At 40.7% G+C, this 72,089-nt stretch overlaps 1 protein-coding gene and 1 pseudogene across 1 annotated transcript; one reads left to right on the top strand and one right to left on the bottom strand.

Annotated features, from left to right (window-relative positions):
* Positions 1-17,600: 17,600 nt before the first annotated feature.
* LOC145351346 (putative G-protein coupled receptor 139) lies at positions 17,601-47,263 on the bottom strand. The gene is made up of 4 exons (XM_080200964.1): positions 47,192-47,263; positions 46,699-46,821; positions 44,596-44,899; positions 17,601-18,496 (listed from the first exon to the last, which is right to left on the bottom strand). Exons 1-4 carry the CDS (start codon positions 47,261-47,263, stop codon positions 17,601-17,603), a joined length of 1,395 nt encoding a protein of 464 aa, XP_080057090.1.
* Positions 47,264-47,474: 211 nt separating this feature from the next.
* LOC145351347 (putative G-protein coupled receptor 139) lies at positions 47,475-48,913 on the top strand (annotated as a pseudogene).
* Positions 48,914-72,089: the final 23,176 nt, after the last annotated feature.

A 72,089-nucleotide genomic window follows, 5' to 3' on the forward strand; every position in this document is an offset into this window, starting at 1 on the left:
ATGGACAAATTGACTTGCCTGTCATACTGTCATACAGTCATTCTGTCGCGTGGCAAGTGTGGCCTCTCCACCTGCACCACTCAATACCTGGTGGCAATGGCAATTGCGGATCTCTTGGTCATTATTACCGAAGTCATTCTCAGGCGCAGCAATGAGTACTACTTCAAAATTAATTTCCTGTGGATTACCCCTGTGTGCAGTGTTCGCTATGCACTTATGCGTGCAGCCCTAGACTGCTCTGTTTGGTTTACTGTGGCTTTCAGTTTTGATCGATATGTTGCTATTTGTTGTCCTTGGCTGAAAACTAAATATTGCACCAGGAAAACTGCGGTGCTGATACTATCTACAATTGGCATTTTGCTTTGTTTAAAAAATAATCCCATCTACTTCAGATTTGAACCGAGAGAAATCATCGATAATGTACCTTGGCACTGTTTTAATAAGCGAAGCTACTTCACTGATTCCAGACGGATTAAATTTAGAGAATTTGAAAAGATTTTTACCCCATTGATACCATTCGGTGTAATTCTGTTTCTCAACGCCCTGACCGTCCGACACATTTTCCTATGTAGTCGAGCATGTGAAGGACTGAGAGGTCAGAGCAAGGCAGAGAATGACCGTGATCCAGAGATAGAGAACAGAACGAAGTCATTCATTTTGCTGTTCACCATTCCTGGCAGCTTCCTTCTTCTGTGGCTGTTGTATGTTTTATACTTTTTTGACGTCGCTGATGGTTTAGATGCTGAATCTTTTTATAACTTTGAAGAAATTGCGTATATGCTAAGGATTTAAACTGTTGCACAAACACATTTATTTATGTGGCGACTCAATCCAAATTCAGAGAGCAGTTGAAGAATGTTGTGAAATATCCTGTTATATCAATTATTAAAGTAATGAACAAGTGCATTTCAATCTTCTCGTAGATTCAGTGCTTTGATGTAAGGGTTGACCACCGGCGGCACAAAGGAAAAATCCTTGAGGATTAGAAACATCAAAAAGATGTTAATGCCAGGAAAGTCAATTGATACATTTATACAAACACTCATCCCACTATCCCTCCCTCCATCATTCCTTTTTTTCCATCTTTGCTTCCTTCCATTCCTACATTCATCTATCCACTGTGTCATCAATCTGTTTTGCCGCCCATCTGTCCAGCCGCCCGTCTATCCATTCACCCATCTATCCGCTGATCCTGCCTCCATATAGAAAGAGTTTACTTTTGCAGTCGTGCAGGACTTGATTATTGTTGAAAGGAACATATTGTTAAAACTTTCTGCCTTACAGTCATGTGCACTTTTTGCAATAATATCGGGATACGGGTGAAACGACGTTTCATACTTTATGAGAGTAGAATACTGATTGGTTGGCTGGTGGAATTTGAATTTTACAATTCGTTTATTAGCAATATTCCAGAAAAATATGGAATCGGTGGTTCCTATATTTCACCATCGATCTCTCTTTACCACCACTCCTCCCTAGGATAGACTGTGACATAGTATCTGCGTGATCACATGTGGAGCCTGTGTCTGGGATAGAAGATAGGAGCTTGCGGATTGGAGATGGCGATGGGTGAGAGGTTGCGAACCATTTCATCCTGGTTCGTGGTTGTGAGTCTCCTTCGTGCCTCCCTCTGGAACCTGTTCCCAATCAAGTCCACAGAAGTCAAACCAGACTCCCAGATCTGACCACCTGTCTACTCCTTCACATTTATTCTAATCCAAAACTTCACCAGACTTATTTCTGTTGTCAGGATCTGCGCAATGTGTCGAACTTTTAATTGTTTCTTCCAGGCATCATTAATCCAAAGCAGTTCTGTCAAATGTTCACTTTACACACTCCATAACACACCCTCTGCAGAATCTATGGCTCAATCACAGCAAGTCCCATACGCAAATCATCCTTTTTTTTGCAACCTGACCTATCTATTTCTCTGTCCAACAAAACCTCGAGTTAAAAATCCTGCATTTTTCAAAGTTACTGATTCTTCCTGAACTTATTCATTATCTCGACCCTGTAGAACTCACGATCACTTTAAGATCTTCCTGTCTATAGATCCTGCACAAACTGTGTACGCTTCTTCGGTAAGAAGTCTGACAACACCAAGTTTAAGCCCAACCGATTTATTTGATAGTAAACTCGCAAGCTTTCGAAGTTTGCCCCTTCGTCAGGTGAATGGAGAGTTCTGGCCTCAGACAGAGCATATAGCAGCGCAGACAGTTTACAGATTACCGATTAGAATGCGAGTCTTTACACCTAACCTGCTATTCAAGCCTTAAAGAGGCCAACAATATGATTATTAATATGCTGCAGGACAGGACGTCCCGAAGCATGGTACATTGGGGAGACCATGCAGACGCTACGACAACGGATGAATGAACTTCGCTCGACAATCACCAGGCAAGATTGTTCCCTTCCTGTTGGCGAACACTTCAGCGGTCGCGGGAATTCGGCCTTTGATCTTCGGGTAAGCATTCTCCAAGGCGGGCTTCACGACACACGACAGCGCAGAGTCGCTGAGCAGAAACTGATAGCCAAGTTCCGCACACATGAGGACGGTCTCAACAGGGATCTTGGGTTCATGTCGCACGATCTGTAACCCCCGTGACTTGCCTGGGTTTGCTAAACCTCACTTACTGTACTGTCTGGAGACAATACACATCTCTTTAACCTGGGCGTAATGCTCCTTCCACTCACATAGTTGGCCACTTTAAGACTTGAATAGCAGGTTAGGTGTGAAGACTCGCATTCTTACCAGTAATCTGTAAACTGTCTATGCTATTATATGCTCTGTCTGAGGCCAGAACTCTCCATTCACCTGACGAAGGGGCAAACCCCAGAAGCTTGCGAGTTTACTATCAAATAAGTCGGTTGGACCTAAACCTGGTGTTGTCAGACTTCTCACTGTGTTTACCCCAGTCCAACGCCGGCATCTCCACATCATTACGCTTCTTTAACTCAGATAACGTTCCCAAAATCTGGCACATTTCCCAGCAGCAAAATTCCATCAATGCTTGAATTATTTTCCAGTCCCAATAAGACATCCTAATACTGTGGCATGTTGTATTTCCCTAGTTACTTTTTAAAAACTACTGCTTCCGTTGACTTTCTAAATACACTTTTATCAGTTCCATTAGAAAATGCAACCTTCTAGAACTTTGTATGCTAACCTAATACTACAAACGTCTCCATCTCTCTATCTTCCTCCATCCCTATGTCCATCAATTTTTCTATTCTTCACCAGTTTCTAGAGTTTTTGTCTTACCTCTGTAATCTCATTTTAACCAACAAAACTCTCTGTATACCTGTGCTCTTTTCCAATTCCTATCATAACCCATTTTGTCATTTTTAATGGCTTCAACACTACTGATCTTCAACTGTCAAAGCAAAATCCTCTGGAATTCCGTCAGTAAAAAAATCGTAGTCCTTTATTTCTCTTTCATGTAGGATGAGGCGTCATTCCTTCTCTCATTCCGAATATCTGCTTGCATTTGAGTAAAGGTTTTACCATTTGACATGTCTGTGAAGATCATTGGAACCTTTTCCTGCAAGAAAAGAGTTAAGTAAATACAAGGTGTTTTCAAATGTCTCCGCCTGAACTCTCTCTCTTTCTCTCTCTCTCTCTCTCTCCAGCTTTCCCTTGTGCCTTTTCCCAAAATGTGCATGTTGCATCTCATGATCTCTGTCTGCCTGTGTGCCTCTGTTTCCCTTGCATTCTTTCGCTGTCTATGTGCTACTCCATTAGTCTCCCAGTCTTCCACTTGCTGTGTAAGATTATTTCCTCTTGTATTTCCGTTCCCAGGCTCTCTGCTACACATTTTTTTTTCAATCTAACTTTAAAATAATTTCTTTCTGTTTATTTCTTCAAAATTTCTTTCTCCACGGTTCTTCATCATTGTTCGTATAATTCTGCCTTTGTAATTCATGTACACGTCAATGATCTAGAGGAAGGAATTGAGCGGATTGCCGCTATTGTCGCAGATGATACAAATAATGGTGAAACGAGAAGCAATACTGAACAGTTGAGGAGGCTGCAAAATGATTTGGATAGATTATGACAGTTGGAAAATTAGAGGCAGATTGAAGACAATGTGAGAAAGTGTGAGATTATGGACTTTTGCAGGAAAATAATATGAGGTGTAGACAATTTTCGAAAATAGGAGAGAATTCAGAAATTGGACGAGCGAGTCCATTCAGATTTATCGTACGGCTAACGTGCAGGCTGACTTGCTAGTTAGGAAAGAACGCAAGGTTCATTTTCATTTAGAGAGGACTCGAATACAAAAGCAAACAAAGATGCATTGCTGAGTCTTTTTAAGGCATTGGAGAGACATTTGGAAAGTTCCGAGAAATCTTGGGTTCCTTCTCTAAAGAAGACCTTGGAGAGGATCTAGACTTGTGAGCCCGGAATTATCCCAGGAATGAAAAGGATGACGTTTGATGTGTTTGGGGAATCAGGGTCTTGTATTGAGTGGAGTTTAGAAGAGTGACGGGGATCCCACTGAAATACATGGAATACTGAACTGTCTGGAAAGCGTGAATGTTGGGAATAATTTTCCCTTGGTAGGAGAGATTAGGATCCAAGGGCAGTCTCTCAGAGTAGAGGGATATCCTTTATAACTGCGATGAGGAGGAATTTCTTCAGCCAGATATTGGCGATTCCACGAATGTCAATGCCACAGCAGGCTGTGGGGGCCAGGTCACTGGAGGTGCTTAAGGCAGAGATAGATGTGTTATTTATTGGAAATGGGAATAATCCTTATATGAAAAAGGCGGGAGAATGTGGTGGAGAAACTTGTCAGCCAAGATGGAATGGCAAAGCAGACCCCAAGAGCCAAATGTTCTAATTCCGCTCTGATACCTCATCATGTAATGTTCTGATCGTTATGTAATCGCTCTCTCTCTCCCTCCTCTTCTCTCACTTTCTCTCTTTGTTCCTCAGTCTCTCTATCTGTCTTGATCACTCTTTCCCTTTCTTATTGTTTCACTGCGCCTTTAGTTTAATCTCTGCATATACTTTTTTTCTCAATTCCACTGCTCTCCCAAGTTCTTGTCATCCTCCTCTCCTGCTCCGCTCCCTCTTCACATAAATCAGCACTCTACCCCGCTCTCACAAGAGCCCTTTTGCACTCTTGCTCTTACTGGGTACTGTCACTTCCTTCCATTGCATCCCTGTTGTACACACTTTTCTTTTCTTCCCCCCCATTTGTCCTCGCACTCCTTTATCTTACCTGTTTTCTCCACATCCCTCTTTCTTCTGATCACGGTGACTCACCACTCCAAAACTCATCGTCATTTAGCTTTGTCCACTTAGTATTTGTTTTTAATCCTTCCATTCCCGTTGTTCCCTCTGCCAACTATAAATTCTGTTCGAAACCTCAAAATAACATTATTTTCGAACTCACACCAGCTTGCATCATATCGATGGTATCGCACCATGACAGATAAGACTTTGAAGTATCTGTATTCACTTCAAGAGACTTAACGGTATCAAAATGGATGTGACTGAAACATACCGTACAATGGAAGCAAAGTACAAACCAGGAGCAAATTTGTTCACTTCCAAAGTGCGCTTTCCTACCATGCCAGTAATTCCGCTTGCTGTGTTACTGATTATCCATTTCAAAGATACATAGGATCCTTCAGTGTAGAAGGAGGTCATTCTGCACCAACCATCGATTCTGCGCCAACCACAATCCCACTCAGCCCCTCTCCCCATAACCCCAGACATTTCATCTAGCTTGTCGTCCTGGCAAATTAGCATGGACAATCCACCTAACCCGCACATCTTCGACTGTACGAGGAAGCAGGAACACGAGGAGACACAGGCAAAACATGCAGAATCCACACAGATGGTGACCCAAGTCCCTGGCGCTGTGAGGTAGCAGTGATAATCAAGTGCCTCCGAACTCTTCAGGAGTTTGGGAAAAAAAACACTTCACACTCCTGCTGATCCGACTGCAGAAGTACAACCACCGTATCTACGGAATTAAATTCCCAATTAAACGTTGCTAACACTGACAAAATAAATCCAATTGCTTTTGCCACTGTGGACGACTCTACTCTTTTTCTACTTCCCAAACGTTCTTCAAGACTCCGGATGTTAACCGAGACTTGGCTCGAAACCTGACAGTCGATAAGATGTTTTCTGTGCAGGTTCTATGCGAGGCCATTGAAATATGTTTCTGTCAGGGGCCACATTTCAATTTTTTTTAATCAATAGGCTAAAACCCAAATATCTGATGAATAAATGTTGCCACAGCTCTCTCGAATAATTAAAAAAAATGCTTGGAAATAGACAACTTGCATAGCAACAGGGAAACAAAATACACTTAGAACATAAGTATCGGTATTGGATTGTGGTAAGGTGAGCGTGTAAGCATTCAGTTCACTCAAAGTCTAAATGTACTCCTACCCTCATCTTCGCCTTCTCTAAATGTGGATGGGAGTATATGGCACTTCGGGTGAGGTTGAGGGAAAAAACTGATACGCGAGTGAGCTATGCAAAATATATTTTCCAACTCTGCACTCTCGCTCCTGCCCACATTCACACTCCGACAGACACTTCCAACGACCCCCATTCCCCCGCAACCCGTTACGCACACTCAAGCAGCTCCCAAATCTCTCACTACTCCAAACTATTTCACCCTCCCACACTTACTTAGCTCCCATGCACTCACTGCACAGGCTCTTGCAAAGTCACAATATTTCACGCCACAGTCTTTTAACCTCCCATTCTCCCGCCTTCCACACACTCTCCTACTCCATCAATCTCACTAGATAAGTAAGAAAATATTTCCAAAATATTCAAAGTGATAGAGAATTTAAAATAGAGATGTACGTTGAAATTCTCTCTCTTTATTAGTTGAAAATGACAACGAGAAAGTTTCTCAGTGAAAGAGAAATCAGCTTAGAAAATTGTTCCGAAAGTTATGAGAAGCACCGTTCAGTAACATAGACAAATCTTATTATAAGAACACCAAAATTGGAAATGTGGAATATGAGGACTCAGCAAATTCGAGATTATTGTCAAGCATAGATGTGCGGAGTGACAATGATCTCCTTATACACTGCATTCATCATTTAATTCCAAAATGACTTTGTGTGTTTGGTTTGATAAATCGAAAATATTATAAGTAAGAAGAGAGATCATGCTACGTCTCCAACATCTGTGTAGTGATCTTAGCATGTAGATTTGAGGTTAACGGTGGTCAACAATTTTCTACAAAGGACATTAGAACGGGAAAGGAGTACGCTCACTGGAAGGTTTTCACGAATAAAATATTTGGGGAGTTTGGTTTGTTCGATTTAGAAGAGAGATTAGCTGACCTAATATAGCTTTCGAGATGTTGCTAGTTTTAGGGAGACGAAACGGTGAAGAAAAATCTCCATTTTATGGGTTGAGAACTAAGGGCCGTGGATTCAGTGTCATGGACAAAGATCAGTAGAGATCAGTATCCCAAGTGGGAAGAATTCACTAATGAATAAACAATTCAGCAACGTTTTTGCACCTCAAACAGTGGGATTAATGCGGGTACTGTGTCGTTAACAGGAGGATTCCAACCCTCAGTATATCATGTAATAATATAACATTGCAGCACGGAAGGAGGCTAATCTGCCCACCTTGTCAGTACCGGTTCTCTGAAGGAACTACACAATTATTGGTTCTCTTCCATAATTTCTCCATAACATTGCACCCCAAACTTAACGTTTTTTTAAAATTTCATTTTGAAGCTTATTATTGAATCTGCTTCCTCCATCCTCTCACGCAATGAATTCCAGATCAACAAAATCCACTGCATGAAAAAAAAACTTCATATTTCAATTATGTTCTTTATTTTCTGACAATGGAGACACACTGTTCTCATTTTCTTTATCACGCCTCCAGCATTTTGAGCAGTTACATTAAACATCCTTCTAGCTTTCGCTGCTTGAAGGAAAACAGTCCAGCTTCCTGCTTGCTTCAAATAACTGTAATCTCACATCTCTGGTAATATTCTAGTGAATCTCTTTCGCAACATATCTAACACTATGACATCTTTCCTAAAATGTCGTGTCTGGAATGGGTGATAATCCTCCACTGGGTTCCTTTCAGCCGTTGAAAAAGCTCCAGCTTACTTGCTTTATTAATAAAGTGCCATTTCCGTTTTTTTCTTTAATTCCGTGTTGACTCTGAACATTGAAGCCAGCAGACTGACCTGTTGATTTGAATTGATTTGTTTTATTGTCATCACATGTATTAATGACTAGTAGGGTATCTCGAGATCAGTGTTGGGACCGCAATTTGTTGCGATTTACATAGATGATTTTGGGGTTGGGGACGAAGTGTCATGTGTCAAAATACGCCGATGATACTAAGAAGGGTTGAAAAGTAAAGTGTGTAGAGGACGCTGAAAGTCTGCAAAGGGATATAGATAGTCTAAGTGAGTGGGCGCGGGTCTGGCAGAAGGTGTACAATGCTGGCAAATCTGAGGTCATTCATTTTGGTAGGATGAACGGCAAAATGGATTGTTATTTAAATGACAAAACATTGCAGCATGCTGCTGTGCAAAAAAGACGTGTGTTTTCTGGTAGAAGAATCACAAGGAGTTGGTTTGCAGGTGCAACGTGTAATTAAGAAAGCAAATAGAACTTTGTCCTTCATTGCTAGAGGGATGGAGTTTAAAAAACAGAGAGATTATTTTGCAAATGTATAGGGTGCTGGTGGGGACACATGTCTAGTACTTTGCACAGTTTTGGTCCCCTTTCTTGAGAAAGGATATATTAGCAGTGGAGGGAGTGCAGAGGAGATTTACTAGGCTGATTCTGGAGCTGAGAGGGCTGGCTTATGAGGAGTCACTGAGTAGACTGGGGCTATACTCATTGGAATTCAGAAGAATGAGAGGAGATATTATAGAAACATATAAGATTATGACGGGAAAATATATGATAAAAGCAGGGAAATTGTCCCTACTTTTATTATAGGTATGAATTAAAAATAACAGGGCTGTTTTCATCAGTTGAAAAGCATTGAAACTTTCTTTTCATTATCTTCATGATTTCTGGCTTGCATTGTGTCAGATGTGCGTGGATGTTGCCTGGAGGTCAATACTGTCATTAAGGGTGGGTTGTGACATTATGTTGTGTGGTGTTTGACGGGGCGTAACACCATGTCGGGTGCTGTCCGTGATTGATTGTGGGGAGCGAGTTTGCTTAATGGAATGGTGATCCCGTGTTCTGCCTCCATGTGGGGATGTAAACAAAATTCGGGACGCCCAACAACTCTGTCACCCGTCTATGTTCATTGATCCTCCATCCCTCTCAGTGAAACCTGTGACAGGAATTATTTATGTTAAGATCTAAATGTGAAGAAAAAAATATCATGGGGGAAATGATTCCAAGGTGAAAGTGAAGGTCGAAAAGAGTTTTCAGTTTCTGAGGGATTGGGACTGTTCTTGGGGGAAAAGTTTTACCAGCATAAACAGTGCAGGTGGCACCTGGGCAGGATTACGACTGACATCTTGGGGACATATTTGCTACACCGATTCGAGAAGTTTGAAACTAAAATGGCAAGAAGATAGGAGCTTAGACAAGGAGTCGGAGGATGGGACATCATGGGCAATGACCGACGTCAGAAAGGGAAATAAGCAAAGCAGAGAAACCAGGGTCAAACAGGGTCTCAGCCAAATAAAATTGGAATGCGGTCAGTAACAAAAAAAAAACTAAAGGTGATCGGAGTGATTTATCCTGCAAATAGATGTCAATGAGGATGATACAGTCGGGATTATGGAGAAATATCTGCATGGTGACCAGAAGGAGGAAACGTGCATCCAGAAGTGTTCAGTTTTGTAATGTAACTTTTGTTCAGTTACCTTTCAAAAAAGAAAACGACAGTGAGGTTGCATTGCTGGTTAAAGAGAAACTTAATTCCGTAATGAGGCAGAATACTAGCTCCCACGACGTGGTATCTATATGGCCATAGCGAAGAAACACCAAGGGACATGGAATATTGGTAGGGATTGTATATAGACTACAGTCGTGATACTGGGAATTACATTAGACATAAAATTCGAGGTGCATGCACTAAATGATCATCTATTATAGGTGATTTTAATCAGCATATATATTGGAAAAAGTAATTTACTCCAAATTCTTAGAAGAGGAATTCCTGGAGTGCCCGTGGGACTGTTTTCTCAGCCAGTACGTTGAGGAACCAACGGAGCAGGTCATTCTAGTTTGAGTATTGCACAAGGATAAGTGGATAATTCACAACTTAGTTGTGCAAGACCTCTTGGAAATGCACCATCATAATATGATCAATTCGTTTTATTACGGTGGAGAGTGACGTTGACATTATGAATGGGGTCTTGAAATTTAATAAAGTGAATGCGATGATATGAGACACAAATTGCGGTGATAGATTGGGGAATATCACTTTAAAGGATGATGGAGTATAGGCATGCACACATTCTAGGAGCACATGGGTGAACGGCAGCAATTGTTTCTTCCTGACTGACACAAAAGTGAAAATAAATGGTGACCAAACCTTGGCTTACGAGGGAAGTTAGAGACACTATTATATACAAGGGACAGGCCTATACATTGGCCAAGAAGAAGAACAGAACGGTGGACAATGGAAACAGTTTACAATTCAATAGCGGTCCAAGGGACTCATTAAGAAGGAAAATAGAATAGAAGAGTAAACTTGCAGAGAATACAATGACTGATCGCATAACATTTTTATCGGTTTGCGAGAGAAACAAAAACAAAGGTTTGATGGAGAAAAATGGAGGTCCCTTCCAGTTAGAAAAAGAAACATTAATAATTTGGAAAAAAAATGCTGACCAACTGAATACAAACATTTTTTTCTGACCGCAAAGAAGCATAGCAATAAGATACCAGAAATACTGGGGAACATAAAGTTTGGTGTGAGGGAGGGACTTGAGTAGGTCAATATTAATAGCGAAATTATGTAGGGGCAACTGAGGGGATTGAAGGCTACTAAGTACCCAATGTCTGACAATCTACATCACAGAATGGTCAGATAAAAAGTGGAAGTATTGTTGGTCATCTTCCAGGATTCTACATTTTGTAAAGAATGGAGGGTAGCTAAGGTATTTGTAATGTTTAAACATGAAGGTAGAGAGAAAATAGGGAATGATAGACAAGACAGTATCATGTCGGAATTAAGAAACAATAGACAATTATTTCCAAAAGATTTTACAGCAAAGCACTCGGAAAGCAGTGGCAGGATCAGACAGTCAGCATGGATTATGAAAGGGAGTTCATGTCTGGAAAATCTACTGGAATTCTTCCACCATATAGCAGAGTTGATGCCGGAGAGCCTGTGCATCTGGGTTACATAGACTTTCATAAATGAATGTTGATGTGGTTTAGACAAAAAAAAATGACACAGATACACTCCTTTTCCACGTAAAACGTCGGCAAGATATGTTCCTGATTGTTAATAATTATTATTTTCCTTGGTCTGTAGCGTGGCCTGGGAATGGAATCGCCAAGAACAGAAAATGTTGCAAAAATTCGGCTGGTCACGCGCCTTCTCTGACGAGAAAGACAGAGTGAAATCTTCGACTCCGTAGTAATGTTTTACGAGACTCAGAACGAGGTTCAAGACCGATGTTTTGTTTTAGAAAGAAATGAATTGGGGAGTCACATGTAGAACAGAGTGGAATAACAGAACCACAGTTTTTGTGAGTGTATGTGTGTTGGTTTTGCATGCAGAATAAGGCCGTTCATCCCAGTGCATCTATGCTGATTCAATGATTGACCGTTGCGACTTCGTAATATTCTTCAGGTTTTTCCCCGTATCCTTGCCCAATATTCCCGCTCAAGTAGCCATGTAATCTCTTCTTGAATGGCGTGATAGAGCAAGCCACTGCACTTCCGGGCAGTGCATTCTCGTCCCGAACAACGTGTCGTGTGAGGTTGTCCCCTTTCCATCACTTTCTGATCTGATAAAAGTGTCTGGGAAGGTGTTGACTGTTCTACTGTAATATTTAGACGTTAATTAACAGAAAGACATGCCACTCGCTTTCATTGAATAATTAGCAAGTTGTTTTATTTAACTAACTGCAACTTTAAGCAAGTAGCAATTTAATTAAAGGAAATGTCGACTGAAAAGCTTTTGAAATTAACACAAGGACAATTTAATATCAAAACAGTCATAGCAGAATGTTCGTCAATTTCAAAAATGCCTACAGTTGCGTTTAATAACGTTCGGAAGCTTTAGGATTTTGTCTGGTGATTTCTTTGTCTGTAAGATCTTTTTGACTTGATGTCCTGTTGTTAGATAGATGGAAAATTCTCCTCAGAGATAACTCGTTTAGCAGGATGGAGGTCTGCTCTAGCGATGGTCTTTTTTGTGCTGGTTCTCCGTTGAACTCAGAAACTGAACTAAATTCACTGAAGGCAGTTGAGTTCCTGGTTATACACCTGGTGATCTACCCATTCCCTATAATCAGGTTAATCAGAGTGTGCCAAAAACTGTAAAATTCAAATTTGATATTGTCCTGTTAGCTGAGTGTTTTCTTTAACCTCATAGGCTAAAACAAATACAAACACCAGCATACTTATTACCAAGGCAACTCTGACGTGTTGATCTCTCTAACAAATGTTTGCCATCTGAATATCTCAGCACTGAACCTCATACCAGCATTTTGAAATGGACCAGGCACATCTGATAGTCTCTGCCCTAATTTGTAACACTTTGGCGACATGTGAACTCGACTTTATCCTCGCTCTTTCGCCTTACTACTATTTCCCCACCCCCACACCCACACTCCCCCTCCCTCTCCATCCCACCACCCCACCCCCACACCCACACTTTGCAGCAAGTTTTCCCCTCAACACCAGTTGAAACCCAACTGTAGTCTGTAACCACTTTAAGGAGATCCACAATGTTGATTTGTTGGAGTACGCAGTAATGGCGTGCCCAATCAGGGAGCGCTGCATGTGCGCATAATGTGAAGTGTAAGGGTGCAGGAGTTAATATTCCGCAGGGGGATGTATGAGTTCTGCTTACCAGCTAATTAAATCAAGTTTGGTGAAATGACACCTACTTCGGACGAGTTATTCCACCGTCACCACATTGAAGAAAGCACATTTACCGCATCCTTTCATGAAAAAAAATCATATTATCCCAATTTCCAGTTGCCAAGGACAACACAGGAACAGAACGGCGTAGATAGAAACAGAATTAGCGTTTCCAAACAATAGTCTATTCCACTCGTTGCGCTGATTAGATCATAAGAACATAAGAAATAGGAACAGGAGTAGGCCGTCTCGCCCTTCGAGCCTGCCCCGCCATTAAATAAGATCATGGCTAATCTGAAGTGGATCAGTTCCACTTTCCCGCTCTCTCCCCATAACCCTTAATTCCCCTGTTTATCAGAAACCTAACTACCCGTGACTTAAATATATTTAGCGAAGTAGCCTCCACCACTTCAACGGGCAGAGAAGTCCAAAGATTCACCACCCTTTGAGTGAAGAGGTTCCTCCTTAACTCTGATCTAAACTGCGCCCGCCCCCCCCACCCCCCAACCCCGCATCTTGAGGCTGTGCCCTCTAGTTCTGCTATCCTTTCTAAGCGGGAAGTATCTCACTACGTCAACCCTATCTATCCCCTTCATTATCTTATACGTCTCTATAAGATCCCCCGTCAGCCTTCTAAACTCCAACGGGTACAGACCCAGATTGCCACGTGGATAGACTGTGCCGTTAATAACGCTAAAGTCGCTGGTTCGTTCCCTGCACTTGTCAATAAAGCTTGCACGTTCTTAGCCAACCAAGATAACGCTGTTACCATTGGTTCTTGCACTTTTTACAAAAAAAACTCGCACTCTAGTTGTAGTTGCTTTTCGCAGGCAGTTATGTCGGAGCTGTATAAAGCGCTGGTTGGACCAAACATTCTGTCTCCTCACAGATATTTCAGGTTTTTGTTGCCCTCTGAGACGCGCTTTGTCTCTTTGGCAAAGTATTTCCTCATAATTGAATGATTAATTTGAAACAGAGGAACATAGGATTGGACAAGCAATTTGAAGCCGTGTCTGAGAGAAACACGCCGAGGTAGCAGATTCTAATTCAGGGTCACTTTTTTTTATTAGAAAGACGCATTCATTCACTAACACGGCGTCATTTAACAAAAAAAATTATAAGCGTATTATTTGAAATCGTATCCCTCTTTTTTTTTCTGCAGCGTTACTGGGAACTCTTCGTCTGTGTGACAGCGAGAATTGACAATTATTGAGGCGAAACCTTCAGCCCGGAAATTCTTGAATGCTTGAAAACTCTATGATCTGACTGCTCTGATTTCTCATGATACTACAGACATTACTCAGTGGAAATACGAAGATAAGATAGGAATGTTTCTCCAGTGAGACTCCGGAGATTTTTAAAATGAGTTTCAGATCTCACATTCCATTATCCTAGAATTGTGCAATTATATAATGTGTGCAGAACAAAAGCAGTCCAAGAATGCGAATAACTTATCGGAACCAACGTATCTACTAGTACATTTTTAAAATATCCCGTGGTATGATGAATTGCGCTACTGTGTCGGGCAGATTTATTTTCATTTAAGGGAGGGCAGGTTCGAAAGGTCCATTGGTTTTGTGAAAAAGGCTGATAAGGGATATTCACACGAGGACAAAGAAGATCTAATTGTTGTTTTGCGGTAGAAAGATTCTATTAGAACCTCTATAGTCATTCTTTCACCCTATAAACAGACCACAAGTCATTGGGAATTCTTTTATGTGAGTCCAAATGCATTCTTCCCATTGCCAGCCAATCAGGACGATGTTGTGCACAGAACAGGGGAAAACAACGAGACTGTGAATGTGTTGAGTCATCTCCCTTTCTTGGATTTGCCATTCAAGGCATTGTGTGTTCCCATGGTACTTGTTTTTTTTTACTGGAAGCGTTTATTGCAATCTCCGAAACAGATTAAGCAGTTGACGGAAAGAGACTCTGTTCTGTCACAAGGTAATCAATTTGTGTTGCAAAGATAGACAACTATCGTAGAGGATGCTGAGTTGGGATGAGTTATGTATGCAGGGTGTATGCGTACTGTGGGGGTCGCGGACGGTCGTTTCGATCCTGTTTGGGAGCAGAATTCACGATTAATATTACAACTACTGTTAACGTGAGAAGCTACATCAAATATTTGCAACTCAAGATCTACATGATGCGTCTGTTTCGGATAATGGAACGACGTACACAATGTTTTTTTTTAATAATTTATGCAAAACAATGGCATATGCCATTTGCGCACTTCACTATTTCATATGATTTCACAGATTTGGCAGAGCTCTGAAGTAGGGATTGAGACAAAAAAGTGGTAGATGATTCCTTGGGTACAAAGATCGGAAGATTTTTATTCCAGTATTGTTTCACACTACAGTCGAAAACTGGGTTATCTCCAGCGGAACTACTGCTAGGTGGAAGGCCGAAGAGTCCCCTCGATTTGCTACGTGGAAATCTCATAGCAAAAGAGTACAAGAACAAGAGAAGCAGAAACAATTAGGGAGGACAAATTACTACTGATTCTCCATTTGAGTTCAGTATGTTCCTAAATGGTTTTAGTCCATGGCAATTGTTTTACTGGTGTTGATGGTTTTAAGCATGTGTGAGCTTTGATGTGTTTTCTTTTTTATCTACAAAGTGTGGTCTAGAAACAAAGAGAGAGAGAGAAAAAAAGAGGCATAATTACAGGAAGACAGACAAATAGGCAGACAGATCGTTTCCGGGAAGTTGTGTTTGACAAATTTATTGGATTTCTATGAGTGCGGTAGACAGACGGGAACCGGTGGATGTGGTGTTTGTAGATTTCCAAAAGGCGTTTGATAAGGGGCATCATAAAACGTTGCTACAGAAGGTTACCGTGCACGGAGTTGGGGGTAAGGTGTTAGCGTGGATAGAGGATTGGCTGTCTAATAGGAAGTAGAGAGTTGGTATCAATGGGTGCTATTCTGATTGGCGGTTGGTGACTAGTGGAGTGCCGCAGGGATCGGTGCTGGGGTCTCAGCTATTTACCATTTATATAGATGATCTGGACGAGAGGGCTGAGTGTAGGGTGACGAAATTTGCTGATGACACGAAGATGAGTGGTAAAGCAAATTGTGTGGAGGGTGTGGAAAGTCTGCAGAGGGATCTGGATAGGCTGAGCAAGTGTTCGAGGACCTGGCAGATGGAGTATAATGTTAGCAAGTGTGAGGTTATCCACTTTGGCAGAAATAATAGTAGGAGGGATTACTATTTGAAGGGCGAAAAGCTGCAGCGTGTTATGGTGCAGAGCGACCTGGGGGTCCTTGTGCATGAGTCACAAAAACCCAGTCTGCAGGTGCAGCAGGTGATCAAGAAGGCAAATGGAATGCTAGCCTTCATAGCGAGGGGGATAGAATATAAAAGCAGGGAGGTCTTGCTGCAACTGTACAGGGTACTGGTGAGGCCGCAGCTGGAGTAACTGTGTGCAGTTTTGGTCGCCGCACTTGCGCAAGGATATTTTGGCCTTGGAGGGATTGCAGAGGAGGTTTACTAGGCTGATACCGGAGATGAGGGGGTTGGACTATGAAGAGAGACTGGGTCTGTGCTCGTTCAAGTTTAGAAGGATGAGGGGGGATCTTATAGAGACGTATAAGATAATGAAAGGGATGGGTAGGGTAGAGGTAGAGAGATTTTTCCTGCTTAGAAAGGATAGCAGGACTAGAGGGCACAGCCTCAAGATAAGGGGTGGGGGGGGGGGGGGTGGTGGTGCAGTTTAGATCGGAGTTGAAGAGGAACTTCTTCACTCAAAGGGTGGTGAATCTCTGGAATTCTCTGCCCCTTGATGTGGTGGAGGCTTCCTCACTAAACATATTTAAGTCACGGGTAGATAGGTTTTTGACAGACAAGGGAATTAATGGTTATGGGGAGAAAGCGGGAAAGTGGAACTGATCCACTTCAGATCAGCCATGATCTTATTGAATGGCGGAGCAGGCTCGAAGTGCTAGATGGCCTACTCCTGCTCCTATTTCTTATGTTCTTATAGGCAGAGGAATGGATGGAGAGACAGATAAACAAAAAGGCAGACAGACAGATAGACAAACTGGCATACAGGCAGGCAGACTGCCAGACAGTCAGGTTGACAGATACACAGACATATAAATAGATAGATAACCGGACCGACGGACGGAGGGACAGGCGAGTGATGGATGGATAGATGGATGACAGACAGAGAGACAGACAGAAAACCTCCCGTTATTTCCTTCTCATCATCTGCATATCACCAATAGCCATTCTGCTGCGTCACTTTGGTATGCCTGATTCCATCTGCACAGTTCCTACAAATCACCCAAACTTCTCCCGTGTGTTTATCGATCCGTTTGTTGTTTTGGCTTTTTTTTCACTCATCTTTTTTTTTCTTCAGTCCGTGAATTGGTTGTTGTTTCTCCTGGGTCATGGACTTATTCTGTATAATTTACCTGCTGCCATTTTGTTTCCCATCCTGCCTCTATTGCCTCCTGGCCCATCATTAATAGTGCTTTCAGGTTTCTGCCCTTCCAAATACTTTACTTCCTGTTCTCTGAAGGCCAACTATTGCAGCATAACGCTATGTCAGTGAACTGCTTTCATTGTTTCGTTTTGCTAATTAATTTAATAATTGATGTAGCAGGATATTTCACTGCTTCCTTTAACTGCTCTCTGAATTTTGACTGAGTTGCTACATAAATAAATGTGTTTGTGCAGCAACTTAAATTACGCAGCATATATGCAATGTTTTCAAATATATAAAATGAACGATCATCTAAGCTATTTGGAACATTAAAGAAATATAACATGTACACCAACCACAGAAATATAAAGCTGCCGGATATGGTAAATAGTAAAACTATAGATTTCCTTCTATTCTCCATCTCTGGATCGTTGCAATGATCTGTCTTTTTCTGACCCCTCAATCCCTTGCGGACTCGACTGGCCACTAAAATATGTCTGACTGTCAGAGCGTTGAGCAACAGAATTAACCCGAATGGTATCAAAGGGGTTAAAATCTTTTCAAACTTTCTAAATCCAATCCATCTAGGGTCAGTGAAATAGCTTCGCTTATTGGAACAGCGCCATGGTATATTGTCGACAATCCTTCTAGGTTGAAATCTAAAATAGATGGGGACATTTTTTAAGCAGAAGAAAATACTGGTTGTTCCTAGAACTATGGACGCAGTTTTCTTGGTGCAATATTTTGATATTAGCCTGTGGCAACAAATGGCAACAAATCTATCAAAAGTGAAAGCGACGGTAAACCAGACAGAACAGTCTGTGGCTGCACGGAGCAGGACATAGCGAACACTACATACAGGTGTAATTTCGAGGAAATTCAGTGGGAAATAATAATCGTTGATTCGGTTGAGAACGACCTCAGTAATAATGACCAGTAGATCCGCTATGGCCATTGCCATCAGGTAGTACGTGGTTGAACTGGAAAGGCCGCATTTTCCGTTGGACAGAATGACGATTGCCACTGAGTTAACTGCAAAAAAATAGGAGGAACATATATCATAAGCCACCAAGAAGCACCTTCCCTCTCTGCACATAGCGTGCATTTTTTTTTGCAGCAGTAACGCATGCATGGGGATTCGGACGTTTCCAGATTCCCTTGCAAACTCAAAACACTTCCGCAAACGGAGAACATGATTCGTCTCGGGCCATTCCCTGGATGATGGAGCAGAGCTTTGGTGTTTCAGTGACTTGCATTCCGAAAAATAATAATGTGAATATTCAAGCATAATCAAAGCACAAGATTAATTTCTACATAGAAGGTTACTAAATTAAGAGACGTTGTGTTATTTTTGGTGAGACACCCTTTGACTCTTATTTGTGTTCCTATCTTCAGCTGAAATATAAGTTTTTTTTTAGCAGATGTATTATTACGGAAACCACACCAAAACTGTGGAGGTGTGGGTGAACTAAAAATAACATGTCTCTGCTATGTGGACACGAGAAGGATAAACATTTACGCAATAGAAGAATTTGAATTTTTCGAGGGGGGTTGAGATTTTGAATGTGGATACCATATTTGTAACACCGATGAGGCAGTGCAAACCTCAGCTTCATCAAAACTAGGTGAAACGATTTATGAGTGGTGTAAAGGTGCAATTGCTACTACATAGAATCAAAGAGTACTTACAGTAGAGGGGACCTTTCAGCACAGTATATAGGAACTGGCTCTCTGAAAGAACATTCAACCTATTAACACAAGCATGACCTATCCACGCAACATTACACATTATTGATTTTAGTTTGCATGCCGATTTCATTTCAATGCCTTGAAAGGATATTCCTCCATTTTTTTTGTGGAAATTCAATCCAGGTTCCATCAACAGTCTAGGTGAAAATAAACTCACATTCTCTTTCAAATGGTGTGTCTATTATGTTGTATCTCTTCTCTAGTTCTTGATTCTCTCTTGATTGGGAGCAGTTTCTCATTATTTAGTCTATTTGTGGTCCTCAAGATCTTGAATAACCACATCAAGTGGCGCCTCAGCCATATTTTCTCCACAGAAGATAGACTCATACTCTCCAATCCATCCACATAGCTACAGTTCGTTTTTGCCTGAAATCGGTCTTCTGAATTTCCTCTATACACTTTCCAAAGTCTTCACATCCTTCTCAAGTATAGTTACATACATACACGGAGTTTATTTAAAATGTCTATGAAATGTTAGAAATGTTCACAGCGTGAGTTTTCACTGTGGCGAGGAAAGAATGGAGATTTGACCAGCTGTAATAGAGATAGTCTGAGGCCAAAATAAAGATTGAAGCAAACCAGTTGGGGACAGTTTCCACGTTTTAAGATCTGAAACGTGAGTATTACATGGTCATTGATATCATGATTTATTTCATAACATTCGTACAGATAACCACGTAAAACACTGCGCCCAGGGCCTAATGATTATCAGGACCACACTTGGGGAACAAGATCAATCGTTGCAAGACAATGCGGTCATTGGCTTTCCTTAGTATGAGTGAAGCTTCTTCCCAGACTGAATTGTGTTGTGCATTTTCAATTGTTTGTCTATAATCCAGTTACTAACACAAACACAAGGTTATTTTAGTTTGATAAAACAAAACTATTTCTTTTCAGTGCTGAAGTCAGATGCTATATTCCAATTGGTCACCATATTCAGTTTTACTTATGTCAACTCATCGCCTTGGAAATTCGTGTCCCTGATTCCACCCCTCCCCCCAACACCGCCCCCCCCCCCCCCCCCCCCCCCCCCCGATGTTTGATTAAACAGAAACAATATTGCACTGAATCCAACAAATTATTGTCATGGGTGAGCAAGAAATAGTTCGTGCTAAGCAATGTGACTGCAAGAAGAATTCAGGAAATTTATTTCCTCCAAATTCGTTGCTTCATTAGAATGCAAATAATTATGTGAATTCAATATAATGCAACATTATAAGAAAAAAAATATAGCAGAACAAGCTTATGTGCAAGCGGACAACAAATTTCTGAAGTTAGGTATATAATATGAAACAGACTAACTGCACTCTGAACCCCTCCATTAAAGATCACAAGGGAACAAATCCAGACAAGCAGGCAAAAGACATGCCTGCTAGGTCTAACAAGGTCCAACACACAAAGGAAACCGGACAGGATGGCACCAACAGAAACTAAATTAAAAGTACACCCTCATATAATCAAATCACCACCACTGACCTAATCAAGTGATATCAGGAAGGCTCTATAGAAGCTCCTAAGGAGAAGATTAGTATAACTAAGGAAGTCTTCTTGGCCTCAAAAGACTTTCTGAGATCAGCCAAACACCCATTGTTCAGGAAACTCCGGATATTCTAGACCATTGATAAACCCACCAGACAGAAACGATTGCCAATCTTAAAACATCGATACTGTACTTGAAAATATCGAAAAAGAATGGTCAGAGTCAAACACTGTAAACAAAACATTAACGTTCGAGTATAACTGTAGTCCATTGCGGCGGGCTTTCAGAGTGCTCTCGGGACAGTGCTGTTTGTATGTCCTGATTGCACCTCCGTCGATGTTAAATAAAGCTGTACCGCTGTTGAACATGACTCTGAGTCCGTAGTGGTCGTGTTCGCCCACTCGCGCTAACAAGTTGCACTACACAATTTATTTTAGCTACTTACCAGGAACACCAACGAAGGCAAGAATCAGATAGAATATTTTCCTGACCCATTGAATTGGTCGATGCATTTTCTGCGTGGATTGACTCTCTTCCTTTGTTTCGCAAGTTATTCCTCTGAATTAAAATCTGATGTCATGTGTCCCTGTTCACTAACCTTTATGCGTCCCCGATATCTCCACGGAGACACTGATGTTGCAAAAATGCTCAAAAATATGTTGTTCTTATAATAGAACAAATACCTTATGACAACGGGATAAATTCCCTGTGGATTGAACACACTAGATGCTGAGACTAAATTGAATCAACAACACTTGTTTCATTTACTTAGCAAGCGTCATTATATGCAATGCTTACTCATAATTGCAGGCAATATTAAATAGCTAACAAAACTGATATAATTATTCTGCAACAATCATGATTCCTATGCCTTAATCTCATGTCAATTCAATAGTAATGGGAGGACAAGGACTGGGAGTTCAATGTCCAAAGCTGCTCAATATTCTAAAAGGATATAAATGGTAGAACAGGAGGCGCAGTTACTTTACTGGTTAGATCATATAAAGCTGTATTATGTATGTGTTTGTGTAGATATAATATAGATATATATAGGCATTAAGGACAAAAATATTGCTTCAATCAGGTGGAAATTAAAAAAAAGCACATCCTGGTAGGAGTAATTTGAGGGCTTTGAGCTTTAATTCCAACGTAGGGTATAACATAAAACAAGGGGAAAAAAAATGAATGCTCCTGAGAAAAGTGCAGCAGTAATCACAGGTGATTTAAATATGTATATTGACAGGATTAATCAAATTCGCAAAGGGAATGTCTCTCTTAACAACACCAGTTATTCAGACAATATCTCCCACCTAACTTTCACTGTTGTTGTTCTGGGCCAAATGTACTCTCATTCTATCGCTAGAGTTAATTAATCATGATTGAAATAATCCCTTGCCCTTCTGAATTGTCAACATAAACCTAATGCACAACATTGTTATCTTTCAAATTTCTCTTTAGATGATAAGCTTATTGCCGTAAAATTACCCTGGACGCACTCTGGAAACTCTTGCCCGCTTCTGCCCTTTACAATGGTATTAGCACTCATGTGTAATCAAATAACTGAAATCTCAAAATATAACTATCACAGAAGCCACTCACATATGAGTAAACTCCTCATAAATGTGTTTATCTTTGTATTTCATACCAGCTGATGGCTTGGAAGCCGCACTGAGTGAAATGAATGGTGGAAATTGAAAAGGAGAGAAAAGGGCCTGAAGTATATTAGGGCCAAATAATCCAAGATTCATGCATCTGAGGCCTGCGGTTGAGAGGGTGCAGAGATACAGTACATATTACTTCTGAGATTCTGAGCTAATCCAGATTCTGAAAATTTCAGTGCTTTGGAAAATGGCACCGTCACATGTCTGTTCATGAAATGAGGAAGACAAGCATCAGAAAATTCTACTACGATTGGCCTCATAACTGTCATTGGGCAAATACCTGAATTCATTAAAGGAACGAGCAGCAGGAAATTTAGAAAATCAGAATACCATCGAGATTAGGAAATATGGTTTCACGAAAGAACATTATGTTTTAAGGATTTACTAGAATGTTCTGAGGATTTAGCAGTCAGCTTAGGTAATAGACATCAAGTGATGTAATGTATTTATTCTACGAAACAAAAGAGAATTTGTTAACGTGCCACCTAAAAGGTTGCAGCTCTCAGTGTTAATAGATTAGCATGGATATCGGATTAGTTCACAAATTGGAATCATCGTATTGGGATAAACAGTTTATTTTGAGGTTTCTATAACGTAAGTATTGAATTCACAGGAATGAATCCTTCTGGCTCACTGACTTGCAATCAATATGAATTAATTAAAGGCAGTCAATTATTCTGAAAATTCCAAGATAGGTAGAAAAGTACATAGTTATGAGGTGGGCGGGGGGGGGGGGGGGGGGGTGAGTTCCTGCATCGATTAAACGAGGAGGCAAAGCTTGGACATATTGCATACGATGTGGGAAATTTGAGGTCGCCCACTTGGTTAGTAGAATACAAAAGAAGACCATTGTTCATATTGAAAACACTGCAGAATGCTGTGAAACAGAGGGACAAGGATGTTCTTGCGCACGAATGACAGTGTTATAGAGCCAAAGGGTCCACACAGTGCAGAACAAGGTAATTCGGCCCATTGAGTCCGCATTGATTTTCTCACAGAGAAATGTACCCAGGTACACTACCCCACGCTTTCCTATGCCTAATCAATCCAAACTATTCGCTGAAGTTGAGATAGGGAATTCTGGAAATGAAACGAAAGTGTTAGACACGAAAATACAAGTGAACATCAATTGGATGGGAAAAAAATGATCAAAGTGTGCAGCTCTGCGTGAAAGAAGGAAATGACAAAAATTGAATCTTGAATGTATCGAATAAAGGTATGAAAAGACAACGTAAGTGTACCAGAAACTAGCAATGATAGAGGAAAATTTAAAACCAAACTATTTGAGTCCAAATCACCCAATACAGTTGTTAACGTGTATGGAATATTAGAGAAGGAGTAAAACACTAAGAAAAATAATGCATTGGTTAGAGACTTTGGTGACGTAGATTAGAGGGGGTAAAGCTGAGCTCCTAGAAAATAAAGATTAGATAAAATGCGGTAGACGATTTCAAAATCACAACCACGCGGATTGAAAAAAAAAGAACTCTTTTCATTGGCAAACACATCAGAATCCAAATGATACAGATTTAAACTGCTGCCAAGCGAATCGACTCTTACTTTAGCCAGAAAATTATTATGATGTGAAATGAACTGGCAGAGAACGTGAAGTGTTAGTCAAATAGAAGCAATTCTGTTTGTAAAGGAAAATTGCAGAACACAGATGGGGAGAGAGGCCTGAGGATTGAGAACAGTTTGAAATTCAGCAAAGAAGGACCAAGGGATTGATTAAGAAGGGGGCCTTACAATACAAAAGTGAGTGCTTGCAGGGAACATGAAGATCGACACTAAGGGTTTCTATAGATACGTGAAAAGAAAGAGGTTGGTGAAAGTAAATGTAGACCCCTACAGACAGATACAGGGGAATGTGTAACAGGGGACAAAGAAATGGCCGAGCAACTAAATACATGCTTTTGTTCTGCCTTCACAAAAGAGGACACAAATCAAATGCCAGAAATGTTGCAGAATGCCAGATTTACTGAGAAAGAAAGACTGATAGATCAATATTCGCAGTGAAATTGTACAGGAAATTGTTGGGGTGGAAGGCAGATAAAACCCCAGGCTTGATAATCTGTATCCCAGAGTAGTTAAGGAAGTGAATCTACACATACTGGATACCGGTGGTCATCTTCCAGGATTTTACCGACTCTGGATCAGTTCCTGAAAATTGGCAGGGAACTAATGTAATTCCAGTATTCAGATAGGGGAGTAGAGAGAAAACAGGGAATTACAGGCCAGTAAGCTTAACATTGCTGGTAGGGGAAATTCTCTAATCAATTATCAAGGACTTTATAGCAGAGCATTTAAACAGAGTAGCAAGATCAGACAGAATCAGCATGCATTTATTAAAGGAAAATCATGGTTGACAAATATCTTGGAAATCTTTGAAGATGCAACTACTGGAGTTGACAAGGGGGACCGGTTGATGTGGTATACCAGGACTTTCAGAAACATGTGACAAAGCCCCGCACAAGATATTATCATCCAAGATTAAAGCGCATGGGATTGGGGGTAGTTCATTGAGAACAACGGAAAATTGGTGGAAGAGAGTAGCACTTAATGTTTGAATATTTACGATTAACACTGGGCTGCCTGCATTTTTTTTTGGCGGAAATTAAAGAGCAGAAACCTCGACGACTGGCGAGGAGAAAGACGAGGAAGTGCATTCCAATGCCTGGCCTAACCAGCGTCTAGCTGTCAGCTCCATTACGACCTCGCATCTAAAATAAGCTGCAAGTGCAGCATGAGTCATTGGCAGAAAGTGCAATAGCCATTGGCAACTAAACTGAACAAAACTTACACAGAAAGTGCAATTGTATTAACAAGTGTAGGTAACGAACTTATTTTACGTCTTGCTGCCGTCGTTATAGAGATGAATCACGTAAACTGCATGGAAACAACTGTCGTTTATTCTGATTTCTCCCAAATGTTAATAGGATATTCTGTTAAGTTACAGTTGTTTTCTGCCTTTGATGCATTTTGGCATTTTGTTCAGTTTCTAACCAGTATTATCTAATCGATCTGGATAAATTATTGGATTTTTACAAATAATCTCTAGATATATCATAACTTGGCATGATTCATGCTCTGGCCAAGACCGCTACAAAGGATTGTGAACGGAACCAGACCCTCACGCAAACTGTCCTTCTACCCATTGACTCTGATTACACCTCACGCTGTTTGGAAAAAATCGGACCCCAGACACAGTGGCGGATTAACTATCAACCGGATGTCTAGGCTAAGATTTAGTAAGGCTCCCTGACCTTCCCCACTGCCCTCCCGCTGCACCCTTCATTGAATAGAATAAAGTGACGTTAAGTGACGTTGGATAACATATCGTTGTGCTGTGTATAATGTACTGCATGTATAATGTCATAAAGTTCTATGAATCAATTACAGCTCTTTTGTTCATTTATTTATCATTTTCTTTGTATTTGTGCTTTAAAAAACATCGCGTATTTTGGTTTACAGAAGTATCGATAACAGCGTGTAAATCAACAGATCGACCCACGTCTGATTCAATGAGCATGAGTTGCATATGACTAAGTTTCTCATCGCTCAGTGTTGAGCGCAAATAGATTTTGATCCTCTTCAGTGCCAAAAATGAACGCTCACCTGAACAGTTAGTGATAATTATGGACAGATAAATTCTAAAGCAGACGTTTGCATTTAGATATCCCTCGGCAGTCGATCTCTTGCCAGAGCTCGATAAATCCCAGTGATAGTGTCATTTTCGGATTTTTCTTGAATGTAATTCTGAAAGTGGACAAGCTTCATTTCCAACGAGAAAAAAAAGTATATGCGAAAGTACTGAAATATCATCCAAATAACTCACGTGCACAGCCTCAAGATAAGTGGGGGGCGGGGGGGGGGGACAGTTTAGGACAGAGTTGAGGAGGAACTTCTTCACTCAAAGGATGGTGAATCTCTGGAATTCTCTGCCCGTTGGAGTGGTGGAGGCTACCTCGCTAAATATATTTAAGACACGGGTAGATAGGTTTTTGGTAGGCAAGGGGATAAAGGGTTAAGGGGAGAAAGCGGGAAAGTGGAACTGAGCCACTCCGGATCAGCCATGATCTTATTGAATGGCGGGGCAGGGTCGAAGGGCTAGATGGCCTACTCCTGCTCGTATTTCTTATGTTCTTATGTACAATTATTGTTTTTTTGGACGCTCACAACCCCTCAAAGGGTAGAGAGACATAAATGTCGTCCATTGTGTTAAGGGTAAAGTGACATAAATATCGTTGTTCGGTCGGCTGACTTTGTGGTATCTGCATTGATTGATCAAACAAGATGCACCAACCGCTGTTCTACCAACGAGATGTCTTCTTTCTTCAGCTTCGTTATGTTGTCATACACGTGTTATTAATGCATTTTCATAATAAATTAGAACTTTTGGCTGGTGAGTGGTGACAACAATCCTTTTGTCGCGTTGTAAACAACAATGGTGGCGCGCAAACCAAAGTCTGTTCTGACGTTTTGACAGTGGTAAATGTGCTCAACAACAGTTTTGACGATGGATAATGTAGTGATGATGGTGGGAGTGCTTCAGATGCCGAGGATTTTGATCTTGATGTCGGTGAATTATCAGATGATGTTCGTGAATTTGATGATACGTTGATAGCACTGGAGGCAGTGGTGACAGTCATCGTGTGGGGCTGACACTATGTAAGGATGAATGTTGAAAAAAGTACTATATGTAAATAAGTATGCATCAAAATAAATATGTCTACGTGTTATAGCATGGCAATAAACTTGTGCATTCATTTTATATTTATTTGCATACACAAATCCGGGAGGGTGAAATTCCTCTATTTGTTCAACTAATTCACCCACGGGCTATTGTTATTAAAATGTATTCATCCTTAGAAGGGTAAAATCAGTTATTTTTTGCTCTTGCCACCACCGCCCCCCCCCCCCCCTTCACTTCCGGACTCCTAGGCTTAAGCCTACTCAGCCTAATGGTTAATCCGTCACTTCAACTATAATGATGGACAAAGTTAAAACAGCATACTATATGTAAAACAAAGTGACATCCCCTTTATGGCTATTCTGGCTAGATAAGAAACTAAGTGTGTGTGACTGCCTGTATCGAGGTGGGGCCGGGGGGGATACTGTAGGCGACATGGGGCGTGGGGGCTGGTGGTGTTAGTGGTGTTCGGGATCTCCTCTACAGTGATTTTGAGATTTTGGGCAAGATTCAAGTAATCAAGCGCATCGTTCACGTTATTATTTAAAATCATGGAATTAGCTGTCTGCAAGGCACACACATGCCAACACCAATTCCCCAAATTCCATTAACTAGTTTATTGATATCAGGTTGGCATTTGAGACATTGTGCCGACATAGTCCGTTCTTAGGAAAACTTGGAAGAGAGAAGCAGTGAATTCCATTAGTTGAGCAATGAAAAACCACAGGCCAGCAACACAATTATCTATGGAAAACAAGATTTAGAATTAATGATTTATAAACTCGTCACAGGCTGGGTGTCACATGCTAATATTTTGCACAGATGAATTATTTGAAAATTTTGCTGGAAAATAAACATGTGCGCAACAAAACAACACTCTGTGATATTGATCCAACGCACCGACTTTAGTGGAACGATCTCAAAGAACAAAGAGCAACCTCCGCACAGGAAACAGACCCTTCGGCCCAACGAGCGCACGCCGCCATTTTAACATTATGAGTGCCCTCCTCTAACCATGACCTTTGTCTATACCTATTGGGGTAGATTGAGGGAAGGCTAATTTAGGGACAATTTGTTACACCAATCAGCCTAAGAGCACGTCCATTTCTGGAAGTTAAATAGGACAACGTCTGGCTCGTCGGAATGGAATGTTTCACGGTTGTATGTTATATTTTCCAAGGCTTACTGATAATGAAGTTAATATCTGGAAAATAAAATCGGAACTTACATTGACGAGTCAAGTTCCTGTTCTCTCCATTGTTAGACACTAATTGGGAAAGGGGGAGTTCTTCAGTTGTGTCTGGGAATGATAGTGAGCAAAATCTGATGGGAGCATCAATAATATCGCATTTATATCAAGATTTAAGCATGGGCTCTAAAGACACAACACTTTAACATGCGCTTCCATTTTTTTTATTCTAAAAGTTTTGTGAATTAATTAATCATGGTGCATTATTCCTGTATTTGAAGTGTCGGCTGCAAACACTCTCATACCATCTATCCCATATATGTACGTCAAGGATGGCTATTCCTTTGAACCTGTGGATGCTGATGTTGACTTTAATTTGATCTGTTCAATCTTGGAGAGCAGCAAAAATCATGCACGTGATATTTACTTCAAGAAATGGTTTGAAAACAAAATATTTTCGTCCCTACGTGAATATCGCCATTTGATAAAAAAAATCACGGATGTACTAGTGTTCTAACTACGGAGAGAAAGTTTGGTTTTAATTTTTCATATTTCTCCAAAATGACAAAACATATATCCAAGGAAATTTGAGGATGTTAAATAATTCTTTCCTGAACTTCGCTTGTGTCGCTACATAAATACATGTGTTTGCACATGACTTCAACTGTGTGAGCATGTATCCGGTTTCAGTGGCAATATATGCAGCAGATGTATAACCAGGTCTGATATGAACAACCAGGCTGTTAGTCCAATGAGTCACCATCGATGTCAGACTCAACAATATAAAGTTGGCCGACACAGCAAACAACAAAACAATGGATTTCCTTCGGCTCTCCATTTCTTGATCACGCTGATTCTCAATGCTGGGAGTCCGGAGTCTCCTGCGAGCAATATTCGTCACTACAATTCGCCTCACTGTTACGCAATTGAACAGCAATATCAAAGCAAATGGAATCAATGAGAATAAAACACTTTGCAACTTGAAGTATGTTCTACCTGCAGGCGATGTGAAAAAGGCCACACTTGGGCGGAAACCCCATTGCATACCGTTCACGATTTGTGTATGTTCATGTGAAAACCAAAACGGGATGTTCTCTAAACACATTGACACAGAAATAATGATTATGACATTGGATGCGGTTCTCACGGTGCAATATTTGGTTTTCAGTTTCTGAGAACATATGGCTACACACCGGTCAAATGTGAAGCCAACTGTAAACCACACCGACAACCCCACATTGGTGCAAGTCAAGTACGTCATTAGCTTGCAAACCACAGTGTAGGACAGAAATGAATATGGGAAGCGTTTTCTGAGAATTTGAAATGCGATTCTTTGGACGACTGTGACCAGTAGATCTGCGGCTCCCATGGCAACCATATAGATGGACATACATTTGGAAATGCCACAGTTTCCTCGGCAGAGTGTTACTATTATCAATAAGTTCACTGTAAGAGGCAGAAAAGATCATTAAGAGTCATGCTCAGCAACATCTCTATATGTATTGCGGCACAGTGTACAAGATGTGTTCTTACTTAAATTTGGGATCATGATTTCCTTTTACAATATTAGAAAAGCATTGGTGACATTATTTCCCAATCATTCAGTTTGAGCACTGCACATCCTTCATGCTTATTTCTTTCGAAAGCAACAAATGCAGTTCGAATTCAGGATGATGAATCGAAAAAAAAAACACGGCACACCAACACATGGAAACACATACGCTCAACTCTCAAAGAAAGGCGGGCGGATAGGGCATTGACGTGGATGATCACGTGGAGTCACTCGTCAGTATTTAGTCATTTTCTCCCCAAACTTGATTCCGAAAGTGGACACCATTAAATTGTCGCGCCAGATGTCAAAGGAGCATTAATGGTCCTAAAATTTCGGTCGTGCCCACGATGATTCACGCAGGGTCCCGAGCTCAAAATTTAACTTGTTTGCAACTGAAGAAAGGGGAGCTTAGGAAACTGCAGCTTAGATTTATCTCTCGACTTAATCGAATGTACCATACTAAGGTTCTTCAGGGAAGGGTTATTTTCTTTTCAAAATTAGACATAAAATCACCTAAGGAGATTTTGGAAAGGTAGTTCAAGTTTCGGTGAAAGACGAGACGTCTTCAGCTTTGAAGGAGTTTCTTTGAGAAGAAAATTTGGAGAAGCAGTGCAGTTTGCAAAGAACGATGACAATTTTGTAGTGGAGGCACTGTTTTGGCGGAAGATGGCGGAGGACAGCGGGCAGTAACGTACAATGTGAACAGATTGTTTTGAAAAATGTCATGGATTATAGATATTTGGATGTCTTCAAGTATATACGAGTGAAGGTGGGTGGCCGGACAGGTTTGACTTAGCATAGTCCAGAGATAGCACATATTTGAATGAGTGTTTCAGCAGCAGAACCAAGCAATGTCGGCGACAATGGCGGACTTAGTGCAGGTGTAAGTATGTAGTTAGAAGATCATCTTGTGGTCAAATATTAGACTGAATTTCAACACATTTCGGTTGCATTTCTTAACATTACTTGGCAGAGGTAAGAGGCAATAGTTCGATAACCAAGAATGAAGCAGGTGCCAGATAGAATGGCTTCCTCCTTCCCGATATTGAAAGGGATTAAATATCAGATCATCCAAGAGAATATATCAAATAAACGGACTGATGATTTATTGACAGTGGGGGAATCGAGTGAGGGGGCTGTGTGGCAGAACTCGCTTTCATCGGTGGACAGGTGAAATGAGTTATGTTTTTGTTTGATGTTATGTTAATGTAAATAGGATAGAGTTAATGAAAAAAAACATTGGCTTGGTTTTTATCATTGGCGTAGAAATGGGACGATAAGCGATTGCAATTTGATTTTCTGATTTGATTAAATAAATAACAATCATATAATTGACCTGGCGCAGAAGGAAGCAATTTGGCCTTTCGTGTCTGTATAGTTCTCCCAATCAGTAAAACCTAGTCCGACTCCGGATTGTTTTAACTAAAAATCTGCCCAATCTTTCTGATCAGACACTGGTCTGAAGCCCATTAAAATTAATAAAATTGTTCCCCCTGCGCCATATTCTCAGACAGCGTAATGAACATTTGCTGCATGAAAACAACGTTTCTCTTCGTATTTGTTTTCCCCAGATACTCTTTTAAATCTGTGAAATCTTGTTCTCGATATTTTAACGATTGAGAAAGTTTCTCCCTTTCTACTCTGTCACAACCTCTTATAGTTTTGAATGTCTCTGTCAATTTTTCAATGAGTTGCCTTTTCTTTCAGGTTAGCAGTCGAAACGTCTCCAAATTATCTTCAGAGCTGAAGCTAATCAGCCCAGGAAGCTTTTCTGAATCTTTTCGACACTGTCTCTACTGTCTTTATATCCTCCCTAATGTGTTGCCATACTAATGGGATGTGAAATTGTTACTTAAACACGTCGTACATATCTCCTTTACTCTGCATTGTCCTATTATTAAAGCTAAATATGTTGATTATTATTATTATTATTATTATTATTATTATTATTATTATCCGTTCTCTCAACCAGTCCTGCCACTTGCACGGGCGTGAAGGTCTACATTATGAATATCGGTCAGAAAAAAAAAATCACAACGTTAACCCTGTTAACCTCTCGACAAATCGTCCCCACGCATGAAAGAATACATTAAAAATCATTATCATTCCTGTCACTCAATCGATCTCTGATCGCAGTCCAACTCTCATTTTAATTCCTTGAGCTCGAATCCTGCTCAGAATTCCAAGTGTGCAGCATTGTATCAATTGGCGTTTGGAGGTTTATATGCACCATATTAAGAACAATACCGTCACCAATCCCTTTGTGCTCTGTTCCCAACATGAGAACGAAACGCACCAATGCCAGGAACCATGTGACTGTCGTCAGCTACAACGCAATGCAGCGCGTAAGAAACGCAACACCTGTTAACTCTGCCAACGGCTACAGCGAGGCAGAGTGGTGTGAGCACACGTTGTTACGATCATGCAGAATATTAATTGTTACTTTGAATAAAGCCATGTTGGTACTCTATCCGATGTTGAAACTCTTTGGATCGATTTGAGGATGTACTTCTGACTAATGTGGACACACGTTGGAGAGGAAACAATTGTTCAAGAACATTCTTTATAAGAAATGAAGTTCGGAGATGGAAAATATTTTAAATGGATCATGGGTTCAAGTGTTGAGTTCGGTGGAGTTAAGAGGCAAAACGCATCTTCAAATGAGTGATCTAGGTCACCTGAAATAAAGCACAACCATTGATAGCATGAACTGATACGGGGAGGAGACGAACAAGGAGTTTCGTGGTCAGTAATTTAGTTCGATTGGGATCTAGGAAGCCAGGAGGTGGGTCTCATGGGCAAGGTGACTTTTGAGCATGGAATGATGAGGACATTGGAGGAACTAGACAAATCTTTGAGTTACGGAAATGGCAATAGCATTTACTTTAGGTGTCTTTGAATTGCGAATTTCATTTAATCCGGCATGGCTGATGGCGTCCAACTAAAATTGATGCAACTAAAGAATGAGGCAAGGAATTGATCAGAGATGGATTCCATTGCGATTTGGACGAGTGGCATCATATGATGCGAGAACCGAAGCAGAAAAATGCATTAATAAATGGACAGTTCAATGATTGTTAATCTTCAGCAACAACACATCTATATTTTATTACATGTAACAGTTTGTTATGCTGAGCGTTAAAAGAAGTCATCTCAACACAAAGCTTGTGCGCACAATCTACCCACGTTTCTGAGTTACCGGTGCAGGTTCATTGTGTAATTAATGTGATTGTACATTTCGTCCCTGCCATTTACTTGAAACCAGAATCAGGGGAACAAATATCATTCCGTATAATTCCTAAACCATAATTCTAAATAAACCAAATCAAATAAAACAGTCAATTGAGATAAAGAGGCCAAAATGCATTACAAAAATCCATATTCGAACAATGTTAATGGGCGCAAGGAAGCTTCTAAGGAGTTGAACGGGAGCTGGTGGAAGCGTAATGTTTCTTTCCAGTTGAGAGTTTACGATATTTTTTCTAAAAATGGATTTCAAAATCCCCAATGATTATACGCATCAGCAGTAAAACAAAAACAACTATACAGGGATCAAGGATGCAAAATGAATGATAGAAAGTCATCAGAACATTCACGAGCACAATAAAGGGTGGACAATGCATACTAGCGTACGCATTTCGTGAAATCATGAATAAAACACTTCCTTCAGCTGGGCATTGAACCAACTAGACCGTTGAAAAATCCGTTTCGCCAGCTGTATTATATTGACTGAAGCTGAGTCGGAGTCTAACACTCTACCAACCAGGAGAGACTCTGCCCGGTTACCTGACCTTCTGAATTTTCTTCTTATTTTCACGACTTCTCTGCGGCATAAATGATTCTGCAAGCAAGAGTGTCTCATTCTGCCATATAACCATCAACACTAAAATATTCAACATTGATTTAAAAAAAATATATATCACTAATTACCGGGAGTACCAACGGCTACCAACACTGGATAATAAATGTCGATTATCTGTCGGATCACTGGTCTTTCCATTCTTTAGAAGGATGCTTGTTCACTATTGTGTTTTCCAGCTCCCATCAAAATGTAAGCGCTTTTAAGCTCTCCCCTTAATAAGGGAAAAAAAAATCTACGCCCAGTTGAGTAAATCAGCTTACGCAACAGCTGACTTTAGTTATCGTCACTGAATAAGAAAACAATCCATTCCACTTCCGTGAATTCAGAGTGACAATGGCGAAACTGCAGCCAGCAGTCCACACAATGCTGCCAATGAAGTGTATCGACAGGAAGAAATCTGAAAGGAAATGTGCCGTATTCATGCAGCTCATGACATATACACAAGCAAGTTTTGTAAATTCGTATTTCGATGGGCACAAAAGGGAACAATCGATATCAGATCTCATTGTCCATACTAAGAACATTTTAAGTAATAATGTTACGCTTTGTAATTTTAGTGACGTTGTCAAATTTAGACTTGGTGATTAATTCATGATGACTATAGACAAGCAAATGTTTCGAATAAAACAAATATAATGTTAAAATTAGTAATTTAATTCGAGAGACAAACGAGTCACAGAAGGTAATGATTCAGGTATGAATAGAAAGGTCTCTGGAAGTTACGAAATTAATGCCTTACTAGATATTAACCATCAGGCATTCTTAAAGTTTCGAAAAATATAGTCTTTTTTTATGGATAGAGCAAAAGATAATCAATTATTACACAAGTTTGTGGCGTAAAACAGTCTATAAAGTTTGTGTACAGTCTGTAACGCGATGAAAAAGAAACACATGTGAATAGACGTTGACACGTTAGTCAAAGAGAGAGGTGAAACTGTAATTGGCAGAGAGAAAACAATGCGGAAGTACCATGAAATGCAACGTCTGACGAAAGTAGGGAGCGTGTATGTATCAGTATCAGGATTTGAAAACAAAAATAATACTGGTGAGAGTCAGGGAACTGGTGGGTGTCTGGACTTGCCTTTGAAAGGTTTAAAAAGAGAGATGAATTTGAAGTTGGCAGATGTGATAGACATGATACTTCAGAATCAAATTTAGCATTGAATGGTTGGGGAGGTGGTAAGGTAGGGGAGGGCTGTATAAATGGGACAAATAAATAGCAGCGAGATAAATATTCGTGCTAGGCAAAATGTTCACAACTGCCATTAAGTGCCTGAGAAAAAATAGAGTTGGAAAGTCATACAATTATTCAGTGAAATCAATAAAGAAGTGGAATTGACTCTGAAAAATGAAATAGTTAAAGGTCAGATTGCCTCTCAGCCCATTTTGTCTTTGCAGGTTGTCCTGAGAAGCAGTTTATGCATCGCCAGTACTATCCTTTCTCTTCTCATCCCAGTACATTCCTGATTATCACACATTTACAAAACATAGCAATCTTGACGGAACAGAAAGAGGTTACTTAGCTTACTTTACAGAAGCGGAAAACAACAATATTGGGCCTATCGATGTTGTGTTTTCCAAAACGCTCCGTGTCCATTGAAGTTAGAACACTTCAGATGCTTATCTTATACCTTTTGAATGGCTTGAAGATTTGTGTCTTAGTCAATATTTCAATCGGCGACTTCCAGAGTTCTACCACCAACTGTGTGAAAAAAAAGCTCACACTTGTCCTTCAGTCAACTGCTTATCCAAATCAATGATCTCTCAAGTCAGGAATATAGATCCTTCCATATCACTCCACTAACGCCCTTCAAAATCTTCGAAGACACAATCAAGTGTACTATCACCATCCTCCGTTCAAGAAAATGACCGCAGCCTTTCAAAACTTTACACATAACTGCAATTTTCCAATACGGGAAATATAATCGTCAATGTCACATGCGCCCTTTCAAGTTCAATTGCATCCTTTCAGAAATGAGGTGACCAGAACATTATACAGTAACCAAGTTATGCCCAAAATTAAATTAATGAATTGCACAGCTCCAGCATAATCTCCCTGCCTTGAACATCAAACAAATCGATTCAATATTTCTCCTTAGTGCCCATATCAACCGATTACATTCAAGGATCCGTGAGCAATGCTCCGATTTTATTTTAGTTTTGCATTTCCACTACACCTTTCAGCATTCTCGCATTTATAGAAGCTGCATTTCCTTTCTCTGATGTCCGAAAATGTACCACCTCAAACTTTTCCGGTTTGAGTTCCATTTGCCGCCCTTCTTCCCATTGAACCAGTTCTTTGATGCGGCCCCACATTCTGCAACGGTTCTCCTCAGAATACAAGTGGCCGTATTTCACTTTGGGTGCAAATTTCATGATCATGCCTTCTTCATTAAAGTCAAAATCATAAACATGTAGGCAACAAGCAGCAAACCTCGTACTGAAATATGTGGAGCTCACTGGAAACCACCTCCCAGTCACAAAAAAAGGACATTCGCCAAGCGCCACATTTTTTTTGTAATTTTCCCTGCAGCTGAGACAAAGTTGTATCCAGCTTGCTACACTCCTCAGGGTTATATGTGGGACCTTGTCAAAATGTTTGCAAAAAATAGTGTACACGACAACAAATTACTATCCTTGCATATCATCCTTTTGTTTTCCTGAAACAGTTTAATCATGTTCGTTGGGACAAGCCCGCGTTCGACTAATTTGGTGGAATCCTTTGAGGACATTACATGTGGAGTGGATAATGAGGAACCTTTGAATGTGGTACAAAGAACAAAGAACAAAGAACAACCCAGCACGGGAAACAGGCCCTTCGGCCCAACGATCCCGCGCCGCCATTTCAACAAAGCATTTTCCTACACCTACCCTGCCCCGGGTGTATGTGAATGGTACCCCTAATGTAGCCAGATTCAGGGGAGAATAGTGTAGGGTCAATTTGTTACACCAGTCAGCCTAAGAGCACATCTTTAGGGTGTGGGAGGAAACCGGAGCACCCGGAGGAAACCCATGCAACCACAGGGAGAATGCACAAACACCCACAGACACAGGCCCAAATCCATGTATCCGCACAGCTAGCAGTGATAGTCACTGATCTGTTGTGGTGCCCGTCTGCTGGTCCAGGATTAAGCACACACAATGACATGAAGTACTAGGCCACTCTCGAAACCTCCAAGAGCAGCCCACGCACGACCCACCGTGTGCATGCCCCTCGTTTGACAATAAGGTGGACCGACACCTGTGGATTAAAAGAGACAAAACATTAACATGTAATATTACATTTCCAGTGTCGTCCCGAGGCTCTGACCCTTTTTAATACCATCTGCTATAACCCTCCATCCCCGTTTCGCTCATGTGTCTATCTAAGTAAACCTTAAACAAGTCCAACATGCCTGCCTCCACCACCTTACTTGGTAGCGCGTTCCATACCCCCGCGACCCTCTGCGTGAAAAACCTTCCTCTAGTATCCAAATTATACTTCTCCCCCCTCACCCTTAGATCGTGACCTCTCATAATAGTTGTCCCCAATCTAGGGAAAAGCCTACCACTGACTCTATCTATTCCCTTCATTATTTTATACACCTCTATCAGATCCCCCCTTAATCTCCGTCTTTTAAGGTGAAGAGCCCCACTTTCTCCAATCTTTCCTCGTAACTCAGTCCTTTCATGCCAGGCAACATCCTGGTAAACCTCCTCTGCACCCTCTCCAGGGTCTCCACGTCCTTCCGGTAGTAAGGTGACCAGAAATGGACGCAGTACTCCAAATGCGGTCTAACCAATGTTCTGTACAACTGAAGCATTAGAGGACAGCTCTTATACTCTATACCCCTTCCTATAAAGGCTAGCATTCCGTAAGCTTTCTTCACAACCTTCTCTACCTGTGTTGACACCTTCAGAGACTTGTGCACCTGCACTCCCAGGTTCCTCTGTATTTCTATACTCTTAATCAGTCTACCTTTTATCATGTAACTCCTCCCTGCATTATTCCTTCCAAAATGCATCACCTCGCATTTATCAGGATTAAATTCCATCTGCCATCTATCTGCCCAATATACCAACCTATCTATATCCTGCTGTGTCACCTGACAATCTTCCTCAGCATCCGCCAATCCTGCCATCTTGGTGTCATCTGCAAACTTGCTGATCACACCACGTACGACCTCTTCCAAGTTGTTTATATATATTACATAGAGGAGAACTCCCAGTACTGAGCCCTGCGGCACACCACTGGTGACTGACTTCCAGCCAGAAAAGGACCCTTCCACTACTACTCTCTGTCTCCTATTGCCCAGCCAGTTTTCAATCCATCTAGCTACCTGTCCTTGTATCCCATGTGCCTTAACCTTTTCTACCAGCCTACCGTGAGGGGCTTTGTGAAATGCCTTACTGAAATCCATATAGATGACATCAACGGCTTGCCCATCGTCAACCGTTTTTGTCACCTCCTCAAAAAATTCTACCAGATTCGTAAGGCAAGACCTCCCCTGAACAAAGCCATGTTGTGTATCCCTAATCAGATCGCAATGCTCCAAATGCTCATACATCCTATCTCTGAGAATTTTTTCCAATAATTTTCCTACCACCGATGTCAAACTCACTGGTCCATAATTACCAGGGTTATCCCTACTACCCTTTTTAAACAGCGGTACCACATTAGCTACCCAACTGGGTATCTGGGTTTCCAGAAGGCATTTGACAAAGTGCCACAACAAAGACTGCTACATAAGATACAGGTGCATGGTGTTAGAGGTAATGCAGTAGCATGGATAGAAGTTTGGTTAAATAACAGAAAGCAAAGAGTGGCGGTAAATGGGGGTTTCCTTTTTTGTTGTTTCTTGTTGGCGGTCAGTGACTAGTGGTGTGCCTCAGGTATCAGTGTTGGAATCGGAGTTATTTACGATTTACACAGCTGATTTGGACATGGGAACCAAGTGCAGTGTGACAAAATTCGCAGATGACACTATGATGGGTGGAAGAGCAAATTGTGCAAAGGACACCGAAAGTCTGCAGAGGGATATAGATAGCCTAAGTGAGTGGGCGAGGGTCTGGCACATGGAGAACAACGTCAGTTAATGTGAGGTTATCCACTTTGTTAGGAATAACAGTAAACTGAACTATTATTTACATGGGAAAAATACAGCATGCTGCTGTGCTGATGGACCTGGGTGCCCTTTTGCAGGAATCTCAAGGAGTTGGTTTGCAGGTGCAACAGGTAATTAAGAAGGCAAATAGAATTGTGCCCTTTACTGCTAGAAGGATGGGGTTAAAAAAAAACAGTGAGATTATGTTGCAGCTTTATACTGTGCTAGTGAGGCCGCACCTGGAGTATTGGGTGCAGTTTTGGCCTCCACACCTGAGAAAGGATATACTGGCACTGGAGGGGATACAGAGTAGGTTCACTTGGTTGATTCCAGAGTTGAGAGTGTTGGTTTATGAGGAGTGAGTCAGTAGACTGAGGCTCTACTTATTCGAATTCAGAAGAAAGAGACGAGATCTCAGAGAAACAGGTAAGATAATGAAGGGAACAGATAAGATAGAAGCAGGAAATTTGTTTCCACTGACTGGTGAAACTAGAAGTAGGGGACATAGCCTCAAAATAAGAGGAAGCAGATGTAGGACTAAGTTGAGGAAGAACTTCTTCACACAACTGGTTGTGAATCTGTCGAATTCTCTACCCAGTGAAGCAGTTGAGGCTACCTCATTGAATATTTTTAAGGCAAGGCTAGATCCATTTTTGAACAGTAAAGGAATTAAGGCTTATGGTGTGCGGGCGGGTAAGTGGAGCTGTGCCCACAAAAATCAGCCATGATCTTCTTGAATGGTGGAACAGGCTCGAGGGGCCAGATAAGAACATAAGAAATAGGAGCAGGAGTAGGCCATCCAGCCCTTCGAGCCTGCCCCGCCATTCAATAAGATCATGGCTGATCTGTCGCTGCTCAGTTCCACTTTCCCGCCCTCTCCCCATAACCCTTAATCCCCTCTCCTATCAAAAAATACTCCTGCTCCTAGTTCGTGTGTTATTGTACTCTTATTAAGCTAACTCTTAAGAAATTCATGATTCCAGATTACTGATTTTTTTTCTGAATGACAATCTATCCTATTCAAAGGAATTAATTCCAATAATTTGGTCACTGACGTAGTTAGACCACTGATATATGTAATATGATCTATCCTGACTGTCTATCTTTAAACAAAGTTAAACATTAGCGGTCCTCCAAAGGACTTGGCCAACACCCCTATATCGGGCGTGGAAACTTAAAGGATTGCCAAACATTCTTCTGGCATTTACTCCCTAGTTTATTTTTACAGTTTGGTGTATGTTTCCTTTGGCTTTGAGGTAATACACATTTTCAAAAATGCTAATCCAATTAATCTTTCGTCTCTGTTTCGATTTAACATTTACAATATTTTACTCACTCCTATATATCTGCATTACCTCTTTCATAAAACAAAACAGACTCAGAACAATCATCATCCACCTCCAGCGCCTCTGTACATAGTCTGCTTTTTAACTTTCTTCAGGGGCCCTACTCTTCCTCCTTTTTCTCTATATTACCTCGGATGTATTAACACATCATTTTCGGGGTCCCCTTGATTTTGCATGACAATATTCTGCATACTTTGATTTTCTAACGCCCTTTTGGATTTTACACTTCCAGTTTCTGTGCTCCTCCTGACCACTGGCTCATACTGTCTTGCTGTATTTTTTTTAAAATTATTGCCATGCTTTTTAGGCCCCTGATGATTTTCAATTTCCCAGTTAACGGTGCCACCAATCTCCCCTCAAAGAAATTATATCCCAATCCGTCCAATTTTTTTCCATCTTTGTGCAGCCCTGCCAACATCTTCTGGAGGATTAATAACATTAACCAAAGTTTAGTGAGGATGTTTAACTCACAGTCTCAGGGATCACTTTACGGTTATGGTTAGGGAAATATTTAATGGTATAGGGATTAGCAATATATTTTGATCGCGTCAGATGGAGAGAGGCCCGTGTGGAACATCAGCACCATCTGCAACAGATATTCTGAATCGTCTGTTCCTTCCTCTGCTTCCTCTCGCTGTCAAAACCGTTTGCATTGTCTTCAGGTAGCACTTTCAAGATTAGAATAACTCAACGTGTAAAAATCAAGTCACCTCATCTCTTCTCTCGTTGTCACCTGTGCCAATTATTGCCAAGAGCTTGAGGGTGATGTTGTGATGGACAAATTGTTTTATCAATCTTATATCTTCCCATAACGCTGCAATCATTCTGTAGCTTGAAGATCGGTGACAGAACGAAGTGATGAGATGATGCGGGAAAATACTCAACACACATTGCATATATTATGTGTTAGTTACGTGGATTATTGCGTTTCCGGGGATGGGGTTCGCTGGAGTAAAAAAGTCAGTGCAGACTCGATGGACTCCTTCTGCATTGCAGAGATACTGTATTTAACTATTCTTATTTGGTGAACACAGGGAATATCAGGTCACAGCTCACTGGACAGGTCATGACTTGGCCTTCTGTAGCTTTCTCTGACCTGCATCTCTGTTTTATTTGACTTGACCAAAATTCCTACTGTGTTTGATTTCCGTTGTCATTGGTGCCTTTGCAGTTTACCATCCAGCCGTAATCCTTCTTGATGATCCCGGAACGTTAAAAGAATTGGACCACAAACTATGACCAAGTTCACTGTCACTAACAATTATTAAGATATCAGTCAAACTAACTATTCAGGTATTACCTTTTTATTTCATCTTTATGTGTAATCTTTTTTCATCTCTGCGACATAATTGCATTTTTAACTGTTACATTCTTTCTTTTACATTTAACGAATTCAATCGTACATAGCATCAAACTAAAGTGCTCAATATTGTTAACACAGCAACATGTGACATGAAAGTAGTCCATGGTTGAATTTGCCCGTTTGTACATCAACTACAGAAATCATGTTGTTTTTTTCATAGCGTTAATGTCCCTTTTATCTTTTGTATTGTTTGGACGACTTTGGTAAATGTTCGATGAATATTAAATGACTTCTCTTTAATTTGTTTTAGTTTCCTTGGTAAAAGATTAAAAGTAGCGTCATTTTACTTTGCAAAGTAGTTAGCAACGCCTCTTTCAATTCATCTATAACACTGAAATATATTTCATATTTTATGTATATCAGTTAAATCTGTATGTTTATTCTAGCTAGTACTTGATACTTAAAACAAAACGTGTTAATATTATATATCGATGTGCCATATTGATAAACATTCAGTGAGGCAGTAACACACATTTCCCATGACCCTTATAAGCTATACATGTAATGATCATATCAAGGCTTATAGCTTCTCTTGAACTATCGAAATCCACAACCATCTTAAAACCAAACAAATAATGTTCCTTAGAATATGTTCGGCAAACATATATAATTGTATTATTTGTTTGTTGATATTTATTCAGATCAAACCTTCTCATCTACCCGTCTTCTCAACTGCATTAATGAAGACGTCATAAAATCCTCTCCACGTGGCATTTTCACGAATTCTTATAGTCCTTACTTCAGAAACTTTTGATTCAACTTCATCCATTGGAATAGGTTGAACTCCCAATATTATTCCTTAGAACTGTCCTTGAGTGTCTCCACAATTGGTCTCAGAACAAACCCGAGTCAGCTGCCGAAATTCACAACTTGCTATATTCGGACATCACTGTCCACCCTTCAAATGCTCGAATTGTTCATTGCTAATCATTGCTAATGGATCCTTTCACTGGGTAACTTATTGAAGATACTTACAAAGATTTTCGGTCATCTGCAAACCATAAATTCTATTCTGCTGTTAACCATCATCTTACTTCCCCTTTAATAATTTGATTTATGGATCTAGCATGACCTTCAACTCAGGTAATCATACATCTATCAGCTTGTTTTATCAGCTCCTCCTTAACTTACAGTTGGTCAATAGCATTTGCGTTGGTTGAATTTGTTTCATCTTTTTGCGTTAATTGCGAAATTAATTAATCAAATTGACTGGATCGAGTGCACAAATAATCGATATTATTGATTGATCAGAGAAAACCATTTTCAAAATGTCCCGCACTCTGTGGAGTAAAACATAGCCCCACAACCACCTCCCCCCCCCCTCCCCCGCCTTTCAAAGGCAGTGTGTTGATCATCAAAGCAAGAAGAACTCCATTTTCACTAGCACTGTGCCAGAAGCAAGATTGTACCAGCTATTATGAACGGATCATAATCAGTTCCCTATTTCGAACGACTTTACTTCCAGAAATGGTTGCTCTCCAATTTTTACTCCTCTATGGAGACATTAACCATTAGATTTTGAACTTCTCTGATGACAAGATGCCCCGAGAAGACCAAGCCGTAGAAAATTAAATCTTAGAAGGTTGGTGAACACCATAGCGGCAGCACGTGTAAACAAACCCTTGTCATAACCTGCAGACCTCCGCACCTGGAGACAAGCCATACTTCCAACCTACTTTAAACAATAAAATATGAAAGTCAGCAAGTTATTATCAGCAATTCAAGTATTAATGGGATTCAGTTATTTACCTGCAACATGGAAAATATTGTGGGGCGACAATAACTTCCCGGCACAGTGAAAGTATAGATTCAGCGACTAAATAACATTTCATCTATATGTGATGAAAAATGCGATCGATACAAAACCAGGTACGATCAAATTAATACTTGCGCATCCAAAACAATTTAATCCTGAGCGTTCTAGCGAACTGGTATCCTCTCATCATTTTCATTCAACGATTTCCTCGACAAATTGCTTAATGTCTTGCTGAATTGTATTACTTTCTATCACACGTTCCTTGTTCTCAACCTCTGCACTCGCTACACATATTGTCTCACTATTTGTTTCCTCATTCTCACCTGAGTTTCTGACTAACTAATTGTTCATCTCGTACTCAACCTGACTTTGCTAAATGCTGTGGCCAGTTGGACCAGGTATCTGACAAACTTTCCATCCAACTGTCTGTTGGACTACCTCCACACATATCTGTAAAGCTGAGGTTAATGTAGAACTTGATGAGGAAGAGCTAGCAAAAGAGGAGTAGAATAAGCATATGTAGCATATACTTCCAAAATAACATGAGGTTGATGACTACAATGAACACAATATGCTTTGTTTTGATTTACATGTTCTGCCCCAGTCACTTCAGAAACATTAGAAGCTCAAACATATGTGCACTTACTTTATCTATAATAGTGAGAGGTCCAGATGACCTCGGAGTTAAGAACATACCGGGTTAACAAATTTGCAGCATGATCTGTTGTCCCACCATATACTGTATAGCATTCATTTTTCCAGCGAAATAAGCCTTACTTTTAATGCTTGTTTTGTACTATGTTAACAGCGCTTGAACATTGTCAAACAATTGCTATAATGTTTCTTGTAACTGAGGGCAATAATTTCAATTTCAGAAAATTTAAATCATAAAAAAAAATCAGTTTTAGACATGGGACGTCCAGTCATCAAGATATGTGGATTAAATCCTGCTGGCCTTGAAATTACACTTGTCACTGTCATAACACAAGGGATAATACTACGTTCCATGAGAAATTGTTTTCCTGTACATGTTTGTGAAGCAGTGATTTTAAATTATAATTCAATCATTTCAACTATTCCACATGATCGAGGACGATAAACAACGCAATATTTCAGAGTGATCCAAATTCTTCATGACTTGAGCGGTAAAGTAAGTACTTTAATCTGATTCGATACTTAGTGGAAGCCCCAACCTGACATACACTTGTTGAACCAAGATGTATGCTGCCACTTCCGCTGACTTACTGTCGGTCAGAAATGCTTCAGCCTATTTGCTGGAAGTGCCAATTATGACTAGTATATATTAATATCCTCCCTGAGATGGCTGTAAAGGACCATCATAACTACCTATAAATTAGTAGACTGTCCTTCAACTAGTGTGTCTCTAACTCCCCCTTACTTGCATACCTATCAGGTTTATTTTGAGCATATACTAAACATTTTTCTGCATTATGCTTTACATGCTTTTCCACATTTGACGATAACATATCCGTTGATTTGTCTACCAGTTGTTTCTGTTCCCCGATGGCCTTAAACATCACGAAACTGGTGAATGATTTGATACCATCTCGGATTAGCAGCACATACCATCCATTTTTACGAACAATTGCATCCTGGAGTTGTAACTTATCTTTCCATTGATCATACGAAGCAGGATATACTCGGTTCTGTAACTGTTTAAAGTCATCATCAGGACGCTGCGGCTATTTGAGATCTTCCATTTTAACCTGACCAAAACGAACAACATCTATCTGTTCACCCATTGGGGACTGCCATGCTTCCCCCTCTTGAGCACCCTGTTTTGCTGACGGTGCTTTTGTGAAGGGGTATTCCTGACACTTGTCCTGATTTTTGCCTATGTGCAACCCACTGAGAGTCTCTTTAGGTGTGTGTACCTGTGTGTTTATCTATGTATTTTTGTATTGTATCTTGTGACATGTGTGCCAGCAGTATATCAGTGTAAGTTTACCTCGCTGTCTGACGTGTCTCTCTTGCTTTGTGTGTCGGTGCAATTGCCTCGCTGTCTGTTTGCATGCGCTCCTCGTCGATGCCTCTGTGAATATTGCTTCGTATATGTGTACAAACCCATGGTTGCCTTTCTGCACATATGCTACTTGATTGTGTGTCTCACTATACTTGTTTGAGCAACAACATGTGTGATCCACTCTCTGCATGTTTCATGGTACAATCCTCTCTGTTCATATATTTTCATAGATGTCTCAATCACTTGCAACATTCGTTAGAAACTTTACAGTAAATAAACATATGCCAATGTACCAAATAGTGGAGGAGTGTGTTTCGGTGAAATACATTTGTGTAGAGACCATAATAGCGCGATGGACTGAGCAGCACCGTCCTGTGCCCTAAAATTCGACGAGTGACTCTTCCCTTTATTAGTTTTTTTTTGCAATATTTTAAATGCATGTCCAAGTACTTTAGATATGTAATGAGGGATTGTGTCCTCACCACCCTTTCAGGGTGAGTTTGGAGCACGGCTAACCTCTTGTCAGTAAAACTAATTTTCAATTGCTGATTGGGACGACTGTACGATTTCTTCTGACCATTGGCATATTGTTTTTTTTAGAATCAGCAATATGTGTAGACATTTAGAACAGAGAACCTAGAACAGTACAGCACAGTACAGGCCCTTCGGCCCTCAATGTTGTGCCGAGCTACGTCCAAACCCAACATCAAGCTGTCCCACTCCCTATCATTCCAGTGTGCGCTGCGTGCCTATACAATAACCGCTTGAAAGTTCCTAAAATAATTTGTCAAAGCCCATCACAGGGCGAACCTAAAACGTGAATAAATATGCATAAAGTTTGTGCTTGTGTTTCCACACGCTAAGAGATTGAGAATTTCAAAGCTGAGTCTCATTGAGCTTAAGCATGAATTCTGTTTCCTCTCTACTGTGGGGTCTCATATGATTTTCCAACATTTAAGTTTCTTGGACGAAATGCGCTGAGTCTATTTGCAAAATTGTGACTTCAAGATTTGCCTCTATTGTCGAGGCTCCGGATTGGATACAGATTGAGGTCAGAATAAATTAGTTATTGGTGCCTTTTGGAACAATTCACAAATCCTCGCCGGAATGAGTTTCACAATAGTACACCGTATTTTCAAAATATAATCTCAGAGTCAGGTTTATGATTTTTTTTAGGCTATATGTTACTATGCCCCCCACATCCCTACCACCAACCCCGGGGAATGCAAAACTGAATTAGGTTTGCAATCACAAGAACCATTGCATCAACAATTTCACAAAATAATCATTGATAATTGTGCAGTGCGAAGTACTGTATTTAACAGGAATAGAATCAGCCATGGGAGAGGGGGAAAAACTTGTCATCTCTCCTATGCGTGTAGTACATCGGAGTAGGAGAGAAATAAGGTCATGTTAATTTTATGTTGAAGGGCACTTCAGGAGTCCGCTTCCATCTCCTGGAGAATCACAATTAATAACAGCAGAGGATGGCCCGCAAGGCAAACGGAATTTACTCACCTTTAGTTTAAGTGCAGCAGTCACAATTGTACAGTACTGAAGGGATTCAGTCACCACCAATGTTGCAGACCTTCCTTCATCACAACTATTCCTTTTCTCTGATTTACGTGAAGGCATACGTTCCTAGACGTGAGTTGACGACAGAGAAAAACAAAATGTTTACTGGGAAATCATCCTTGCCAGCCGTGTAGGGACTGAGTCGGCAACAGCCGTGGAATATTTCACCTCAGATTTATAAATAATGTTTTATTTATGTTTTTTCTACTAAAAAAAAACAAATTTCGATTTCAACATTTTCTCCCAAAGTGATGCATCAAGCAGCAATAAAAACACAACTCACCACTTTTTTTTTGCTTCACAGGGTAATTTAGGTAATGTGCAATATGCCAGCTCTGAGCAGGAAGCTTTGGCTTTGAATCCCGCTCTGGGATTGTATGGTCACTGCACGAGAGAACTAAGATGGTGATCAATCTGGAAATATGTTGTACCATACTTTCATGGTAATTACTGCAAAAAAGGCGGATCTCTTGTCACCATTTGAGAGAAAGATAGTTGAAACCGCCATTGTAACTGTCCAAATATTTCAATTTTTCACTCCTTAAGTGAGCTGTATCATTAGCTTGTTTAATGACAGTCACTAATGCGAACTAGGTTTCAACATGTTTGTCTCCCTGCAGGATTGTTGTGTGTATAAATGTAAGTTGTCTGTCATTGCCTTCTCCATAGATCAACTTTTTTTTCAGATCCTGCATTAGTTATCCACTCCTGAAAAGAAAATGGGGCAGCCAAATATTCTGTTGGTAAAGGAGCTTTACTATCCAATTCTCGCAGCGGTTGGTGTCCCAGGTAGTTACTCGTTATCAATGTTAATATATGTCTACATCGGAAGGCAGCTCGTCGCTCTTGTGTCAGAATGGATAGTTAGTGAACCTGCTCATTGAGCCATATCAACACACTTGACTCATGCCATTTAATCCAATAACTTTATTGATGTTTCAATGTTTTTTTGAATGTCCAATGCATGGGTTATAAATAATTAACTGCTCTGTTTGTGATCCTGCTCATTGTATGTACTGTAGCCACTTCAAAAACTGTTAGCACATTTCCAAGATGATAGCTCCAATTTGATTTTTGTCGTCAAGTTGTTTTGATTTGATGGTTTTAACCAATAAATAAAGAAAAGTTGTAAAATGTGCACCATCTCCATAAACGGTTCAATCTGTCACTGCAACATGACTAATGTCTTCTCTTCCTTACAGCGAACCTGCTGACAATTGTGATTCTCAACCGAGGAAACTGCGGACTTTCCAAATGTATCACCGTCTATATGTTGGCTATGGCAACTGCAGATCTACTGGTCATGATTGTCAATGTATTACTATATCATGTTTTCAGCTATCATTTTCTATTTTCATTCCTTACCCGCACCCCCGTCTGCAGGTTCATTCTGTACATGACTATTGTGACTTTCGACTTGTCTGTTTGGTTTACCGTTTCTTTCACATTTGACCGCTTTGTAGCGCTCTGCTGTTCGAGGATTAACAGAAGATATTGCACACAGAGAACTGCCACCATAGTTATAACAGCGTTCTCTGTATTTAGTTTTTTGAAGGATATTATTTTTCTGTTTGCGTATGAAACTCAGCAAATAATTAACGATGAACATTGGGGCTGCCGGTCAAGTGTGGCTTTTTTCACCTCACGTTTAGGCACAGTGGCCGTCTGGTCTCACAGCACCTGGGTTGTTTGGCTTCCATTCATACTGATTGTTTTGTCTAATTCTTTAACGGTCCGGCGTATTTTAAAAGCTAATCGAACCCGCAGGAAATTGCAAGGTCACAAAAGTGAGGATCACAGCTGTTCAGAGTTGACAAGCAGAAGGAAATCCATTATTTTACTTTTCTCTATATCTGGTAGCTTTATACTTTTGTGGCTGACAGCTGCCGTCAGCTTCGTAACGACACGGCTGTCAAATGCAGGTTATTATCGAGGCGACCGCACAGAACCTGCATATATTGCTACTGAAACCGGAGCTTTCTTGAAGTTTCTGAGTTGCTTGCAAAATCCTTGTATTTATGCAGCTACGCAGGGAAAGTTTAGAGAAGAGCTGAAGAATGTGGTGAAATTTCCGTGGACGCTCACCCTGAGATTATCCAGAAAATTCTGATTAAATACATGCAGTCAATGTAAGCGAATTCGTATTGCAAAACGGTGAATTCTGCAGGAAAGACACAAACTTCGACAAACTTTATTTTCAAGGATCAAACATAGGTCTCATTCACGGCAGAAATAGATCATTTAGTGCACCACGTCTGTACCCACTCTCCGAAGACCATCTGACCCACCACCCTTCTGACAGCAGCCTGCCCCCCAAGGGGATCCCTTGCTGAGCATTGTTTTTTATTTTGCTGTAATCGTTTCAATGATAACAATGCTGTAGCTCAGCAGTGGCGAGAAAGTAATGGGCACAAGAGAAATCCGCTAGCATAAGAACCCCCTGTATATATCGGTGAAAACAATCTAAAATGAATTAGTTGCTAAATGTTTGCCAGTGTGGGTTGCTGTCCATGAAGTTCCTTGTGAACCTGTCGGTGCCAGTGCCACGGTTAGTTATCATCACCAGTTGGAAGTTTGTTCACCTAAGGATTGATGTCGGAACGAAATCCACAGACTAAATTGGTATTTCAGATCGCTTGTACCAGTTGGATTCGACACTCCCCATTGTACTCCGACTGATGCCTGTCATATTCAGATCAGAAGGAGGCAGCCTGTACTTGCACTGTGCTGTAAGTGTTTGCAGAAATGCTATTGTTATTCAACCCTAAACGATCGCCCAAACGAAATGGTAAATGAATGAACCAAAAAAAAATGATTTTCATGTTAACTATTAAATTCGACATATTACATTTGTAATAATAAGACACTGTCCGAAATTCGCATAGCATTAAACGCACATTTCCCATTCTGTGTTCGTTCAACATTTTGCAGGTCTTCCAGCTTTGTGAGAAAAAAACGGAATATGAACATTTCAGAACGGAATTGGAAATGGAATGAAGGGAAGGGAAGGGAAGAGGGATGTTGAGAAAACAAAAGTCTGGGACCCAACTTAAAAGGCAATTCGTAAGTCTCCCTTTAGCATACAAATTAGCAAGAGGAGTATGGGCGAATTGGGACTAAACAACAAATGTACACAGGGAGGCTGGGGGAATGGCAGAGTTGGGAAAGTAATAATTTGCAGCTCTCTTCATCAAGTAGGTAGATTCTAACGTAATCATTATGATATAACAGGAAGTCTTTTCCCTGGAAGGCTTCATATGGAACAGGCATGGAAACTTAATTTTAATAAAGCACTCGGACGAGATGAGATCCACATGGACACATTGAAGGCAGTGAGGTGGGAAGATGCAGGGATACTAGGCATATTCATTCATTCTTTTGAAGTTTTGAGGAGGACTAGTAAAATGCACATGTTACGCCTCCGTGCAAAAAAAAAGTAGAAATTGCAAGACAGCCAGTTTAACTTCAGCAGTCTGGGATATTCGGGATAGAATTTTAGCTGCACGGTTAAAAAAAAGTGGGTTTATTAAGACAAGGCTGTATGCATTTTATAAGGGAGAAGTGGTTAAGTAACTTTTTTTCGAGAAGCATCACGATAAGTTTGCATACATTGATTTTATAAAGCATTATAGTGTTTCACAACAGACTTGCAATAAAAGTAAAAGTTAATGAAAAAAAAAGACAGTTGCAAGGTGGGCACAACATTCAATGAGTAATATGAAATGACGAACAGAGATTAACTGACATTTTTCGCACTGTAGGAAGGTTTGTAGTGGCGTTCCTCAGTGGCCTATTTTTCGGAACTTTTCATGGAATATATTAATGAATCTATAGATCTTGGTGCACACTCAGGACCATTTCGGTATTTGCAGATTACACAAAACTTGGAGCATTCTAAACTGTGACGAACAAAGTCTAGAACATCAAAAAGATAGAGACAGGTGGGTGGAGGGGCACAAAGCGTGAAGCATGCATTCAATCCAGATAATTGTGACTTGATTAATTTTAGTAAGAAGAATAAGAAGAGATAATAGACAAAGAAGATTACAACTCAAAAGATGGTGCAGGCAAAGGGGGACCTCGGTCTGTACGTACAGAAGTCGTTAGCATTCGCAGGGCATGTGGAAAGAACAATAAAGCATCCAAAATTTAGATCTTGATTAATCGCTGCGTAGAATACAGGGACAAGAAGGTGATGCTAAAACTTTTCTGGAAATTATTTTAATTTCATTTGGCGTATCGCGTACTGTTCTGGGTGTCACACATTAGGAAGGTTGCAGATGCATTGGACAGTGTACAGAGGAGATGAACAGGTATGGTCACAGGAATGAAAGGTTTCAGTTCTGATGAATGACACATGAGACTGGGACTTCAGGGAAGAAAACACAGAAGAGATTTCATAGAGAAATTTTACAAATCATGAGCGTGTTGGACAGAGTACATCGGGGCAAATTGTTTCGACTCGTAAAATGATCACAAACGAGAGGGCATAGAAGAAGCAAATGTGAAGTGAGAAAAACATCGTTTTCACACGACATGTTGTTCGGGGCGAGAATGCACTGCCCGGAAGTGCAGTGGAGGCTTGCTCAATCAGGCCACACAAGAAGCGATTACATGGCTACTTGAGCGGGAATATTGGACAAGAATACGGGGAAAAGCCTGAAGAATATTACGAAGTCGCAACGGTCAATCATTGAATCAGCATAGATGCACTGGGATAAACGGCCTTATTCTGCATGCAAAACAAACACACACACAACAACTGTGGTTCTGTTATTCCACTCTGCTCTACATGCGACTCCCCAATTCATTTCTTACCAAACAAAAATCGTTCTTGAACCTCGTTCTGAATCTCGTAAAACGTTATTATGGAGTCGAAGATTTCACTCTGTTCTTCAGCAGGTTTTGCAACAGTTTCTGTTCTTGGCGATTCCATTCCCACGCCACCCTCCAGACCAAGGGAAATAATAATTATTAACAATTAGGAACAAATCTTGGTGACATTTTACATGGAACGGGAGTGTATCTGTATCATTTTTTTAAAAATTACATCAACATTCATTTATGAAATTCTATCTATCCCAGATGCACAGGGTCTCCGGCATCAACTCTGCTATATCGTCGAAGAATTCCAGTAGATTTGCCAGACATGAAATGTGTTTCATAATCCATGCTGACTGTTCGGTCCTGCCACTGCTTTCCGAGTGCTTTGCTGTAAAATCTTTTGGAAATAATTGTCTATTGTTTCTTAATTCCGACATGATAATGTCTATAATTCCCTGTTTTCTCTCTACCTTCATGCTTAAACAATACAAATACCTTAGCTACCCTCCACTCTTTACAAAATGTAGAATCCTGGAAGGTGACCAACAATACTTCCACTTTTTATCTGAACATTCTGTGATGTAGATTATCAGACATTGGGTACTTAGTAGCCTTCAATCCCATCAGTTGCCCCAACATAATTTCGCTATTAATATTGACCTATTCGAGCCCCTCCCTCACACCAAACTTTATGTTCCCCAATATTTCTGGTATCTTATTGCTATGCTTCTTTGTGAAGTCAGAAAAAAAAGTTTGTATTCAGTTGGTCAGCACTTTTTTCCCCAAATTATTAATGTTTCTTTTTCTAACTGGAAGGGACCTCCATTTTTCTCCATCAAACTTCTTTTTTGTTTCTCTCGCAAACCGATAAAAATGTTGTGAAATCAGTTATTGCATTCTCTGCAAGTATACTCTTGTATTCTATTTCCCTTCTTAATCAATCCCTTTGACTGCTATTGAATTGTAAACTGTTTCCATTGTCCACCGTTCTGTTCTTCTTCTTGGCCAATGTATAGGCCTGTCCCTTGTATATAAATGTGTCGCTAACTTCCCTCATAATCCAAGGTTTGGTCACCATTTATTTTTGTGTCAGTCAGGAAGAAGCAATTGCTGCCGTTCACCCATGTGCTCATAGAATGTGTGCATACCTATACTCCATCATCCCTTAAAGTGATATTCCCCCGTTTACCATCGCACTTTGTGCCTCATATCATCGCAGTTCACTTTATTAAATTTCAAGACCCCATTCATAATGTCAACGTCACTCTGCATCTTAATAAAACGAATTGATCACATTATGATGGTGCATCTCCAAGAGGTCTTGCACAACTAAATTGTGAATTGTCCACTTATCCTTATACAATACTCAAACTAGAATGACCTGCTCAGTTGGTTCCTCAACGTACTGGCTTTGAAAACAATCCCACATGCACTCCAGGAACTCCTCTTCTAAGAATTTTGAGTAAATTATTTTTCCCAGTATATATGCTGATTAAAATCACCTATAATAGATGATCATTTATTGCATGTACCTCTAATTTTATGCCTAATGTAATTCCCAGTATCACGACTGTAGTCTATATACAATCCTTACCGTTATTCCATGTCCCTTGGTGTTTCTTCGCTATGGCTAGAGACATACCACGTCGTGGGAGCTAGTATTCTGCCTGATTACGGAATTAAGTTTCTCTTTAACCAGCAATGCAACCCCACTGTCTTTTTCTTTTTCGAAAGGTAACTAAATAAAAGTTACATTACAAAACTGAACACTTCTGGATGCACATTTCCTCCCTCTGGTCACCGTGCAGCTATTTCTCCATAATCCCGACTGTATCATCCTCATTGACATCTATTTGCAGGATAAATCACTCCGACCATCTTTCGGCTTTTTTTTCGTTACTGATCGCGTTCCAATTTTATTTGGCTGAGACCCTGTTTGATCCTAGTTTCTCTGCTTTGCTTGTTTCCCTTTCTGTCGTCGGTCTTTGCCCGTGATGTCCTATCCTCTGACTCCTTGTCTAAGCTCCTATCTTCTTGCCATTTTATTTTCAAACTTCTCGAATCGCTGTAGCAAATATGTCCCCAGGATATCAGTCGTAATCCTGACCAGATGCCACCTGCACAGTTTATACTGGTAAAACTTTTCCCCCAAGAACAGTCCCAATCCCTCAGAAACTGAAAACTCTTTTCGACCTTCACTTTCACCTTGGAATCATTTCCCCCATGATATTCTTTTTTCTTCACATTTAGATCTTAACATAAATAATTCCTGTCAAGGGTTACACTGAGAGGGATGGAGAATCAATGAACATAGACGGGTGACAGAGTTGTTGGGTGTCCCGAACTTTGTTTACATCCCCACATGGGGGCAGAACACGGGACAATCATTATATTATGCAAACCCGCTCCCCACAATCAATCACAGACAGCACCCGACGTGGTGTTACATCCCGTGGACATCAAACACCGCACAATATTATGTCACAACTCGCTCCTCATGACAGCATTGACTTCCAGAGAACATCCACCCACATCTTATACAATGCAAGCCATAAATCATGAAGATAATGTAAAAACAAGTTTCTTTTGTTTTAACTGATGAAAACTCCCCTGCTTTTTTTTTAATTCATACCGATAATAAAAGGCACCGAAAAAAGATACAGGTGCATAAATCACTTAGTTAGTCTTCTGTAAATGTTTAAAGCATGTCTGCATTTGATGAATTCACACTTAAATGAACAATTCGATCCGCAAAAATACATTTAAGTTCACACGATTAATGACTGCTTAACTGCGTTAGTGCGTTTTTTTTTCAATTGATAAGAACACGAGCGATCAATTGAACTTCAAGCCTCCCGGTTATCAGCATGATGTGAAGACGGCTACATTTATGAAAAAGTATGTCTTCAGTGAAGCAGAAATGTAACTGGCCAATGAGCAACCAGACGGAGAAATAACGTAATGGCGTGATTGCAGCACAGCACATGCCACTACAGCACTGAATGAACCAGAAGAGGACTATGGTAGGCAAAAATGTTCCAAACAAATGTAGTACAGTGATGAAAGTCCAATATCAACTGTTTTACTGGCAACTGTCTGGCAGGATTCCATTCTTTATACAAAAGGGGGTTGAGACCGACAGTTGCTCGTCGTTACTCAACAGTTCTATCTGTCGGCATGAGACAGCCACGATATCAGACCAAAGATTGGCCCCATTTGAAAAAAAAACAAAATTTATACAAGTGAAAACGAAGGTGGGATCCATTTTACTAATATTTGATTACTCACCTTTTTGCAATCCACCAAAATTTAGATGGTTATTCTTCTGCACTTTTTCTTCACAACTTCATGAATAACGTCATCATTAGTAAAATATTATACTGATGCATTTTAATCGTCAGTATTAATGAAAGTGGCAATAGCACCAGATTATCACAGTGAAGATAATCCGTGAAAGGTTATCTTCAGGTTTCAGTCCTACCAATTCATTTGAAAGTAAACTCACAAGCTTTCCGGTTAGCCCCTTCGTCAGGTGAATGGAGAGTTCTGGCCTCAGACAGAGCATATAAAGCTTTATATGTCTGTGCTTTATATGCTCTGACGAAGGGGCTAACGGGAAAGCTTGTGAGTTTACTATTAAATAAATCGGTTGAACTAAAACCTGGTGTTATCAGACTTTTTACTGTGTTTACCCCAGTCCAACGCCGGCATATCCACATAAAGGTTATCTTCACAGATAACCTTTTTGATACAATGAAAGAATATTCACCAACCCACATGTGACTGACATTCTTAAGTGTATTTTCAGAATGTTTTCCACATTTGGTAAGATTTCTCGCAAACTATCATGTAAACGATTTTACAAATCAATTAATGATCTCAAATAACCCATCTCGCCATTGCTAATGAAATTATTGAGTTATTTCACTTCAGCTCCCCCAAAGAAATTATGTCTATGTCCTCCTGGTTGAATTTAGTTAATTTCTTACTTCAGTGGGTCTTAGGATTCTCATATAAACATTGGTCAAAAAGCTTGGAAATAATTTAACATTTTTCTTCAGTGTTTCATGTCCACTCTGCAATTGCACCATATGTAGTTAGAAATAACACTGACAGTCACAAAAATGATCTTCGTTTTCGCTTTCCACATCGTTTCATTGTCTCTGGGTTCATCAAAAATAACTTTTTGCATCTTGGGCCCTTCTCATCATCAGAGGGACGAGCATTTTTTAATGATAAATTTTAGTGTCTTCGCGTCCGATGAGAGGAGATGCCTGCATGGATTATTGTACCCCTGGTGAAGGGTGGAAATAAGAACAAGGAAAGGTATGTAATAGGGTGGAGGATAGCAAAGATTCCATGTACAAAATAACAATATCACAATAATGTTGCAAGTCCAGAGACAGAGGAAATAGGTTCAATAAATGAAGGAATGATTGGGGAATGAATTGTAGGTTCCTGTAATCTGCCGCACGAAAACAAAAAAAAAATTACAAGAGAAAATAGCATAGTGTTAGTGAGTCCAATGTAATTTATCCTGTCATGTTCAGGTCACGGTTTACAATGTTACATGTTTTTTTGTGAGGTTATTAATGCAATTGACTCTTTCTCATTACTAAATCAATATTTTGGTTTTGAGGTATGTTCTTCCTGCAAACTGCCCTGAATTCAAGCTATTAATTCACTTATTTTACAGAAATTCCAATTGAGACTAGTTTCGGGAAATAGACACATTCTGAGTTCAGACACACACGGAAAGGTGATCTTGATGTTGGTGTCAGGGGTTCTTCCTCTTAGGGATTCTCATATTCAGGTATGTATGAATTAAAACAAAAATATTCCTGATTCTACATATTTCTGATTATTGATGTTCACACACACCGACTGTTTCCAACACAACAAATACTTTTCACCTTTAAAGTCGACTTCCAAATCCATCTGCTTATTTTTATTATACTAACCCATCTGCCTGTGGAAGAATTTGACCCTGTTCTACCGCCCCACATTCAGGGATAGAGACAACAGTAATAACAGGAGTGTTTTCGTTGGCAAAAAAATATAGACTGCAAGGTTTCCTTCAGAAATCAACAAATTAAAGAAAGGAAGTGCCAATCCCTTACTGAATCAACCATTAACTAGAACTGAAGGGACTGCGTGATTTCTCTAGTCTAACCCCATATATATATATATGTATATATATACATATGTATATAAGGGTTAGGCTAGAGGAATGACTAGATAACTTCTCTGAGTGCTCTGATTGCTTTTCTGTCCATTAATGAGACATATTGACCCATAAATTTCCAAGAAGAAAAAAAAAACTGCAGAAATTGAATTTTCTGATGATCTGTAAAATTTGCATCAAGTCATTGTTGTATTGGTTTGCTCCACCATTCAATAAGATCATGGCTGATCCTTTTGTGGACTCAGCTCCATTTACCCTCCGCTCACCATAACCCTCAATTCCTTTACTGTTCAAACGTGTATCTACCCTTGCCTTAAAAATAACATTCAATGAGGCAGCCTCAGCTGTTTCACTGGGCAACGAATTCGTCAGCTTCACAACCCTTTATGTGAGGAAGTCCCCCCTCAACTCAGTCCTAAATTTGCTTCCCCTTATTTTGGAGGCTATGCCCCCTAGTTCTAGTTTCATCCGCAAGTGGGGACAATTTCCCTGCTTTTATCTCATATTTTCCCATCATAATCTTATATGTTTCTATAATATCTCCCGTCATTCTTCTGAATTCCAATGAGTATAGCCCCAGTCTACTCAGTGTCTCCTCATAAGCCAGCTCTCTCAGCTCCAGAATCAGCCTAGTAAATCTCCTCTTCACTCCCTCCACTGCTAATATATCCTTTCTCAAGAAAGGGGACCAAAACTGTACAAAGTACTAGACGTGTGGCCCCACCAGCACCCTGTACATTTGCAATATAATCTCCCTGTTTTTTAAACTTCATCCCTCTAGCAATGAAGGACAAAGTTCTATTTGCTTTCTTAATTATATATTGCACCTGCAAACCAACTCCTTGTGATTCTTGTACAAGAAAACACTAGTCTTTTTTGCACAGCAGCATGCTGCAATGTTTTGCCTTTTAAATAACAATCCATTTTGCCGTTAATCCAACCAAAATGAATGGCCTCAGATTTGCCAACATTGTACACCTTCTGCCAGACCCGCGCGTACTGACTTAGACTATCTATATCCTTTTTCAGCGTCCTCTGCACACTTTACTTTTCAACCCTTCTTAGTCTCATCTGCGTATATTGACACATGGCACTTCGTCCCCTACCCCAAATCATCTATGTAAATCGCAACAAATTGCGGTCCCAACACTGATCTTTGAGGCACCCTACTAGTCACTAATACATGTGATGATAATAAAACAAATGAATTCAAATCAACAGTTCAGTCTGCTGGCTTCAGAGTCAACACTGAATTAAAGAAAAGAAACGGAAATGGCACTTTATTAATAAGGCAAGTAAGCTGGAGTTTTTTCAACGGCTGAAAGGAACCCAGTGGAGGATTATCATCTATTCCAGGCACGACATTTTAGGAAAGATGACATAGTGTTAGATATGTTGCGAAAGAGATTCACTAGAATATTACCAGAGATGTGAGATTACAGTTATTTGAAGCAAGCAGGAAGCTGGACTGTTTTCCTTCAAGCAGCGAAAGTTAAAAGGATGTTTAATGGAACTGCTCAAAATGCTGAAGGCGCGATAAAGAAAATGAGAATAATGTGTCTCCATTGCCAGAAAATAAAGAGCATAATTGAAATATGAAGTTTTTTTTCATGCAGTGGATTTTGTTAATCTGGAATTCACTGCATGAGAGGATGGAGGAAGCAGATTCAACAATAAACTTCAAAATGAAATTTAAAAAATCGTTAAGTTTGGCGTGCAATGTCATGGAGAAATTATGGAAGAGAACCAATAATTGTATAGTTCTTTCAGACAACCGGCACTGACAAAATGGACAGATTAGCCTCCTTCCGCGCTGCAATGTTATATTATTACATGATATACCGAGGGTTGGAATCCTCCTGTTAACGACACAATACCCGCATTAATCCCACTGTTTGAGGTGCAAAAACGTTGCTGAATCGTTTATTCATTAGTGAATTCTTCCCACTTGGGGTTCTGTCCTGTTGTGATCTTACCAGTAAACCGATTTCGGAGTTTGGGTTATCAGCAATCAGGTCAGGCAGAGTTAAAATCTGGGAAACTGCGAAATTGGGGTAAACACGTTTCCGGGTAGAATGTGTCCTCGTAAAGAGTTCGGGAGCTTGACTATCAGGATCAAAACATCTGTGACAATCCATTTTGTTCACTGACTCCTCAGCTCTCTCACTGGCACAGCTTCCCCCAGTGCCATGATAGAGAGCAAATACTCTGCAGAGAATGATTCCATTCATTCTGCACAAAAGGAGACGATTCGAAACAAAAAAAATCGTTTTTTTCTTGTATTTCAGAAGAAGCATCCAGATGCTCCGAAAAAGGTTGACTTTCTCATTTAGAGTCTGATTTTTCCGATTTCTGTCAATGCTAGGACGTGTTTTTTTTTACATTTACGTTCCTGTTCACACTAACCACAACAATCCCTAATTATGTTTGCTAATCAAAAATATAGATATTTATCTTAGAATGCATTAGAAGTACCTGCTTATGTACTTCTAAGAAAAAGAAGGCTATGACAACATGTAGGGAGGTGGGTCTGAGACCTGGGGGAGATCAGCTATAATATGATTGAATGGCGGGGCATAATCGAAGGGCAGAATTTGCCCACTTCTGCTCCTGATTCCTATGTTACTACGTTCCTATGCATTTTGCCACAGTGGACAATGTGGATGTGTGTTAAACCATTGCACGTTTGTCGCGTTATTTCTTCAAGACATGTATTTGAAGCAACTCCGATAAATGTGCGATTGATTGGCAGTTTTGAGGAAGCATTTGATGAACCAATATGACGAAGCAGCGAAGCAGCAAATGTTGCCCAGCGGGAGCAGAATTAATTATTGCCGGGAGCAAGTGGGAGCTCACTCTGCCAAGGGAAAGATTGACTGAGGAATGTCAACACAGCTTCTTCAGAGACGAGAGGAGAAAGGCAAATGATGTGTTTTTTTTTAATCCTGACCTTCAAATAACATTTCCCGTCACTCATTTCATTAAATTAAACCTTGTTTAATAGCTCTACTGATCTTTGTCCATGACACTGAATACACGGCCCTTAGTTCTCAACCCATAAAATGGATTATGTTTACGCTGTTTCGTCTCCTTAAACCTATCAACATCTCGAAAGCTATATTAGGTCAGCTAATCTCTCTTCTAAATCGAACAAACCAAACTCCCCAAATATTTTATTCGTGAAAACCTTCCAGTGAGCATACTCCTTCCCCGTTCTAATGTCCTTTGCAGAAGATTGTTGACCAGCGTTAACCTCAAGTCTACATGCTAAGATCAATGCACTGGTGTTACAGACGTAGCATGATCTCCCTTCTAACTTATAATATTTCTCGATTTATCAAACCAACAAACAAAGTCATTTTGGAATTAAGTGATGAATGCTGTGTATGAAGAGATCATTGTCACTCGGCACATCTGGGCTTTACAATAATCTCGAGTTTGCTGTGTCCTCATATTCCACATTTCCAATTTTGGTGTTCTTATATTGAGCTTTGTCTATGTTACTGAACAATTTTCTGAGCTGATTTCTGTTTCATTGAAAAACTTCCTCGTTGTCATGTTCAACTAATAAAGAGAGAAAATTTCAATGTGCATCTCTGTTTTAAATTCTCTATCTGGCTCACTTTGAATATTTTGGAAATATTTTCTTACTTATCTAGTGAGAGTGATGGAATGGAAGAGTGTGTGGAGGGCGGGAGAATGGCAGGTTAAAAGACTGTGGCGTGAAATATTGTTTCTTTGCAAGAACATGTGCAGTGAGTGTATGGGAGTTAAGTAAGTGTGGGAGGGTGAAATAGTTTGGAGTAGTGAGAGATTTGGGGGCTGCTTGAGTGTGCGTAAGGGGTTGCGGGGGAATGGGGGTCGTTGGAAGCGTGTGTCGGAGTGAGAATGTGGGCAGGAGTGAGAGTTGGAAAACATATTTTGCGTAGCTCAATCCCGTATCAGTTTTTTTTTCTGAACCTCACCCAAAGTGCCATATACTCCCATCCACATTCAGAGAAGGCGAAGATGTCGGTATGAGTACATTTAGTCTTTGAGTGAACTGAATGCTTACACGCTCACTTTACCGCAATCCAATACCGATACTTATGTTCTAAGTGTTTTTTTTTCTGTTGCTATGCAAGTTGTCTATTTCCAAGCATTTTTTTTAATTATTCGAGAGAGCTATGGCAAAATTTATTCATCAGATATTTGGGCTTTAGCCTATTGATTTAAAAAAATTGAAATGTGGCCCCTGACAAAAACATATTTCAATGGCCTCGCATAGAACCTGCACAGAAAACATCTTATCGACTGTCAGGTTTCGAGCCAAGTCTAGGTTAACATCCGGAGTCTTGAAGAACGTTTGGGAAGTAGAAAAAGAGTAGAGTCGTCCACAGTGGCAAAAGCAATTGGATTTATTTTGTCAGTGTTAGTAACGTTTAATTGGGAATTTAATTCAGTGGATACGGTGGTTGTACTTCTGCAGTCGGATCAGCAGGAGTGTGAAGTGTTTTTTTTCCAAACTCCTGAAGAGTTCGGAGGCACTGGATTATCAGTGCTGCCTCACAGTTCCAGGGACTTGTGTTCGATTGCAGCTAGGGTCACCACCTGCGTAGATTCTGCATCTTTTGCCTGTGACTCCTCGTGTTCCTGCTTCCTCGTACAGTCGAAGATGTGCGGGTTAGGTGGATTGTCCATTCTAATCTGCCAGGGCGACGAGCTAGATAAAATGTCTGGGGTTATGGGGATAGGGGCTGAGTGGGATTGTGGTTGGTGCAGAATCGATGGGCTTAATGACCTCCTTCTACACTGAAGGATCCTATGAATCTTTGAAATGGATGCGCAGTAACGCAGCATGCGAAATTACTGGCATGGTAGGAAGGCACACTTTGGAAGTGAACAAATTTGCTTCTGGTTTGTACTATGCTTCTGTTGTAAGGTATGTTTCAGTCACATCCATTTTGATACCGTGAAGTTTCTTCAAGTGAATGCAGATACTGCAAAGTCTTATCTATTATAATGGGATACCATCGATAAGATGCAAGTTGGTAACTTCCTGCTGGTGTGAGTTCGAAAATAATGTTAATTTCACGATTCGAACATAATGTAGGTTTGGCAGAATGAACAACGGGAATGGAGGGATTAAAAGCAAATACTAAGCGGACAAAGCTAAATGACGATGAGTTTTCGAGTGGTGCGTCACCGTGATCAGAAGAATGAGGGATGTGGAGAAAAGAGCTAAGATAAAGGGGTGCGAGGCCGAATGGGGAGAAAAAATTGTATGCAACAGGGATGCAATGGAAGAAAGTGAAAGTACCCAGTAAGAGCAAGAGTGCAAAAGGGCTCTTGTGAGAGCAGGGTAGAGTGCTGACTTACGTGAAGAGGGAGCGGAGCAGGAGGGGAGGATGACAAAAAGGTGGGAGAGCAGTGGAATTGAGAAAAAAAAGCATATGCAGAGATTAAACTAAAGGGGCAGTGAAACAATAGGAAAGAGAAAGAGTGATCAAGACAAATAGAGAGAGTAAGGAACAAAGGGAGTCAGCGAGAAAAGAGAAGAGAGGAAGCGATTAAATAACGATCAGAAAATTACATGATGAGGTATCAGAGCAGAATTAGAGCATTTGGCTCTTGGGGTCCGCTTTGCCATTCCACCTTGGCTGACAAGTTTCTCCACCACATTCTCCCGCCTTTTTCATAAAACGATTATTCCCATTTCCAATAAATAACACATCTATCTCTGCGTTAAGCCCCTCCAGTGACCTGGCCCCCACAACCTGCTGTGGCATTGACATTCGTGGAATCACCAACATCTGGCCGAAGAAATTCCTCCTCATCACAGTTATAAAGGATATCCCTTTACTCTGAGAGACTGCCCTCGTATCCTAATCTCTCCTACCAAGGGAAAATTATTCCCAACATTCACGCTTTCCAGACAGTTCAATATTCCATGTATTTCAGTGAGATCCCCCTCACTCTTCTAAACTCCACTCAATGCAAGACCCTGATTCCTCAAACACATCAAACGTCATCCTTTTCATTCCTGGGATAATTCCTGGCTCACAAGTCTAGATCCTGTCCAAGGTCTTCTTTAGATAAGGAACCCAAGATTTCTCGCAACTTTCCAAATGTCTTACCAAGGCCTTAAAAAGACTCAGCAATGCATCTTTGTTTGTTTTTTGTATTCAAGTCCTTTCTAAATGAAAATGAACCTTGCATTCTTTCCTAAATAGCAAGTCAGCCTGCACGTTAGCCATACGATAAACCTGAACGGACTCGGTCGTCCAACTTCTGAACTCCTAGTTTCGAAAATTGTGTACACCTCACTTTTTTTTTCCTGCAAAAGTAAATAATCTCACACTTTCTCACATTATCTTCCATCTGCCTCTAATTTTCCAACTCTCATAATCTGTCCAAATCATTTTCTAGCCTCCCCAACTGTTCAGTATTGCTTCTCGTTTCATCATTATTTGTATCATCTGCGACAATAGCGGCAATCCGCTCAATTCCTTCCTCTCGATCATTGACGTATACATGAATTACAAAGGCAGGAATATCCGAACAATGATGAAGAACCGTGGAGAAAGAAATTTTGAAGAAATAAACAGAAAGAAATTATTTTAAAGTTAGATTGAAAAAAAATGTACAGCAGAGAGCCTGGGAACAGAAATACAAGAGGAAATAATCTTACAGAGCAAGTGGAAGACTGGGAGACTTATAAAGTAGCACATAGACAGCGAAAGAATGCAAGGGAAGCAGAGGCACACAGGCAGACAGAGATCATGAGATGCAACGTGCACATTTTGGGAATAGGCACAAGAGAAAGCCGGGGAGAGAGAAAGAAAGAGAGTTCAGACGGGGACATTTGAAAACACCTTGTATTTATTTAACTCTTTTCTTGTAGGAAAATGTTCCAATGATCTTCACAGACAGGACAAATGGTAAAACATTTACACCAATCCAAGCAGATATTAGAAATGAGAGAAGGAATGACGCCGCATCGTGCATGAAAGAGAAATGAAGGACTAAGATTTTTACTGAAGGAATTCCAGAGGATTTTGCTTTGACAGTTGGAGATCAGTAGTGTTAAAGCGATTAAAAATGGCAAAATGGTTTATGATAGGAATTGGAAAAGAGTACAGGTATACAGAGAGTTTTGCTGGTTAAATGAGATTACAGAGATAAGACAAAAACTTTAGAGACTGGTGAAGAATAGAGAGATGGATGGACATCGGGACGGAGGAAGATAGAGAGATGGAGACGTTTGTAGTATTAGGTTAGCATACAAAGTTCCAGAAGGCTGCATTTTCTAATGGAGCTGGAAAAAAAAGTGTATTTCGTATTCAACGGAAGCAATAGTTTTTAAAAAAGTAACTAGAGAAATACAACATGCCACAATATTAGGGTGTCTTATTGGGACTGGAAAGGATTTCAAGCATTGATGGAATTTTGCTGCTGGGAAATGTGCCAGATTTAGGGAACGTTCTCTGAGCTAAAGAAGTGTAATGATGGGGAGACGCCGGTGTTGGACTGGGGTAGACGCAGTAAGAAGTCTGACAACACCAGGTTTAAGTCAAACCGATTAATTTGATAGTAAACTCGCAAGCTTCTGGGGTTTGCCCCTTCGTCAGGTGAATGGAAAGTTCTGGCCTCAGGCATGAGCATATAATAGCACAGACAGTTTACAGATTATTGATTAGAATGCGAGTCTTTACACCTAACCTGCTATTCAAGTCTTAAAGTGGCTAACAGTGTGAGTGGAAGGGGCATTAAGCCCAGGTTAAAGAGATGTGTATTGTCTCCAGACAGTAAAGTAAGTGATGTTTGGCAAACCCAGGCAAGTCATGGAGGTTACAGATAGTGCGACATGAACCCAAGATCCCTATTGAGACCGTCCTCATGTGCGCGGAACTTGGTTATTAGTCTCTGCTCAGCGACTCTGTGCTGTCATGTGTCGTGAAGGCCGCCTGGGAGAATGCTTATCCGAAGGTCAGAGGCCGAATGCCCGTGACCACTGAAGTGTTCCCCAACAGGAAGGGAACAATCTTGCCTGGTGATTCTCGAGTGATGTTCATTCATCCGTTGTCTTAGCGTCTGCATGGTCTCCCCAATGTACCATGCTTCGGGACATCCTTTCCTGCAGCATATTAATAATAACATTGTTGGCCTCTTTAAGACTTGAATAGCAGGTTAGTTGTAAAGGCTCGCATTCTAATCAGTAATCTGTAAACTGTGTGTGCTGTTATATGCTCTGTCTGAGGCCAGAACTCTCCATTCACCTGACGAAGGGGTAAACCCCGAAAGCTTGCGAATTTACTATCAAATAAATCGGTTGGACTTAAACCTGGTGTTGTCAGACTTCTTACTAAAGAAGCGTACACAGTTTGTGCAAGGTCTAGAGACTGGAAGATCTTAAAGTGATCGTGAGCTCTACAGGGTCGAGATAATTAGTGAGTTCAGGAGGAATCAGCAACTTTGAAACATGCAGGATTTTTAACTCAAGGTTTTGTTGGACAGAGAAATTGATAGGTCAGATTGCAAAAAGGATGATTTGCGTATGGGACTTTCTGTGATTGAGCCATAGATTTTGCAGAGGGTGTGTTATGGAGTGTGTAAAGTGAACATTTGACAGAATTGCTTTGGATTAATGATGTCTGGAAGAAGCAATTAAAAAGTCGACACATTGCGCAGATTCTAACAAAAGAAACAAGTCTGGTGAAATTTTGGATTGGAATAAATGTGAAGGAGTAGACAGGTGGTCAGTCATGGGGGTCTGGTTTGACTTCTGCGGACTTGATTGGGAACAGGTTCCAGAGGGAGGCACGAAGGTGACCCACAACCACGAACCAAGATGAACTGGTTCGCAACCTCTCACCCATCGCCATCTCCAACCCGCACGCTCCTATCTTCTATCCCAGACACAGGCTCCGCATGTGATCACGCGGATACTATGTCACAGTCTATCCTGGGGAGGAGAGGTGGAAAAGAGAGATAGATGGTGAAATATAGGGATCACCGATTCCATATTTTTCTGGAATATTGCTGATAAGCGATGTGTAAAACTCAAATTCCACCAGCCAACCAATCAGTATTCTACTCTCATAAAGTAAACATTGTTTTTTTTCACCCGTCTTCCGATATTATTGCAAAAAATGCATATGACTGAAAGGCGGAAAGTTTTAACATTATGTTCCTTTCAGCAATAATCAAGGCCTGCACGACTGCAAAAGTAAATTCTTTCTATATGGAGGCAGGATGGGCGGATAGATAAGTGGGTGGATAGACGGATGGCTGGACAGGTGGGCGGCAAAACAGATTGATGACATAGTAGATAGATGAATGGAGGAATGGAAGGAAGCAAAGATGGAAAAAAAAGGAATGATGGTGGGATGGGTGTTTGTACAAACGTATCAATTGACTTTCCTGGCACTAACATCTTTTTGATGTTTTTAATCCTCAAGGATTTTTCCTTTGTGCCGCGGTGGTCAACCCTTGCATCAAAGCACTGAATCTACGAGCAGATTCAAAAGTACTTGTTTATTAATTTAATAATTGATATAACAGGATATTTCACAACATTCTTCACCTGCTCTCTGAATTTGTACTGAGTCGCCACATAAATAAATGTGTTCGTGCAACAGTTTAAATCCTTAGCATATACGCAATTTCTTCAAAGTTATAAAAAGATTCAGCATCTAAACTATCAGCGACGTCAAAAAAGTATAAAACATACAACAGCCACAGAAGAAGGAAGCTGCCAGGAATGGTGAACAGCAAAATTAATGACTTCGTTCTGTTCTCTATCTCTGGATCACGGTCATTCTCTGCCTTGCTCTAACCTCTCAGTCCTTCACGTGCTCGACTACTTAGGAAAAGGTGTCTGACGGTCAGGGCGTTGAGAAACAGAATTACACCGAATGGTATCAATGGGGTTAAAATCTTTTCAAATTCTCTAAATTTAATCCGTCGGGGATCAGTGAAGTAGCTTCGCTTATTTAAACAGTGCCATGGTACATTATCGATGATTTCTCTCGGTTCAAATCTGAAGTAGATGGGAATATTTTTTAAACAAAGCAAAATGCCAATTGTAGATAGTATCAGCACCGCAGTTTTCCTGGTGCAATATTTAGTTTTCAGCCAAGGACAACAAATAGCAACGTATCGATGAAAACTGAAAGCCACAGTAAACCAAACAGAGCAGTCTAGGGCTGCACGCAGAAGTGCATAGCGAACACTGCACACAGGGGTAATCCACAGGAAATTAATTCTGAAATAATAGTAATTGATGCGCCTGAGAATGACCTCGGTAATAATGACCAAGAGATCCGCAATTGCCATTGCCACCAGGTATTGAGTGGTGCAGGTGGAGAGGCCACAATTGCCACGTAACAGAGTGACGATTGCAAGTCCGTTAACTGTAAGAGAAATAAGAGTCAAGGAACTAGAAATTATTAACATCCGTCTGCTACTCCCTAATACATGTGGTGTGATATTTAGCGTCAAAAACCGCGGATTAGGATCGATCAACAGCTGGTGAATCTCGAACTTGACAAGCTCCCACAATTGTGCCCGGATAACCACAGCGCATCTCCCTGCTCTGATTTTCTCACAAACATCCAGAGAAATATAGTTCTTCTGGCAAAATCAAACATTCACTGAGTCACTGATGAGGTACTGACTGCCCCGTTTTGCGACGGCGGTCAGACGCTTCAGTGTTTCACACTCAGGTGATGACCTTTTGTTTTCAGACTCTGTAGTGTCACATTTCCGTTGAACTAACTTCTCGGTGGTGTGACCAGGCGACTTATTTCTTCCGCCAGTTACATAGACTGATATATAATGTTGTTGTTTTTGATAGGGATGAGTGGTTTTCGGAATTCATCGTGAATGTTGCCTGTCTTTCTCCAGGGCCTCCATAAAGTCTGGGCTATGGATGTCTTGCGTCACAGCTGTCTCCTATCTGGAATAGTGACTGCCATCAGGGAGCCGCTCCTCAGGAATTTGCTTCCCCTCTCAATTTATTTCCAGGGACTGCCGGAGAGATGGGGTGTGGATGCTGGGATGACCAGGGTCAACGATATGGTGGGTGGCGGGGAATGGGCTGGATGATGCCCTACGAGTTGGCTCAATATTCGACAGTTGGCATCCAGCTCCTCATTGACGGTATATCTCACCTCAACACAATAGTGCTTGGACCCAAGTTTACACAGCGTGTCGAGGAGACACACCAGTGTGGTGAAATCCCGTCCGACCATACCCCTGCTCGGATGGAAATCCACATTGTCCGTAAACCCAGAGCCGTTTCCCCAAGGATTGAACCCCGCAGTGTGAGAAACCTCACGGGAATGCTTCGGTGCCCTCTGCCAATGCAAAACGGGATTCTCTTTACGGGTACTGCTGCACAACTTCCACTTCTATGTTCTCGCCCCAAGATAGGATTTATTGCTGTCCAGCAATGGAGGACACTCTATGGAGGGATCCTTCTCCTCTTCATCGGAACCTGGGGTGAAGACTAGTGCATGTAGCATTACATGTAACCGAAAATGGCACTGGTCCACAGGCTCCCATATAACCTGCCCTTTTTGTGATGCCTTGAACCACGTCTAGGTTACTTGTTTTAAACAGTATTCCCTTTCAGTTAGTAAAAAAAAATGTTTATTGATGGTTGGTTTGCAACTGGTTTACGGGCGGGGTCGGTAGGGAAGGCAGAAGATTGTCTCGTGCACCTGTTCTTCGGCCTGGCTCAGTATTTCAGCATATTACATATTTCAGCAGACAAACAAGAGTTTTCTTCATTCTGAGAGTCTGCCCGTCAACTGCAGCTCTATTCACAGCTGGGTGTCACTGGAGACGGAGCATGCGCCGTCAGACGTACCACTGAGGCCTTTCGTGATGGTTTGGGCATTGGAGGGATTGCCGTGTATTGACCCTGTTTAAGCACATTTTGGACCAATGCATTAAATTCCGTTCTGGTTCACTGCTTGCTATTGGTGGTTTTCCTTCTTTTAATGGGGCTTTCCTTCCTGCTTTCTTATTGAGTTTAGTTGAGTCCGTTTAATTTTCTATGGTTCTATGTGCCTATCTGTACCTTCTGGCGCTCTGTCCTATCCATCATGGTACTGATCTCATGAACTTTGAGTGACAAATGTATCCCTCCACTTCAGTCTTTGTTATGTTTTTGGCACTAACTTTCAATATAGAATTATTGGCCGACATGCCGAGCCATTATCTTACATTCTCTTTGAAGCATTCAACAAAACGTCTTCGTTTTGTTTGCCATATCATTGGGAGTGAATACGTTGGACCAAAGTCAACATCTGGAAAGTGGCTTGAACCTTGGACTCTCTGATTAAACGTCTGTGGCTGTAACGACTGAGCTACCCAGGATCGTTTTAGAGCTACGCCCAAGGTCTGATTAGAAGTATCACATTCCGATTGTCTGCACTTCATCAGTAATTCAACCACGGCAAGCATCTCTCTCGGAGCCAGTCTTTTTTTTTTCCTACTTTTGTCTTCATTTCACAAATCCACTAACCTAAGCCATTACCATTCATTACCAGTGAAGTGTAATGTGAGTATTTACCCACGTATCTAACCTGAGCCTTTACAACGTTAAAGATTGTGTTTATTTTCGGGGGAGATGCTGAGTTGCAGTAATTGCAATATGAAGCTACAACATAGACACAAATATAGATTTCACGAATGGCTCAGCTGTTCTGTCTGGTGGTTATTGCGGATGAATGTGTTCTCAAGATCAACTCATTGGGCTAACATCCTAAAGTGCCCGAGAAAACAAATTATATCGTTGTAATAGATTTGTCACCTCAACTTCTTCATCAAGAAACTCAAAATTTCGAGTATCCCAACTCGATCCTGATAAGGTGTCATCACACAAAGACATAAATTCTTCCTCATAATGAACAAGGACAACAGCCAGAAAATGCCTCATGCATGACATTCCAAAGGCAACATGGGTGAATTTGAAATTGCCCACATGCATAAACTTCTCGAATTTACTGCTGAATCCGCTCGAGTTTTGGTTTAAAGCCGCACACTAACTGTGTTGAAGCTTTCTAAATGACAGATTACAATCCAGATTTTTTTTTCTGTTGTTCTGTTGGTATGTTAGACTTAAGTATCTCCCTGGAATGTAGGATCATACAGGAACTGATACTGTGGAACTGAAGAGCTGTCCCTGCTCCTGCGAGGGAAACTGTACCTTTTGTGTGTTAGAAGGAGATGCCTGCATTGATTATTGTACCTCTGGTGGAGGGTGGAAATAAGAACAAAGGGAGGTATGTGATGGGGTGGAGGATAACAAAGATTCAGTTTGCCAAGTGAAGGATTGACTGAGGAATGTCAACACATCTCCAGAAAAGAGCGGAGAGAGACAAATGATGAAATGTTTTAAATCTTGAACTTGAAATGATATCTGCCTTTACCCATTTCATCAATTCAAATCTTTTTTTTCCACAACTGGCTGAGACGCAGCCCCGATTGATCAGTGGGAAAACTTGGTAAGATACCGGCTCAGTTTGAACTCTACGAGGAACTTAGTGTCTAACGTAACAATTCCCTGCATAAACCTCGATCCTCTTCTTCGCTACTCAAGGAATAGAAAATGGACCAAATGCTGACAAGGGCGAGCGTGCAAAAGTAGGGGAATACTAATTGCTGTGCAAAAATATTGCTGCTCAGTATGAGAGGAACAATAGGTTCAGAGATTTGGTGTTTATGCTTGGCTAAGGAGTTATTGTTGCGAAGCTACCATCTGAGGGTTTAGAACTGAACGACTGCAGTCAGAATCCTGCCTAAAATAAATGAATGCCTTCAGGTGAATTGTTTTTTCTCAAAAAATGGGCAAATTACTGCTTTTTTTATCAGACTATTACGTATATATACGGATAATTGCAGAGGTCTATGTTACTCAGTGACAGGGCACTACACAGCTCCGTTAAAAGCGCTGTATGAAATTCGTTTTTCTTCAAACAAGAGAACCCATACATAATATTCAAGCGCAAAACATACAACATGTTGGTGGATATAGAAGAGCATATTTCCAAAACATTCAAAGTGACCCAGACAGAAAATTTTAAACAGAGATGCATGTTGAAATTATCTCCCTTAATTAGTTGAAAATGACAACGAGAAAGTTTTCTAGTGAAACGGAAGTCAGCTCAGAAAATTGTTCAGAATGTAAGTTGTGAGAAGCAACTTAATTCGAAATGTGAAGTATGTGGACGCTACAAATTTCAGACAATTGTAAAGCCATTTTATGCGGCCACCACAGGCTATTTCTCACATGCAGGTCAAACAAGTAAGTGTGAATGGGAACAACTGCACAATTGAGCTCATGCAACCAGATGCTCTTTATTACACCGTTGTGTTTTGAAGAGAGGCAGACTACAGGCATAGGGAGTCAAGGAGCAGCTAGGGAGCAGGGCCACCAGCGCTGAGTAGTGAGGTCAGAGGGTCCGGGGATCCATCTCGAGGAACGAAAAAGTTGGGCCCAGGAGCTGAGCGGTGGGAAGCGGAGGGGCGCAAAGCAAAGTGAGCAACATGAAGCCGGTCAGGGCTACGATCAAAGGTAATAGAACTGATTGTGCATTACTGGAGTCCAGGGAGCTAGGGACGAGTAGGGGGCTAGGGGGCTCAGGTACTAGGGGTCAGAGTCTGGGCATTCAGAGTGGGATCCAGGAGTTTGTAGCACTGGTTGGGCGTCCATAGTGGGGCGCGAGAGTGTGGGAGGGAATTGAGTGATTGTGCCTGATGTCAGAGTATGGGGTTAGAATGTGCCAGGGTTGGTGAACGAAAGTTGTTGGGAATGAACATTTCCGGGCATGAAATATTCGAGATGATAATGCGAGAGAAAGTGAACGAATGCCGGCGAGTGAGTGAGATTGATGGAATGGGAGAGTGTGTGCGAGGGTGGGAGAATGGGAGTTTAAACGACTGTCCGTGGAGTGAAATATTGTGGCTTTGCAAGAGCTTGTGCAGTGAGTGTATGGGAGTTAAGTAAGTTTGGGAGGATGAAATAGTTCGGGGTCGTGAGATATTTGGAAGTTGCTTGAGTGTGCGTGTGAGGTTGCGGGTAAATGGGGGTCGTTGGCAGTGTGTGTCAGAGTAAGAGTGTGGGCAGGAGCGAAGATGCAGAGTTGGAAAATTTATTTTACGTGGCTCAGTCCCGTATCAGGTTTCTCCCTCAACTTCACCCACCGTGCAATATACTCTCATCCAGATTCAGAATGGGCCAGAATATCGGTGTGAGTTCATTTAACCTGTGAGTGAACTGAAGGTTTACACGTTCACCTACCATAATCCAACACCGAAATTTCTGTATTTCGTG

The sequence above is a fragment of the Carcharhinus amblyrhynchos genome, chromosome 13 (genome assembly GCF_965287045.1).
Source record: "Carcharhinus amblyrhynchos chromosome 13, sCarAmb.v2.hapA, whole genome shotgun sequence".
Lineage (NCBI taxonomy): Eukaryota > Metazoa > Chordata > Chondrichthyes > Carcharhiniformes > Carcharhinidae > Carcharhinus > Carcharhinus amblyrhynchos.

What these genes read in the sequence shown, in the direction of transcription:
- LOC145351346 (XM_080200964.1), bottom strand. Translation starts at nt 47,263, where the DNA reads ATGGCGGTTTCAACTATCTTTCTCTCAAATGGTGACAAGAGATCCGCC. An exon ending in TTGCAGTAATTACCATGAAA is followed by an intron (nt 46,822 to 47,191) that starts GTATGGTACAAC and finishes ACTCACGTCTAG; the next exon opens with GAACGTATGCCTTCACGTAA. An exon ending in CTGCTGCACTTAAACTAAAG is followed by an intron (nt 44,900 to 46,698) that starts GTGAGTAAATTC and finishes GATCTCAAATAG; the next exon opens with CCGCAGCGTCCTGATGATGA.